This window comes from Malaya genurostris, chromosome 3 (genome assembly GCF_030247185.1).
Source record: "Malaya genurostris strain Urasoe2022 chromosome 3, Malgen_1.1, whole genome shotgun sequence".
NCBI lineage: Eukaryota > Metazoa > Arthropoda > Insecta > Diptera > Culicidae > Malaya > Malaya genurostris.
The window spans coordinates 74,840,830-74,908,621 of NC_080572.1; the positions used below are offsets into that span (position 1 = coordinate 74,840,830).

The 67,792-nt window shown below is 36.3% G+C and overlaps 7 protein-coding genes across 9 annotated transcripts; 4 read left to right on the top strand and 3 right to left on the bottom strand.

Annotated features, from left to right (window-relative positions):
- Nucleotides 1-3,965: 3,965 nt before the first annotated feature.
- LOC131434827 (protein transport protein Sec61 subunit beta) lies at nt 3,966-4,965 on the top strand. Its single transcript, XM_058602000.1, has 3 exons — nt 3,966-4,169; nt 4,234-4,442; nt 4,572-4,965. The coding sequence occupies exons 1-3, from the start codon at nt 4,167-4,169 to the stop codon at nt 4,657-4,659; spliced, it is 300 nt and encodes a 99-aa protein (XP_058457983.1). The 5' UTR covers nt 3,966-4,166; the 3' UTR covers nt 4,660-4,965.
- Nucleotides 4,966-5,413: 448 nt separating this feature from the next.
- LOC131434828 (transcription factor Adf-1-like) lies at nt 5,414-19,117 on the top strand. 3 transcript variants are annotated; one of them, XR_009230405.1, is made up of 4 exons: nt 5,414-5,713; nt 6,902-7,525; nt 18,696-18,809; nt 18,890-19,117. XR_009230405.1 is itself a non-coding variant. In XM_058602001.1 (3 exons), the coding sequence occupies exons 1-2, from the start codon at nt 5,575-5,577 to the stop codon at nt 7,492-7,494; spliced, it is 732 nt and encodes a 243-aa protein (XP_058457984.1). In that variant the 5' UTR covers nt 5,414-5,574; the 3' UTR covers nt 7,495-7,525; nt 18,696-19,117. The 3 variants fall into 3 exon arrangements, 2 of the variants coding, with proteins under 2 accessions (XP_058457984.1, XP_058457985.1); XM_058602001.1 differs by having other exon boundaries at nt 18,696-19,117; XM_058602002.1 differs by lacking the exons at nt 18,696-18,809; nt 18,890-19,117 and having other exon boundaries at nt 5,415-5,713; nt 6,902-7,546.
- LOC131434829 (uncharacterized) lies at nt 12,520-14,514 on the bottom strand. Its single transcript, XM_058602003.1, has 3 exons — nt 14,010-14,514; nt 13,322-13,949; nt 12,520-13,258 (listed from the first exon to the last, which is right to left on the bottom strand). The coding sequence occupies exons 1-3, from the start codon at nt 14,180-14,182 to the stop codon at nt 13,085-13,087; spliced, it is 975 nt and encodes a 324-aa protein (XP_058457986.1). The 5' UTR covers nt 14,183-14,514; the 3' UTR covers nt 12,520-13,084.
- Nucleotides 19,118-49,738: 30,621 nt separating the features above from the next.
- Nucleotides 49,739-52,193, bottom strand: LOC131437128 (RNA-binding protein lark). The gene is made up of 3 exons (XM_058606293.1): nt 52,010-52,193; nt 51,031-51,762; nt 49,739-50,567 (listed from the first exon to the last, which is right to left on the bottom strand). Exons 2-3 carry the CDS (start codon nt 51,694-51,696, stop codon nt 50,241-50,243), a joined length of 993 nt encoding a protein of 330 aa, XP_058462276.1. The 5' UTR covers nt 51,697-51,762; nt 52,010-52,193; the 3' UTR covers nt 49,739-50,240.
- Nucleotides 52,194-53,954: 1,761 nt separating this feature from the next.
- Nucleotides 53,955-55,628, top strand: LOC131437660 (uncharacterized). The gene is made up of 3 exons (XM_058607152.1): nt 53,955-54,124; nt 55,076-55,180; nt 55,424-55,628. Exons 1-3 carry the CDS (start codon nt 53,987-53,989, stop codon nt 55,517-55,519), a joined length of 339 nt encoding a protein of 112 aa, XP_058463135.1. The 5' UTR covers nt 53,955-53,986; the 3' UTR covers nt 55,520-55,628.
- Nucleotides 55,629-55,635: 7 nt separating this feature from the next.
- Nucleotides 55,636-57,611, bottom strand: LOC131437659 (group XIIB secretory phospholipase A2-like protein). Its single transcript, XM_058607151.1, has 4 exons — nt 57,425-57,611; nt 57,085-57,345; nt 56,782-57,024; nt 55,636-56,002 (listed from the first exon to the last, which is right to left on the bottom strand). The coding sequence occupies exons 2-4, from the start codon at nt 57,314-57,316 to the stop codon at nt 55,734-55,736; spliced, it is 744 nt and encodes a 247-aa protein (XP_058463134.1). The 5' UTR covers nt 57,317-57,345; nt 57,425-57,611; the 3' UTR covers nt 55,636-55,733.
- Nucleotides 57,612-60,520: 2,909 nt separating this feature from the next.
- On the top strand, nt 60,521-62,938 carry LOC131438840 (hexamerin-1.1-like). Its single transcript, XM_058609170.1, has 3 exons — nt 60,521-60,630; nt 60,693-60,820; nt 60,871-62,938. Exons 1-3 carry the CDS (start codon nt 60,534-60,536, stop codon nt 62,734-62,736), a joined length of 2,091 nt encoding a protein of 696 aa, XP_058465153.1. The 5' UTR covers nt 60,521-60,533; the 3' UTR covers nt 62,737-62,938.
- Nucleotides 62,939-67,792: the final 4,854 nt, after the last annotated feature.

A 67,792-nucleotide genomic window follows, 5' to 3' on the forward strand; every position in this document is an offset into this window, starting at 1 on the left:
CCAACCATGCATATACCTGAGTTTAGTAGCAAGCATGTATTCTTTTTCGAAAGAACGATTGAAAACAAGAGAACATTCAAGTATTTTCGATATCTTTGCCAGTAGTTCACCAGGTCACGATGTTTGTATCACAGGTTATATAAAAGTTATATTTTCAAATATTCTACATGAACGATAATACTTGGTTGTATTCATTTCATTCAATAGTCTGTCAAGGTTGAAGTTTTTGTTTTGCTATAAAAATTACACAGCCAAGCATTATTGCTTCAGCAACATCAATGCGTTCAGCTCAACAGGGTTGGACATTTTCAGCATTATAAATGACAGTTACTTAGAAAATAAACCCAATGCAGCATAAATTCGCGTCATTATTTGATATGTAATTATTGCTCACGATATAATGCTACCGATTCAACCGTGCATTTCTCACACCACCTCAATACGAAACAGCAGAGCACAAGCAATAAAAAAATGCGGAAAGTTTATGTAAACTTTTTCAAGTTTTGGTTGTTTTGGCTAAAATATTATAATTTTGAGTTGCATTTTCAGATTCTTTGTGAAATTCTGCTACAAATTCTACTTTTCAGTTCTAAAACCATCACCGTGAAACGGAACAGTAACCGTTTATACATTTCAAAAACCAACTACGGCTCGGCAAAGCAAAGTTTCAAAACTTTAATAATAAAAAAAAAACCTGTTTTAATCCACCTAGTGGTGTAACGATGCCTTTGTCATATTACTTATATTTTCGAAAATATCACCCGAAGATTTTGTGAACAATTTTTTTTTCAATCTTGAATAAAATAAGAAACTTTCTTTGGGTATAAACTAACATAACCTTTTCAAATTCTAAACAGTTATGTCAAGTTGATAAGAATTTTTCTTTATTTTCTTGCACTAAATTATTAAACACTCTTTACCCTATGGTTCTGGAACCGGAAACCGGACCCGGATGAAATTAAACAGCAACCTATGAGACTGTAGGAACTTTTTTTTGAGTCTGTTTGTGGAAATCGATCAATTCTCTAATCAATCTAAAAAAATAGAGTGAGCCTCGTATTCAACTTTTTGACCACTACTTCTGGTACTTCTGGAACCAGGATCTTGGAACCAGTATAGCCAAAGTCGGTTCGTTTAGTAAGTAACTAATGTAGCCTACGAATTGAATCAGTTTTAAGCCAAATCTAGAAGAATTTTAACCTTCGTCGCTCTTAATGACGGTGTGGAATTCAATAGCAACCTACGGGACTACGAGATTTTTTCTATGAGTGACATTGTTTGACACATACTCACACACAGACACATACATTGCTCAGCTCGATTAACTGTGTCGAATTATATAGAACATATTGTAAAAACTTTCTATATGAGAAAGCCAATAAGTGCACTTTTATTGAAAAGCATCGTTATCATGATCTTGTAATAACACTAACAAGTAGGTACAAATTGAATAAAAGGATTAGAAATTTACATATTTTTCACCTGAAAATATAAGTTTTAATGTGGCAACCCTGCACGCTATACGAAATTGAACATAGGACTCTGTGAATGGAGCAAAGCCGCACGTACCGTCGCGTACCAGTTTTGTATCACTAAATTTTTGTTTGAGCTGTTAGTAGAATGAGTTTTGTATCGTCATTTTTTTTTCGATTATAGAGGTTTTAACATTGCTGTCATTCGCCGGAAGTCGGATCAGGATGAAATTGCACAGTATGTTTAAAGACAATGGGAGCTTTAATTTGAATAATGAATCATGAAAAACGGCTTAACCGTCGCTGAGAAATCGACGGGAGTTCCGTTTTTGGAGATTTTCTTCACTATTGTCGGTACTTTCGGAAGCGGAAACCGGGGACTAGTAGTTTCAAAGTAAATTTATAAATTCACTTACTAATAAGATCCGTCAACTAGATCAATTTATCAGTAAGTTTTATAAAAATGTGCACCTCGTTTCGCCATCGCTAGTGAAAAAATACTCATGAAATTAAAAATATTCACTAATCGCACTGTAATGCCGAAACCGGAAGTCGGATCTGGATCAACTTTTCGGGGACTTTTTAAAGAGTCTCAAGACCTTTTATTTCCTTCTTAGTTCGTGAAAATTGGTCAAGAAATTATCGAGAAGATTGGTTGCATATTTTTTCATAAATTTTAACATATTTCCTTGTAATTCCGGAACCGGAAGTTGGATCCAAATGAAGTTTGTGAAAATCGATTCAGCCATTTTTCAGAAACGTGTGTGACTATTTTTTTCCTTTTTTTGTTGCATATCACCCTGTAATTCCGGAACCGGAAGCCGGATCCATATGAAACTCAGGAACTTTGTATGGGACCTCAAGATCTTTCATTTGAATCCAAGTTTGTGAAAATCGGTTCAGGCATCTCTGAGAAAATTGAGTGACATTATTTGTCACACACAGCCATAAATACATACACACACAGACATTTTGTGATCTCGACGAACTGAGTCGGACGGTATATGACACTCGGCCCTCCGGGCCTAGGTTCAAAAGTCGGTTTTCACAGTGATTGCATAACCTTTCTATATGAGAAAGGCAAAAATATACTTTCACAACGCTATGAAATTTGTATTTTCGAGACAGATTTGATAAATAAGTTTATGAATCGAATGCAAAATTATTTCCTAGCCTTAATTTAGAAATCCTAGATGGTGACAAACGAATTGCTGTGTATTTTTGAAAATTGAATGGATTTATAAATAAGTTTGAAGATTGTATTTTTAATGTCATCCTAATCGGTTGTGACTCGTACACATCATCTTAATTCTATTATCTTTATCCGATGTTCCCATATTTTCAGCTGTTGAATACTTTTTGCATCATTTATTTATCTACACCAGAACCAAAATACAGTATCAGTGTTCAGAAACTGAAACTGAATTCAAAAACTGAAAACGAAATATAGAACAGGCTTCGAATCCAGTTGCAAAATTTTGGTACGGAATACATAAGTTGCTGATCATATTTGTGAATACATGGAGAAAAAGTTATTTTTTTGTTGCGTTTAGTACAACTCGTGATATTTACGATTTAGTCCATCCATTCTTCCACAGGACGAATTTTTTTACAACTGTCTAATTCTTTTAGAAGAACTAGATCTTCAGAACCATTTGCGTACGAATTGCCCATCTCTACCGAAAGGTAGAAACCACTGCACCCATGAGCTTTGTAGCGGCGAATTCAAATTGAACTTTTCATAAAAGAAGCGTTAAGCTTAGCAAACAGCACAGCTTTCTTTGATACAGCTAGGGATGTCGTAATATCGATCGATTGATCGAGTAATCGATTAATAACCCAGATAATCGAGTAATATTTAATCGAATAGCTTAAAACTAATATTCGATTATTGAGCTAATCGAATAATTTAAAAAATCCCATAGTAATAATCGAACGAATAATCGAGTAATCGATTAATAACCCAGATAATCGAATAAATTTCAATCGATTAGTTTCAAAATTATTGAATAATCGAGTAATTCGAAATTTCCGACATCCCTAGATACAGCAGCACCTACTGGTGAGCTCGAATAGCTTGCTGATGTTCACCCGTTCACCCACGATCACTGGCAGCTAGGGATGCCAGGTTCACAGATTAATCTGTGTTTCACAGATTTTCAATTTTCTGCACAGATTTTAAAAATGACAAAGATTTCCACAGATTTCTGAAAATGATCACAGATTTTCTTAGATTCTGGAATAAATCACAGATTTTCACAGATTTTTGAAATCGAGCACAGTTTAGCACCAAAAAGTACAGAGCGACTGAGGAAAAAGGTACAGAGCGTGTTGGTAGTGAGACCTTTTTTTTTTTGCTCACCAAATTGATGTTGAACTATTATGGTGCGGAAAACGGGCACAACTTTTTTTGAAAAAATGACCTGGCATCCTTGCTGGCAGCCGTGAACATGACAGCTGTCAGTAGACGTGGTTCATTTTATTGACGTTTGCTTGCGACGTGTAGTGGTTTCTTCGATACGTGGATTTAGATAGCAGAAAGTGGTCACGGAGAGTACAGCTTGCATTTCGAAGTTGCTAAAGCATTGGCAATCTTCATTCGGTCCGCAGTTCGTGTAGTGTTAGTTTATTAGTGCTCTAGGATCATTACAATATATAGGGCTTAAGTTTTTCTGTGAACAAATAGTTAAAACAATGGTGAATATTTGAAGGTTCAATAGTAAGCACTATCAGTTATGACAAACCTGTTCCGATCTTCCAGCCTGCACCAGCTAGTTCCACCTCTGTCGGAAGCGGAAGTCGCTCACCTACGAAACCATCGTCAGCACCACGGGCTAGCGCAGGAGGTTCTAGTAATCTAAAGCAACGAAAGACTACCACCACCGCGACCGCAGCAAGGAATCGCAACACGGGAACCGGATCCGGTGGAATGTGGCGTTTTTACACGGATGACTCGCCCGGTATCAAGGTGTAAGTTGAAAATATGATTCTACCATGATAGTACAAAATTTATATCCAAGAGAAATCGTTTTAAGCAATGATTACCAACTACCGAAAACGATTTATGGAAACTGCCTATAATTTGTATTCTTTTTTTAGTGGTCCAGTTCCAGTTCTGGTGATGTCTCTTCTATTCATCGCGTCCGTTTTCATGCTGCACATTTGGGGAAAATACACTCGTTCATAAGAAGTTAGAGATCTAAGTGAATTTGTACTGCAATGGTAAGCACGGGAATACATACGAGATAATTGTAATTCGGGGTGTCTACAATTCTATCAATTAAAGCGCTACCCGACGAACTCATAGCCCTGTTTTTCATGCATTTTTTCGTTCATTGCGAAAAAAGGAGAAGACATACTTTTCCGAAAGCTATACACAATCCGTATGATTTTACATGAAGTTTTTGCTTCATGCTATATATTCGTATAATTTAAATCGTTCAAAGAAATGTCCTTACTTGTAAGTTAAATATAGTATAATCCTGTTTACACATACTGCGCCATATAGATTTTTTGTGAAATGTCCTAATAAGTATTACTTCAGTGTTGCTGTTGTCCCTGAATGATCATATCTTGACTGAAGCGGTATCAGTAGTTCTACACGTAATCATAAAAAGTTCGTATTCAATCCATCGCTAGGAAGAATTTAACAATGTTAGTCTCTAAAATAGAATTCAATGAAAAGCTTGATTAATTCACGTTTTTGTTTTATACATTTCTATGTGAACTTTTCCCTGATTGAACATATGAAAGCGAAAGCGCGCCAATCAAAACATTGATACCGAGAGCGCTAACACGCTTTCGACTGGTAAAGCCAGCAAACGGATACCTGAATCTTCGTCCTTATTGTCATTAGTTCCTAAACGATTAGAAAGCCGTTTCCGAAAACGGCAGTAGGGCGGCCAAGAGTGAATGCTGCGAGAAGCTGACGCGAACTGAAAGTTGACATTGGTTTGCGAGAAGCGAGAAACGAGTGCATGAGTGAGAGTGAGCTCGAAGCGTTTGAAAGCAGGTAAAGCAAGAATGTTGTCACCATTCATCCTTTCTGTTTTGAAATGTCAGCATTACTACTCAAGCACAAACCGAATGAATAAAAATCTAGATGGAAATAGATCCTGAATTTTTGATAAGTGAAGTTTTTTCACATCCACCACTGTGGAATCAACAACATAAAAGTTATCGCAACAGAATCATAGTGGAAAAACTATGGAAAGAAGTGGCTTCGAATATGAACGTAACAAGTAAGAGTTTATCATCATATGTAAAACTTATCTTGGTTGCACTGCTCTTTCACACAACAATCAATATAATAGAAATTGGGAACTATATCCCGATTATTTATTATTGAAATTAATTTCGGATGATTCGGTGCTTGTAAAAGTTAGTCATAACAGTAAAAAAACGAAATGTTTTCTCTGTCATAATAATGATAAAATTAGTACTCGTTCACATACGATTTCTATCTAAATTATATATTAACGATCGATTTGATAGTAGTTCTTATAAAAATTTGGAGTAGATATATACATAATCGTGAGATTAAAGATGGACTGTAAAGATTCAGGGGCTTAATACTAAGTTAAAAGTTCTTAAATCTATAAGTAAAAAAGGTAAGCAAGAATGTTTGAAGTCAAAATCAGAATTTTTTTATTTAAAAGATATTTTATTCAGGCCTATTTGCGTACAAGCTTTACGTGGCCGATTTAGCTGAGTTTTCAGATAAAATTTCTTTTTGTATTGGATCTCGTTGTCATCCTTTTTCTAGGGGGAGAGGAGCTTCCATTTTCCTCCTGCGAGGATTGAGGGGCAGTTTGTTCGTGGTTCGTCTCGTCATCCATTGCCGTGGTATTGTTGTTGATTTCGTTGCTAGTTGCTGTAGATTGCTGTCGTTCTATTGTTCACTACACAATACTGTACTTGGTTTCTTCTGTCCCGAACGTAAGCGGTTTTGTTTTATTGACTGACTTGGATGAGATGTGTATGCGAACTGAGCATAATCAATTGACAATCAAGATCTTGTTCTTCGACCCAATTAGACTATTTTTTGCGGGTTTTGGTAGCAGTTATTGAACGCATCATTTGTAGTAGTAGATGTATAAAAAATGGATCAATAAAATTCTTCCACTTTCATTAGTTTAAGTATTTGACTACGAACCGGAAATATTCTTGTTAATCTTTCGTTCATCGGATTCTAATATGCTAGCATGTCAAGCACTCTAACATAATTCAGAAAATAGCACAACTTTCAAATGCTTCTCACGATCTAACAGAATTTTAACTATAATTGAATATTGCAAAAAACATAACTTCGCCCATTCATAATGAAACCTTTATGCAAAAAAATGTACCAGTTTTCAAAGAACCGGAATTGTGTTGAATCATGAAATGTTTATTCATGAAGTAATAACCATTTTGTACTTGGGTTACAGGTGAGCAAGCGAAAAAGAAGTGGAAGTACCTACGGGATCAGTTTCGAATAGAATGGAGAAAAATTCCAGCAGCTAAATCTGGAGAAGCGCGATTATCGAATGCCGAATATGATTCCTATACCGGATGGTCACATTTCAAAAGCATGCTTTTCTTGAAAGACTCAATAAGACAGAGAAAAACTTCGTTTTCCTCACTTGGCACAAACCCGCAGAAAAATACGGACTCCAAAGAAGATTTGGCGACTACAGTGAAATACAGTAATAAAAATGCAACGCAACAGATCGGAGAGGATATTGATCTTCTTGTAGGCATGCCGACATCGACGAAGAGATTTCGTAAACATCTCAATGAAGAAACAGAGACTATCGATAGCAAAAATAAGAAACTGAAACTTCTGGAACTAAAGGTCAATGAAAAACACGAGAGGGATGAAGACGAAGCATTCTTCGACAGCCTCTTACCGCACGTAAGGAAACTATCACCTGAAATGAAAATGTTGTGCCGCATGGAAATCCAAAACGCAGTTTTCAATTATGTCTACAGCAATAAATATCAGCATGTGAATAACGAAATTAAGCCAGAATTAGATTAAAACTGCTTACAGTAAATTCTGTTTAGGCAGAGTGAATATGCACAGTTCCTGATGATTGTTTGTAACTTATTGATTATGCCAAAATATAACCTCGTCAACTATGGTTCAGTTTTTCTTGAACTCGTGGTCATAGATTACAATTTATCCTGCTAGTTGATTTGAATTTCTTCATTTCTGAATTCTGGATTCCCCAAAAATTCTTTGTAAATGAATTAAAACTAAATCAAATTAATTAATTTTTTTTTCCTTGGTTCTTTCTACTCATTTTTCTTGGATTGGAGAATGCATCGCAAGCGACAGACTCGAACTACTTGGACATTTCTTTACAGATTTTGAAAAGTGAGTCTCAAACAGATCCAGAGTTCCAACTTTGTATTCGTTCAGAATCGATATCATCTAGGATAAAAAAAACTACAAGGATCAGCCCCATGGGGTTGTTCGAGCCATTGATGTGGAACAAGGCAACCAAAATTTCTAATGACCTACAATCAAACAGTTCAATCAATCGTCACACTTTTGAATTCGCAAATGCACGAGAGTCTGCTTAGATTGAACTTTATTAGGAACCAAAATCGAACATGCGAACCAAGAATATATTTGTCGTGATTTGTATTTGTTCTGTAGCCGACGAAATTACAAAAATAGTCCAAATGTATGCAATTATATGTTTGTACACATTTAAGCTTCTCTTCGCCAAGCTTGTGTTCAAGTTTTGTATGCAAGCAGTTATTTTTATAGCGTTTCTCTACCATTACAACCATTCTGCGATTTCGGTTGAAGCGATAAACTTTTTCTCATTATCAATCGAGTTCATCTTATATAAATTGGAAATTAATCTTATGCACTCCAAATTTATCCTGGGGTAGTTGTCAATTTCTCAGACGAAACGACATAACATGGAATTTCATCCGAAATTGCATGACACAAGATCAGAGCATACCAATTAAAGCTTCAAATCGTTTTATGGCACTTTTTGTCTTGCTGTCTAGCAACAACCTACATCTAGCATGCTACTCGTAGGACTGAAACGTTAGCTATAATTTCGCTTATATTTATAGATTCGAGTGCTTCCAACAGCTGCGATTGACCAATCAGAGCGATGCTTTCCCTTTGATATGTCGCTTACTCCTTCAAAACCGTCGTCTATGGCAGGGAAATCCAGCATGTCGGAAATTTTTCGCAGACAAAATAGGACACTGCTAGCTATTAATCAACATTTCATTGATATACAATTAAAAATACATGGCATGGAAAATTTTGTTACATGGAATGTCTCTACTCAATTTTGTTTGAATATTCGATGAACATGAAAACCGTTCCGAAAATCTTCAGGAAAGCTCTGGAGACAGAAGGTTTGTGAGAATCTATTCAAGTATCAAAAGACCTTGCATCACAGAGAACAGACATCCAAGTAGAGTTTCCAATATGTAAGAAATTTCACGGTTATTTGGCAAAGTGATTACCAAGTAGCAACTCGCCTATAGACGCGCTTCGAGCAGCTCTGCGATTGCTTATACCCAAGTAGCAATCCGCAACTAGTTCTGATACGACAAAGTCCAAACTATGTTGCAACAAGAGCACGAATATGTTTTTTATGTTATACTGGTTAAAACATGGTGACAGCAATGTTTCATCATAACATAACTAGTTACGAAATAGTTAATTAGGTTTCCAATAATAACATCTTTGTGTCATATTGAATTAAATATAATTTACAAGCTATCGTTACTTAATCCAAACATATCTTTAATCACAACAATGCTTCTAGCTACTAGTTGAAAATAAGTTTATTTGACTTCAATAGTAGCAACCCGTAACTAGTTTTGATACCACTTAACCCAACTGTGTTGCAACAAGAGCACGAACATGTTTTTTATGTTATACTGGTTAAAACAAGGTGACAGCAGTGTTTCTTTATAACGTAAACATTGAACTAACTATCATTTGTAAGTTATCGTTACTTGATTCTAACATATCTTTAATCACAGCTATGCTTTTAGCTACTAGTTGAAAAAAGGTTCATTTTCCGTTGCGAAATCATTATAAATACGTAAGCGTATATGTAAATCGTTACTGTGAATTGATATAGTAATAACTTAGATATTATAAGATTATAACATATAATTTCTTCATTGATTCAGATAGTTATCGGTAGGTTTTCCCAACGTTATGATAACGAAAATGCAAACAAAACAACTTTTGTTGGCTCGAATATGGCAAACACAATATGGAGTCTCAAGAAGTGTATAAAACATAAATAAAACCAGGATAATACTTGTTTCAAAACTACTTTTTGCCGACAATAGTGAAAGGCAGAATAGTCATTTTTGTTCTATGCACTGTCATAAACACGAAGAAAATAATATAGGGATTGAACATCGATTGTGATAATATTATAATTCTTATGATATATGATTTAAAAATGATGAGAAATCACTCTACTTGGAATAATTTTGAGCATTCTGAACATAGTGTTATTTTCCTGTTTTTTTGTTATATCTTTATAAACAGATTGATTGAAGGCGCATAAAAAACAGTTAAGTAAAATTTAATTCCGCTCGACAGTTTGAAAATCGTTGTGAAATTTGTACCTTGTATCAAGTTTGTGATTTAAAGTACTCTTCTGTTTTTTTATTGATGATAGAAAAGTGTTCTGTATTCATTCAATGTTTATAATGTGGATGGTGACTAAGTTTCAACTAGTTTAATTGAAAACAAGTTATTTTCAAGTTATGAAAAAATAAGTTCTTTCAGTATGACATTACAACGTAACGACAACTTATTTTTAGCCGACCTAACAACTAGTAGAAACTGCGCTTTTTGAGTCATGCAAGTGGTTAGATATTAGTAACAATCACTCAAATATCTGGTTGCAAACTAGTCACAAACAAGCTAGCGTAACAAAAATTGTTACTTGGGTAGGCTTCCGCTTGTAAGAAATTCTGACAACTGTCAGAATTTTGCAAGCGATATCGCAAAGTGACGTCTTGCAAGATCGCTTTACCTTCATTTTTACTGTTCTACTTTATTCGTCAATCCTACATGTACATCCAAAAATGAAAACGAATCTTGAGACCAAGTCAATGAAATGAAAATACTGGTATATTGAGATATGAAGCTTTGCATATCATGTTCGGTAGTGCAAAAGCTATGTTATTGCCTTTCGTTTAAACTTCTAATGGAAAAAATGAAACCAAAGGTGCTAAAAATGAAGAACCGATTTAAAACGATTCTTTCAGTATTGTATAGCACAAATCCGGCAGAAACAGAACCGTGTATGACCACTAGGCGGAAATGGTTGTTGCATTGTTGCCAGACTCTTGCCGGAATTCTGCCAAAATTCCGGCAAAACATTCTGGCAGACGCTGCCCGTCGTCTAGGACAAAATCTGCCAGGCACATGCAAGTGCGCTCCTGCGTCCGAGCTTTCATTCAATGGTCATTCATGCGTGGCTTCAAACAAACGGTTTAACAGCAGTTAGAGTGGAAACTGGGTTAGGTTTGGCATCAAGCGAAAGCGACTTAAGAGATTTTCACTTGCATGCTTTACACATCTTTGGTTTGGTTTGGTCGTCTGTTCTCTGTGTTTGCATTGTGATGGAAAAGTATAATAATGCAATTAGCATAACTATCCAAATCTCATATTTGCAAATATTCATCACTTAGCAATAAAAATCATCTATTCTAAGTCCATAATATAATTTTATTGTCAAAAGAACTCTTTCCTGAAGGAACATTTTTAAGAAGACATTCTTCCAAAGAAACAGTGTCTACAGTGTCGTATTTCGAGTGCTGACTTCCCAAACAGAGACGATGGTTTTGAAGAAGTAAGTGACACATCAGTGGGGAACAACGATGCCAGATGCCGGTACACATGAGGTACCAAACCCCTGAATGACTACAATCTGTTGACGGCCAGTATGCCGTCAATTTGTTTTGCTCTTTCGGTACGTCAGGATAGACATGACACTTCAGTGCAAATAAGTGATTTGCAAATACTTTACGTCTGCTCAGCGGTTTATATTGAACCGTTAGCAGTTCACCATAAACTGCTGACACACTGATGAGTTGAATGCGATACGTATAAATTATAGTAATCATCAAATGTTCATTGATAAAATGTCGAAACGTCCATTTACGAATAATTACGGCTTACATTTCTTACTGGGTACTGCACCTTTCTTCGTTTATTCTATATTTGATTTGTTTCTATCACTTTATTTCATAAATAGACTAATCTCTTATACGAAAACCATTAGTAAGAATGAATTATTTTCAGTATTAAACAATTTTTGAGCTAAAGTATTGTATCCGACTTTTTTGAACAATTCATTGATTAAAAGTCGATTGATCGGCAGAATAATATGGTGAATTTACTAATGAGATGACCACTGGTAAAATAGTCCTATAACCTACAACAAGGCTTCCAAAGCTTTATTTAGAAAATATCAGAATTTTACTCAAAATTTAATCAATTCTTGATGTTTTGGATTACTGCTATAGAAATATTTATGCATGAAAGGTCCTTTGGAAATAAAATTATATTATGGATTTAGAATAGATGATCTTTGCAAATCTGAGATTTAATTTATTAAAATTGCATGGCCCTGAAAATATGTGATTTTTGGTTCAGAAATATTTCTAATTTATGAAAAATTGGTTTAAAGCTCAGTAATTAACACAGAGCGATCAAAACACGTTAAATTACGATGTCCGAATACTCTTTCCTCAGGCGTAACAAACAAACAAACAAGTTGACACCAACACCAATACAAAACATGTACATGGCACATACCAACACTGTGATGAAAATTTCTATTCGAACAATGACGAATGAACACAGCAATAATGACAGAGAAAAAAAAGAAGCAGCCTAATGGACGTTTCTTCCGAGCTCGTGTATTTTGGAACCCTTCGAAAATGTCATACTTGGTATGGGACCGTTCATAAACCACGTAGACCAAAATTTAAAATTTTTTTAACAATAGACCTATTTGTGTTGAGAATTTAATTTTAAATAAACATATTTGTCAAGCTGTTCCAAATAGAAATATTTATTGAAATAAAAACACCGTCTACATATTTATTCTGCAGAGTCAAATAGATAAAACATAGCAATTACAGTTCAATGTTATGTTGTCCAATGTCACGTCGAAGCGTTGCAGTGTATGTGTGTATTTTAACATATACAAATTCTAGCAAGAAATTACATAAAGACCCCTTTTCCCGAGATATTGAAACTGATTACATACTATAAGATGTTTGAATTGATATTGTGTTGCTCGTGTGGTGTTGGAATTTCTAGCTGCTGTTTTCATCATGCAAGATGTCTAGTATTTTCTAGTGTTTTATAGGTATATCAATTAACTGTACTAGATTCCTATTCATATATAATGCGGTTAGATATATGATGAAGATACAGGTTGAGCCATCAACCGATACAGGAATGAATTGGAAATTAATGCGTATGTTTGCTATCAGCAAGTAATCATTGATATGCGGTATTATAGAATTTGTTTCAGTGTTCGTGCTGTGTTGTGTTTGTGTATTGATTTTGTGATGTGTTTTAACAAAGCAAAAATTTAAATTTTTCAGTTGTCAGCAGACATTTCGTTGATACTGTTATTGATATCCAGCACTTGCTTTACAAAATCAACATCCTGCACAGCTTCCGTCAGATCGCCCATCAGACTTGCTAGTTCATTCAGTTCGATGCGTAGTTGGGGTGCCAGATTTTTTAGATGAGTCATTATGTTCTCCGGGATCTGAAAAAAAAACATTAACATTGTTATAATGAATGTTGAGTATTCATTAATAGTAGCTGTTACTTTTTGGGAATCTTTAAAATATGAGAATTTAAATTTCTGCTTCACTTGTGTATCGTTAACACCGTCGTAGAAGAGCGTCACTTGCGCATCAGCTGAATTCAGAATAACCGGGAAATACAACCCGGCGCAGACACGGCCCTTGGCATCTCGCGACAGTAGCGAACGGAAATTGTACACCAAATTTCTGCGAACCGTAACGTCAATCGCCGTTCGATAGGGTCGCTCCATATAAATTACGGACATCTCGTACTGCTGCTTGCCGGAGCGTGTCATACGTTCTGTCCAGGTGATATAGTTCGCACAGTGATTACTTATTTCGTAGCAGTACTCTCGTTTGCAGTGTGGTTCATCAGATTGTGTGAACCAGCCGGTATGTGGATAATTTTGATCTTTCATTACAGTAACAGCGCGTGCCACGTGATAGCCCGGATCGAGTATTAGCACACCTTCTCGCCCTCCGACCACGACTTTCATGGCCACCATTGCATGCTCCTTCTCCAATGTTGGACCCGCAAACTCGATGTTTTTTTCCTCGCAATGGTTGACATACGATTCGTACTCCTCCACCGCTTCCTCGCACGATACCAGATAGAAGTGTTCGGCTATTTGAGGGTGATGTTCTGCTAATCTATTGGGGAGAAAATAAATTTGAGAACTTTTCTTTTTCAAATATGCAATGCAAGCTTACCTTGAAACAATTTCCATTCCTAAACTGACGCACATGTGATGCCGACGGTTGATCGGTATCAAGTAGTTCTGGAAATGTGTTCTAAGATCCGGGATGGCACTGTGAGTGCCGCGATATGCCTTGTGAAAATCCACAAAATTGTTTGCTGTATTGTAATGAGTTTCTTCCAACATCCGCTGTAGTTTCGTTTCAATCAGACCTATCAAATCCTCATACTGCCACACTTTGTCGATGACGTATGGTTCAACCAGTTTGGGAGACCATTTTGGTAGTGGTAGCGGCGAATCAATCGGCCACGCTCCATTGATCTGACCAAACTTGACAAGGTTGTAGTTGTCCTCGTCGAGTGTCCATCCGAGACCAGTACTACCACCAGGGACAGCGCCCGGTTTCGTGTCCGTCACATTGTGTTTGTGACATTCAGGGTCGGTCAATCGTCGGGTGGATTGACCGTGCCCGTGGCCCAATTGTTGGACCAGTGGAAGTTCGCTGTGTACGACGGCGAGTCAACTTGGCCATTCGTTGCCCCAGCGGCCAACGGTTGGTACGTAGGCGCCATCCTGACGTTCGACGCTAGTGAATGAAATAGCGACTGCTCCGTTAAGATCGCTCCGGCCCTGCACTTTACCAGTCAGGCCCGGTTCGTCCCCTTTTATTGATGTTGTTTTTTCACGCTCTGCGAATAGAGTTCAAATGGTAAATTAGTCCAACGTGAACTACAGTATAAGTAACGCCAGTAACGCATCCCACGAGCGTGCCTGCAATCATAGCAACAAATTCCATTGCAATGGAATAAAACCATATGGAGGAGAGAGAGAGAGTGAATCTAAAGTGAAACACGTGAGTAAATGAGTAAAAAGAGAGAATATGGGCAAAACACGAAAATTGCTCATGAATGAATCATCACTGCTATCGTAGAAACCTATACACCTTGAACTATTCCACGTAAAACAAAACATCTGGTTTTTATGCGTGTGTTGTATACGAATGATATTTCATATGGTACTGGATGTGTGCGCGATACGTTCCGAGTTACTAGAAATCGGAGTTGGGTTGAAGTTTATTTCTTCAACGATTGCATATTTGTTACTAATTACAATCTTCATGAACACTTATTCATTAAATTACTAAATTACAAAATACATAAGCTTATAGCTTACATCCAACGGCTGTATATCAAAACTTTTCAAGGTTAATTCACTGTCAATGTTAATCATGAGTAACTATTATCAAAACATGCATTTTCTTCTGTCGGAGAATATGCAACGGTGAAATATCTCTACCGATGTAAACAGTTTTGTTGCTATAGCTATAGTTACAGTAACAAGTTCTATTTAAAACCTGAAAATGTCGGTAAACAATTGTTGAAATAATAAACCCCTTGGTGTACAGCTGCATTTTGTTTTGCCAAGTTATATAGCACAAAAAAAACTTGATCTTGACATAGAAAAACACCTAGGAAATAAAAGTTGTCTGAATAATAATCGTGCTTGTCAGTTGGTAGCGGGTCTTGTCGAAAATCGATAGTATAGTTACCTGCCTCAGAAGGGACTAGAGATAGAGCTGTATATATCTATAAGGGGATCTTACACGTGGATCAGTAATGTCATTTTTACCAAGTAATGTACTGCCCATACTTGCATATCAGTCCTAAATAGAAAATCGTCATGTCGAGAAAAAGACGATCAAAATTTTATTTCTGATTTTTTTTTTATTTGTTTTGCTACCTAATGCTAAATCATGGTATTATTACATGAAATATCGGTAATACACCTTTGCTATTCATCAGGCGCGTAGCCAGAGAAAATTTTCGGGGGGGGGTTTTAGAACATGGTGATAAATCAACACATGTACAATTTATATCACAATGTTTCCCATGGGTTATAATTTTTTGTTTCGGGGGGGGGGGGTTTGAACCCCTAAAACCCCCCCCTGTATACGCGCCTGCTATTCATATATTGCAACAAATGAAATTTTTGAAATTAGCACTGAATGGGACTGATATGCGGGTTCTTTGCATATGGTACAGACATGAGTTGATATTTTTTTCACATTTTACTGAAAAAACCTTCAACTCTTATTGCAATTTCTGAGAGTATATTGAGGATAAATTTCATTCCTCAAGCTAACTCAAAATTGGCGAAAATCGATATGGGACTGATATGCGAGTATGGACAGTGTAACTTTTCATGAAAGTGTAAGGGCATTAATGATGAAATCTCCATACAAATTTGGAATGCCTTTACCTAGTAACCCGTGAAAATGACATTACTCTTTTGCTAATACATCAATTCCAGAATCATCATCAAGTCATCAGACTTCATATGATCCGATTTGGATGAAACTTGACACACGTCTTCAGCATAGCGAACCATTTGTTTTGCACGGTCGGAGAGGTCAATTTGATTGAAGACCGTTCGTTTAAGTTCTATTATTCATCTTCCATTCGATATTTCTACTTTACAACTGCTGAACACACTGAACTGTTCTGGTTCCAAAGACTGTCCCAGAAAGTATGGAAGCAACCAAAAACCTTTGCCATTTCGCAATGGTTCAGAATATGTCAATTTTCATGGCTGACGCTGTTGTTTACACTCTTCTCTAACCACTTGTGCAGTTGTTTATTCGTTTTCATTAGTTTGTTTCGAAATGCGTGGACTTTCAGCAGAACAACGTCGAAAAATTGTGTACAAATGGTGCACAGAACGCGGACTGTCACTGAGAAAGATAGCAAAAATGAAAGGAATAAGTGAAAAAGCCGTGCGAAATGCAATCAGGAAGTTCGGTGAGGATAACACGTTTGAGGATAAACCGAAAACGGGTCGAAAAAAAGATCCTGCTAACCCTCAGTTGGATAAACGTATACTGAAGGCGTTCGAGCAAAAGAAGGAGGTTTCAGTTCGTCAATGTCAAAGGTTCTTCGTGCTAAAGAACGTTTGAATCTTCGAACCTATAAGAAGCAGAAACAACCAAAACGTAGTCCGAAACAAGAAGCATCGATCGGGCCGAGGGTTCGAAAGCTGTACAATACGATTCTTGCTGGAAATTTGAACTGCATAATCATGGACGACGAAACCTACGTGAAACTCGATTACAAATCCTTGCCGGGACCACAATATTATACGGTGCGAGAAGGGCAAGTGTTAAACTAGTCCGAGACATCGATTGAAGTCGAAAAATTTGGTAAGAAAGCTATGGTCTGGCAAGCAATTTGTAGCTCCGGTAAGATTTCGTAACCCTTCATCACCACTGCTTCAATGAACAGCGAAATATACATCAAGGAATGTTTACTAAAACGACTTCTACCCATGATTCGAAGCCACAAAGATCCTGTTGTCTTCTGGTTAGATCTTGTTTCTTGCCACTACTCGAAATCAACGGTAAAATGGTATACTACCAAAAATGTCACTTTCGTCCCAAAAGACATGAATCCACCAAATTGCCCACAACTTCGACCAATTGAGGAATTTTGGGCATTAACGAAGGCATATCTTAGGAAACATGTCTCGGCAGCCGAAACCATTCAACAGTTCGAAAAAGATTGGAAAAAAGTGTCAAAGCGTGTGTCGCCAAGCAGAGATGGCATTTCACCAGAGTGATAAACGCTAGAGTCAGATTTTTGCCACACCGAGGATGAAAAAAACGAAGCACCGCACAAAGAGGAAAGCGCACTTCTTCTCAGTGTCGAATAGACAGCATTTGAGTGTGTGCTTGTGGTTAAAGCAGTTGGCGCGAGTGAAACACATTCTCTTCGCATGAATCGCTCACACGCGCTCTCGTCTAAATACACCTAAGTGACCACTGGCGCGTGATGGTGAGCGAACACTTCGGTGAACTTCAATTAATAGAGAGTAGATCTGGCCTTGCTATGAAAAATTTGCAAGGAAAACCGAAAATTTTACGATAAATTGTTTTATTTTGCTGATTTTGCGTGTCCACGCTTCATCTACGAAACCCATACAGCAGAGTGTTCACCGGCGTGTACACCTCTGTGAAAGTATCTGCATCCACCTCAGAGAATTTATTAGCTAATGCTCTAGCACTTTGGTGCGATTCAGTGGAAAAGGTAAAAGGAAATAAACAAACGCACTCATGATGCGTGCACACTTTACACAACAGTGGTGTATAAATGTGAAAGAGAAGAGCTCTCGTTGAAGTTGTCAGTGCGAGGGGAGAAATTTTGCTTGCTCTTCGAGGAGATAGACATCTCTGTCGCCAAGAAGTCTTTACGGAATTTAATGAGGAACGTTCGCAAGAAGGTGCGCCAGCTAGTCTACAATGGCTAAGTAGCAAATGTTGAGAATAATATTCTGTTGTTGTAGTCTAATATTATCAGTATATCAAAATTTGAATTTGAATTTTGTGAATTATTTACAGCGAAATCAAAGTGCGTCCATACTTTCTGGGACAGTCTTTAGCTATAAGCTGAAAATAACTATCGAACTATTACAAACAACCGTCCTCTTGAGCAGGGTTATGTTTGACAATGGAGTAAATAATTATTCGACTGTCAAATTTTAGCTATAAGAAGAAATTATTCACGCAATTATCATGACCTGAAAATGGTAAATGTCTTTGTTGTATCTTAAATCTTGTAAATTACATTTTCGACGACAGTGAAATTTTGAACATTAGTCGAGAGATTTGATTCAAGATGAATTGAAGTAATGGTGAAAAATATTTCAGAAGAAGCTACTAATAAGGAGTTGATTCCATGCCGCAAAACTCTAAGCAGAAATCCATACCCTGAAGCAAGAATTGAGGCTAGGAATATCAGTGTAACACGCAAATACAAACGAGGTCAGTATCGTTCATATAACATTATTTCGAGATTCCCTAATAACATTTTTCTGTTCCTACTGCCCACACGGGTTTATCAGAAAATCGAAAAGCAGTGGAGAGGACCTTGCGACGCGAGGGTAGTCGATATTTGATACCGAATGGTCGTGGTGCAATAACCCAATCAATGACGCTGGAGACTGTCGTGTCACGTGATGATGGTGTGGGCTGAAAGCTTCAAAAAGCAAAACATATTGCCGAACTACGCTCAAGCGCTAATTTGTTTCGATATTGATCGTTGTGGTGAATCATCGTTAGAAAAGTATAATGTGGATGGTGAAGCGGATTTAACTAGCCATGAAAATAACAACTTGTTTCATGTCATACGTCACGTTCGGATTCTTTCCATGATGAAGAAGGAAAAACCAAAAGATGACATTAAAGTTATGATGGAGATATAATGCTGGAAGCTAAAATCAAGCAAGCCGTTCTCAACCAACCTTCAATTTAAATGAAGAAAACTCACATGTTCAATAAATACATCTTTTTCAGTTGGACCAGGTTAACAAACCATTACAATTTAACCAAAAATTAGCTTACTTTACACCGAAGCGCAATGTCTTTGCTAATAACCGACTAAATTCTATCAAAAATCGTCTACTTGGATTAATTGAACTGCGAGGTGCCATTGCAGTTCAACATGAACTGCTAATGCACCGATGAATCAATGACGAAACATTAAAAATAAGTGTTTGTTTGTTTCGATAACGAATTTATAAAAGGTAACTTCTACTAAAATAATTTCAATTTTTTTGATAATTTCAGCATTGGAGGCAATCAGATCTTGCGCTTCAAATCATATCGATAATTGAATTGCAATAATTCCCGTTACCAGTCCCAATCTCATGATTGTTGACAACCGATAGCAAATGTATCGGACGTTCGTCGATACCTCTCTGATTGACTTTACAACCACAATAAGGTCCAATTAACGACTCACGATTGCGTCTTTATTTGTAATAAAAACAGGGTTTTTACGCGGATATCATACTTTCGACGTACAAGATAACACATGCAACAATATTGCAATAATAGAAATAATCTCCAAAGTCCTCAATGCGGGCGACTTGGAGATAAAAGATAGACACTATTGATACTCCATCGTCTCAACGCACGGAACGACCGAAATTAGCTCTGCGCCTAATTCGTATTACTGTTTTTGAATTAGTTGATTTTAACAAGAAAATTTCCAAAATAACTATAAAATTAGTTAAAATTGAGAATTTACTTTGCTGGAAAAAACTCTAATTTTTAGAAAATGTGTTTAGTTGGCGAATATCCTGGACAAAAACCAGCAATATTTCAATCCAACACGAAATTCTCATTGACAACTAATTTTGTTATTAAAATCAAAAAATTTGTTTCTATTTATCTATCACCATCATTACTGAAGGACAGAACAAATTGGCTCAAATGGCACGTTCCCCTTGATATTTGGAGATTTGTGGTTTTATTAACAAGTTTATTAGCCAAAAACTCACGAGAAGTGTTAAAGCAAAACAATCCATTGAAAATCTAAAAAGGACAGTCTTGTTAAAACTGCTTGCAAATTGTTTAGAAGTTTTACGCATGTGTTACGATATATCCATATTTAAATTTTTAAACCGATGTACAAAAATGCCGTAAACTCTTAGTGAAAAGTGTATTTATCCAGAAATTGTGCGCATTTGAATCGATTGTGCGTAATAATGTTTTTATGCGGAACAGTGAAGTGAGTTTCGGCAATCTAATTGTATATGTCAAATGATGTTTTTTGTATCTTCCAACCTTCCGGGCTACGCCGTCCGGTATACTACTTGTATTCGGTTTTTGTTTTCCGAGTGCTCAAAGTTTTCAGTGAGAGAGTCTATTTCTCGAAGTCGAATGAAGAAAACAGCGTTTTAGAAGAAAATTTTTTAAAAAGAAATTTATGTTTCGTTTATGTATTTTTCTCCAATACAACATCGTATTTATACCTGCCAATATAGAAAAAACAACCGCGACTGAAAAATTCTTTTCGTTAGTAGTGTACCATCTAGTGGCTAGTAGTCATTACAGTGTTATCGTTTTTTCGCTGACAGAGCGCGCCATATAGCTGCAAATTGCAGAAGCCAATTCAACCATTTATGTTGGTTGAAAACAACGTTTTAGTTCTCTAATTCAACTAAAAATTAGTTGAATGGAAATGAAGTGTGCCTTAGCTAAGAAATGACAGCACGTCTATTTGGTGAATTCAACTAAAAAATAGCCATTTCAACAAATATTTTATTATTATTATTAATTAAATTAAAAATTAAAAAAATCTAAATTAGCAAAAGTAAATTTTTTTTAGTTGTCTCAAAAACTAACTAACTAAAATCAGAAAATCAACTAATTTTTTCGCCAAAATGCTAATTTCGGTCTTTTCGTGCGTATACGTTTCTGAGAACTGAACGGTTCTACGATTGTTTAGTAACGGTTTTCAATCACATTTGCTTTGGAATCAAATTACAAAACAGGAACCTGTTCTGTATATTTAAGGTCAAATTCAAGGTTACTACAAATCTATGGAATAAATTGAGATCACTGCATCTTCCGTTGGCAATTATTTATTTATTAAAAATTCTTCGCGTCAGTATAGACATGGCACTTTGGTGCAAAACAAAACAGGGTTCTGCAAATAGCAGATACTTTACGAATTATGTTGAACTGCTAGATGGCATAACTGTTCAATATAGACTGTTGTGCAATGATGAGTCAAAGACGAAACGTAAACATATTAAAAACAGGTTAGTGCCTTAGAACAAAATTAGGCTGATCCCTGAATAAAAACTGTTTTTTTTATCATCAACATAATCGGGTTTAACCCATTATGTCCTAGCGTATGATATATCATACGCAAAACTTCCTATATTTTAATGCATGTTTACTTTAGAAGTTTTATACCTAACAGCTTTACTAGAGCACTAGTTGATAGTTTACGCTTCTAATTTCTTTGTATATTAAAATTATTTTCATGTGTCAACATTTTATTTGTATTATAACCTTGCAAAGTTCACACAAATCACCAAAGGAAAGTAAAGCCACATATTCGTGTGAATCTTATGTTCGAAACCAAAAGATAAAACGTCCATCTTTTGATAAACCATTGCCAAAGATTCAAATAAGTTATTTCAGAAGTGAAATTTCAAAAATATATATTAAACAATAAACAAATTGTTGTTAACATTTGATCGTATGATATATCATACGGTGGGATAATACAGTAATATTTTTTTCCAAAGCATATCGTAAACCGATAAACTCGAGCATCAAAATTTTATGATTAGTTGTAGTCTTTCGAAAATCTCTTGCCATCATTTTGTTATATCTTCAAAATGTGGAATATTCAAAAACATGGCTGAAAAAATTAGTGATAAGGATAGGGACCCTTTAAGATTTGACGAGCACGTGAATATGAAGTAGAACGCTAACTTAGAAGAGTAAGTATGAATACCTCCAAAACTTATTAAACATTGGAAACACTATCAAATGAGCTTATGATATTCCCAACAAATCGTACAAATATCTCAAACATCATACAAACACAAATAGATAATCCATTTTCTTAAAAATGAAGAAATGGAAACAAACGAAGTTTTTTTTTGTTTTTCGATTTTAACCTTACAGTCATTCACCACTTCGGGCCAGAAATTCCTTCTGACCCTGTGTGCGGGGTTGGGAATCGAACTCAGGTAGGCTGAATGAAAAGCATCGACAAATAAAGTTGTTTATTGCAGCTTACAGTACATTATATACAAATAATTTTATAATTAATAACAATCCACTAAAACCCGAAACGAAGGTATATTTTGGACGAAACGCATCAAATATTTCTATTTATATTGTGCCTTCATCTCTGATAGTACTTCTATCGGTACTATTTAAAAGAAATTGAATCGTATACATAAATACCACTCAATATATAGGCATATCTCTTATAATTTTGTTGCTACTGTATTGTCCCAGCGTATGATATATCATACATAGGATAAATTCGTTTGGAAAAGATTTTGTCGTGAATACGACTTACTTTACTATGGAGTGCCTTTTCACAATTAACCCTCTGAGAGAGTGATAAGTTTATGATCGTGAATATCTCTTGTTGTATCTAACGAATCAACATAATTTTTGCTACACGCCATCGGAAATATGATCACAATTTTATGATAAAATTTTCAGTTGTGTGACATAATCTCAAATAATTCAAAATTAAACTTTTCTGAAATGTTTGGTATAAACGAGTATCAAAGAGGATAATCCATAAGGCGCGTTTGCCTTGCTCGTGTTTTTAAAGCTCATAGCTCAGTGATTTGTGAAAGGATTTATATAATCTAACTACCAATAGAATCGAAATTTTTCAACTTAAACGTGTATAGCAAAAGCATTGAAGTATTTCAATAGTACACTATTGAAAAACCTGTCTCATTTGACCCATGTCAACACCAGCCAATCACCTGAGGAAGAGAACAAAATATTTGCTGCTGTACAACAAATCGTTCGAGAAAAATCTTCCGAAATGTGTTGAATATCGTAGTGAGTTCCTCAATTTGGTCCTTCTGAATGCTAGAAACGAATCCCTACAGCATATTGATAGCTTCTTTCAATAAATTATGCAAATCCGAAATGAAATAATCGACATTAAAATTCTGTATGCGGCTACTTTTATAGTCGTTAGGACCCCCCATTAGTGAAAAAGCTACAAACGAAATCACGTAAGAAGAAAGCTCTTATCAAAAATTGGATCAGTTTGGATTCTATCGCCACTGCGAGCAGATGTATTTTGTGTCGTTTGCAAAGCTAGTTTCGCTTCCGACAAGAGCGATTACGTCAGAGCTGCCAGTCATTTGCATTGAAGAAAAAACAACGGTGGAGAGCATTACGCAAAATATGCCGTTCTAATGGCTCAAAAGTTTTCTAAAGAACTATTAGGATTTGTTGTTCGCAAATCGAAGGTAAATATCTTCAGTTTAGTGCAAATCTAGAACAGCTTGTTTAGATTTGTGCACTTTTCGCTGTGTGAAGTTCACAGTAATCGAGATCAAGTGAAGCCTTCTTTGTTTTTGCGAAAAATGTTCCAGAGTTTAATGTCGTAGAGAATTACGCAATTTGACCCTTCTGAACGCTATAAACGAATCCCTGTAGCATATTGATAATTTCGTTCAATAAATTAGGTCTATTGTATCATTGATCAACCCAGTGAATTAATGTTTTCTTTATTGGAATATTATAATCGGTTGTAAACGCTACACCTACACCAACCATATCAGTATCGCACCCACGGACAACAGTTCAGTCTGGAATTAGATGACGGAAGTCAGCGGCATCCATCGGAGTTCCAATTCAACTCATCACTGTCCACTACAAACGCTTTCATAAAAGGTTCTTTTCAGAGCCACCATTATTTCATTATAAAGAACTATACTGGTTATTTCATAATATTTGTGTTTCAGAATGTTAAATGTAACTAATCTGTACTTTAGTTTAGGTGCATCGTTTCCAATTCTACATACAATTTCATACAATTGATCAACTAATTGATATTCGGAAGTGTTATGGAACATGTCAGTTGTTTTCGTATTCACGACATCCAGTTATGTCTCTGACATTATCCACTCGTCTTTTTAATAGTGATTTGGCATTTTCCAACATCTTCAACATAAAATATGATGGTATTGATGATATCTGCTTATTTGGTTAAAATTTGGGAACCCCTAGGTTATAATGGGTTAATACAGTTTTACACTACAAGGATCAGCCCCATGGGGTTGTTCGAGCCATTGATGTGGAACCAGGCAACCAAAATTTCTAATGATCTACAATCAAATAGATCAATCAATCGTCACACTTTTGAATTCGCAAATGCACAAGAGTCTGCTTAGATTGAACTTTATTAGGAACCAAAACCGTACACGCGAAATGTATGCAATTATATGTTTGTACACGATACTGATATCGATATTCAAGCTTGCGAAACGGATATCGATATTTAAGCTTCTCATCTCCAAGCTTGTGTTCAACTTTGTATGCAGCCAGTTATTTTTATAGCGTTTCTGCGATTTCGGTTGAAGCGATAAACTTTTTCTTATCAATCGAGTTCATCTTATATAAATTGGAAATTAATCTTATGCACTCCAAATTTATCCTGGGGTAGTTGTCAATATCTCAGGCGAAACGACATAACATGGAAATTCAGGCGAACTTGCATAGCACAAGATCAGAGCATACCAATTAAAACTTCAAATTGTTTTATGGCACTTTTTGTCTTGCTGTCTAGCAACAACCTACCTCCAGCATGCTACTCGTAGGACTGAAACGTGAGCTATATTTTTGCTTATATTTATAGATTCGCGTGCTTCCAACAGCTTCGCTTTAGCATCGATTGACCAATCAGAGCGATGCTTTCCCTTTGATATATCGCTTACTCCTTCAAAACCGTCGACTATGGCAGGGAAATCCAGTATGCCGGAGATTTTTTTGGAGACAAAATAGGACACTGCTAGCTATTAATCAACATTACAATGATATACAATTCAAAATACATGACTATGAACATTCAAATCAATACGTAGAAATATTTCCAATCGAATAGTGGCATAATATCAATAATTGATATAAAATTGACTGAGCTGTAATTGTTCAAAGCCTGACCACATTTCTACGTGTATTTTTCTTGAGTTTCTAATTTGCACCCCTATAAAGAAAACAAAAATTAAAAATTATTACAATTTTGATTCCTTTTCTGATAAGAAAGCTGTCCTTATGTTATTCAAAAGCGCTTACTTTATTGAATGAAAATACCACCAATACTATATCTTCAATTGACATTGAAAATATTACTGAATGGCATCTACTAAATTCAGGTCATACCTATTAAGCAAATGACGAAACCTATGAATTTGATTTTGTACTGTAAGATAACATTCAAAGAAACACATTCAAACAAAAAAAATCAGGCGGATCTCTTTTTAACTGGCAGTGGGTTGCATTATCAGCGTTATCTCTCATCGAACAACGATGTCAAACATTAAAAAGTCACGGCTTGTTGCCTTCTGAACGAGTAATATCACGCACAAGCTAATGTATACAAATTGGCTCTCAATGGCACATGACGATTCACAGTCATGTGATATTTCCTTCTTATCTTAGTTATGAATAATCTAAACAAATAAACAAAACTTCCGCTGAATGATTGAAATTAGTTGCTATGACTGCGTATAATTCCCGTTGAAAATATTGTATATAACGGACTCAATGACTTCTGAGATTCCTTGATTACTTACCCATACAATGGCCTAAGCCCCAAAATAAAATAATTTGGCTGCCTTCCTCTATTTAAGAAGTTATGTTCCACACGATCGTCCCAATATACGATGAAGCTTGGTCTAGTAAACCAAACCAAACGAAAAACGGAAAACTTTTTATAACCGACTAACACTATTCAATAAATGTTTATAGTCCATTTATACAAATGTTTTTAGCACAGTAAAACAAAACTCGTCCGAAGCTGCTGTAGATCCGGTACACTAGAGAGACACTGATCACAATCCGATCACTTCAATCGCTCACGAGCGACTGCTTTGTCCAACTTGAAAGTACAATCGGAACCTCAACAACTTATATAGAGCTGGGCTTTGTTGCACAATGTACGTCCACTAGTTTCCTCTCACTGCACACCACTACTACTTCCACCAGCCTAACGTTCTGCTGGTGGAAGCAAATGGATTCGAAAGCACAACTGATCACCACTACAGATGCCGCTGGATGCTACGATGTTTTGGTTCGTGATCAGATGATTATGCTCAGCATCATGTTTCTTGTGGACTCAGATAGGGATACGTTCACGGGCACTCTTCAATGTCGCTCTAGTTTACCTAGAAATGGAAAAAAACAAATGACGTGTTAGTAAGCGCGAAAAGTAAACAAAACCGACTGACGAACTCACTACCAAATAATAAATGCTACATGCAGTTAACAGTTACCTGCCTACCAATACATCCGTCGTTAATTATACCAATAGTAGCAAAAAAAAGGTTTAGTAATGTGAGTGGAGATCTACTCTCTACAACTCAGAAATAATGATTTTATTATCTTCACGAGCAAAACAATTACAGTCAATCGCGCATCTATATATACCAAACATGATATATCAGATACGCGTCATCACTTAGAAGAAAGTTATCTGGTGTCAAACAATCAATCAGATGTATTTCCAATACATTTATTTTTTTCTGAAAAAATAACGTTCAACACGGAACTAACGATTGAGTACAAAGTACACGTGTTCAAATCTTTTTAACAGCGAGAAAAGGATGCAGTCATCGTCTTTGTTGAACAGTTACGATCACAAATTTAGAACCCCATCAGTAAAAATACAAATTTTGTTACCTTTACCTTTTTCATAGTAGTGATGAGAAACAATTACAAAACAACAACAGTAGTCTACAAAATGAGCAACAATTACAAACTTAAACTGACCCAGGGTAGTTTTATCAAGCAAACACTATACAAGAAACTGAGTTTGGTTTGCACTTTGCAAACGGGGGTATGAACAAACCCGATATAACAATCAGGTTCGAAAATGACTCGATTTTCAGTTCAATAACGTTGAAACTATGTAGGTTCGAAGCTGGCTTCAAACAATTGGTTTGACAGCAGTTAGGGTGGAAACTGGGTTTGGTTTGGCTTCAAGTGAAAACGGCAACAGATTTCTTGTTTTTTTTTTTGTTAATGTGTTTAGGCACAAATAACAGATATACAGGCTCCCATATGAACTATGGAATGTATATGTGGCTATGTATAAAATTTAAAATGGCTGAAAAGTTTATGCAATAGGCAAGAGTACTTCGTAATCATTTCGGAATGCAGCGCAAAGTTTGGCAAAACCACGGCAAACAGTCGAGTAGGCGGCAGTTGTGAGCTACCCAAGAGGAGTAAACTTTTTCGTCTGCTTGGAGGTGAAAGTTGAATTGTTGGGTTACACTAACAGTACAAGTTGTTTCTTCAATCAATTGATAAATAATAATTACGAAGTTTATTAAAAATTTTCACAACAAGGGAATTCACAGTTGTACCATGTCAAATGAATTAGGGTATTAATCCATCTTTTAACACAGAAACGACTACTGAAATAAACGATTCAACTGTTTGTCTAACTTTGATTAGCACCCAACGGGAGAAAAGATTGGAAAAGTAAATTTGTCTAAAGTTTTATTATGTCATCGTCAATCCTCCTAACCTGGGGACGGGTATAGCGTGATGGGATAGTCGATGCCTTTCACGCAGCCCATCTGGGTTCGATTCCCAACCCCCGCACATAGGGTCAGAAAGTTTTTCTGGCCCGAAGAGACGAATGACCTTAAGGTTGAAATCTCTAAAAAACCTAATTTCAACCATGTATTGTTTAGCTATTATCAACGAATAATCGACCGATTTTATATTCGTAGATTGTCTCTCGTGGCGAGTTTTCAGTTACTTGAATAGCTTATGGTAATGGCAAAACTATGGTAAGATGGAGTAGGTTGAATGTTCGAGTCCTGGCTCTAGTGGAAGCTTTATTTTTGAGAAAATATCTCATTTTCGTTTGTATATTATTCTACATGTTTTCTTCTAGCTTATTTTTATTTCCAATTTTTTTTAATGTGTCCATTTATTAAAATTCAGCTTATTATAAGTATTTCGATGTTAATATAAACACAATTCAGACATCTCTTATTTGAATGCTAAAGAATCATCAGCAACTATCGTTTCAAATATGGAATTATTCTAAGATTGCAAAATGATTAGCAGTAAGAAAATAAAGACCCTTGTACACTATTATCTCTTGGTTTTGGTAGGTACGAGTAATTTGAATGACTATGATGAATTCATATTGGATCTAAAAAGTAAAACGAAAATTATCTAAGCTCATAAACAGCAAGAAAAACAAAAAACGAAACCTGCTGCCTCATCTTGGCTTAGATTATTATACCATGTGAAATAGATGCTTGGTGGAACAAACTTTTTGGACACGACTGTAACAGCCACACTAGCCGTGGAATAAATAAGAGAAGTCAACAATCAGCTGTGGTGGCATAATAAAAATATTTTAAACGGACCCTCATATGTCACAACACATATCGTTATAGTCGCGAATATCTGTAGAATTTGCGCAGTTGGCAGATTAATTCAGGGTGGAATTTTCTCAACCTTTTCGTAGAAACAAACAGAAATGACACTTCAGATTCAAGAGCAATTATCAATCTCTTGCATGCACAAACAGCACTATGTTCCCGCACAAAGCGAAATAATGGAAATCAGCGATAAGAGACTAATAAATATTCGGTCGAATAAGTTATTTTAGTATAAACAATAGCAGATCACTCAAAGTCATGAAGTCTATCAGCTGAAGAGTTCAAAATTTGACCTTTTATTTTTTTTTTCCTGTAATGATCAAATATTTGATCAAGGACTGACACTCGGTGTGCGGTTTAAACTATATTCCTTTTGTAGGTGAAACTATAAAACTGATCACTCACTTCTTACGCTTTTACTCCACGTCGTCTACCCTAAATTAGTATTCAAATGCGTCGTTAAATCACTACTTCCCTAACGTACGTTGTCAACATGTTAAGCTCTATACGATAGTACCAACATTTTTCACGCTTGCACTTTCTATATTGTGTCAAACTATTCATTTCAATATGCCTTATATAATTGGGAATCATGATTCAAGTAGCCTTGTTTCTCGCTAAGGAGCAGGGCTTGCAAATTAAAGCAAAAAATATAAACAAATGAGTTTCACCCCCTGTGCTCATACTTGCATATCAGTTTCATATGGAAAATCAGCATTTCGAGAAAAAGACGATCCATTTTTTTACATGAAATATCGGAATACACATTTGCTATTCCAATATTGCAACAAATGAAATTGTTGAAATTTGCACTGAATGGGACTGATATGCGGGTTCTTTGCATATGGGACAGACATGAGATGAGTTTTCTTTTTTTTCAAATTTCACTGAACAAATCCTCAACTTTTATTGTAATTTCTGAGAATATATTGAAGATAGATTTTATTCCTCAAGCTAAACCAAAATTGGCGAAAAGCGATATGGAACTGATATGCGAGTATGGGCAGCGTATGTCGGGTAAAATCACAGCGCAACCCAAGCAAGGGGAGCTGCTTCGTTCGTTCATTAGTTCATGAATATGTGCGCCAGCTGATGACAATGTTTCGTGATGTTAGCATTTGATGAATAGCTCTTATATTCCTCCTAGATTCCTATGAGAAAACAAGATTCATAACTTTTAGTTCCAGTGAATATTTAAAGAACATTGCTTTTAGTTTTTCTAGAATATGTAGACAGTGCAAACTCCCAAGAAACCAATTGTTTGTTTGGAAAATAGGCTCAAATGCAAAACTTATGCTATACAATGCTTGAAATATTTTTGAAATGTGATTGAAATTGGTCTTGGAGTGCAAACATTATGTTCAAAAATGATTTCTGTTAAAACTACACTGCAAATACACCGTAATCATTGCCTGTATGACCTTGCTTCGTTCCTTATAGCAAGCCGTGAAGCAAAGTTCTTCATTCTCCTACAGTACTAACGAGAGCGAATCCTTCATTTCATTGCATTGTCATGGATTGCTTAGTTCATGCAAGAAACAAATACACAGTAAATATATTAAATATCAATAAAACTTTACTATTAGGTCCAGTCACGTACCCAGAGGGGGAGCCCGAGGGGCCCTGGCCCCTCCCGAAATCTAAAACATTCAGTTATTTAGAATGTCTCAGACATGTGTTACAGAAATAACCAGACAGTAAACGTAATGAAATGTAATACAATATCAGTTCCAGTGGAAATGTTTAAAGTGTATGTTAAAAACAGCCGTAAAAGCCGAGAATTATGTACATTAAGCAATCTTCAGTAACATTATTTTTTATCTTTGGGCCCCTCCCGAAATGAAATCCTGGGTACGGGCCTGATTAGGTCCTATTAAACTTTACTATAAGGTCCTATTAAATGATACGAGAGCATATATTTATTTGTAGAGCGTTACTATGAATTCGACCTGTTTGTTACAGGGATAAACAGTAAATTAAAGACATCGAGCAGTACCAGTAGTGCCAACAGCATTACAAACAATAATATACTGTAGTATTACATATCTGCTGTTCAATGATATGCTCTAAACAAACTCGACTGGAATCGGGAATCATTATCACAGTAAACCTGAATACAAGTGGATTAAATTTTCAAATCAAGAAATTTTAATACTTAATTCGGAAAGGTTGGTAAAATTCTGGAATAAGCATGAGGATTAATTCGTTTAGTTCTGCGTTTACATTTCACACACATTTATATAAATAGGGATTTTTTATATAACAATGTGTTCTCTTCCGAGTTAGTATCAGATTGCATTTCTAAACCGTATTTACAGCTTATGTTTTTGTGCAGCGTATATCGAGAAATTTTCCACATATTTGGGTTTGTTTGATTCACTGTACTGATTGGAATGGCTGTCATATGTGCATTAAAAAATTTGTAGCAACCTTTTTTACCACCGCACTTTACTGTGATGTCCCTCGTGAATCGCAAGAGTGATCCATATTGATATATAATATATTTGTACACAGGCTCACATATTAACTGTGTGTAAATTTGGCTCAAGCAGCGTGGCGAGCATTTGCAGATGTCACCACGATCGACACGAGGTGCCAACACAATTTGGGTGCCACTTTCACACGAGCCACAGTTTTGGGTGCAACATTCACTTCACGTTAGATTTTTGTTTTACTGTTGGTTAAAATGGAAAGTTTATTTTTGTATTATTCCGTTCGAATTCTCGTGTGATTTACGCGACATGGAAACAAATTTGTCTTTAACACTTAGGGAAATTGTATGATAAGTATTAACTGACTTTTGAACCGAGGCCCGAGGCCGACTTCCGGATCCGGAAATATAAGGTAAAGTGTGTTAAAAATTGTATACCATCACTGAAAAGGGCGAAAACCGTAAAAAGTTTTCTAAATCGACCTCAAATCTTCTCCAATTAATAGTTTTTATCAGTAGACGGTCAAACTAACCGATTTCGGTTATTCTTTTTATGAATCGAAGAAAATTATTTTGAAGAATACCACAGTATTATATAGGATGGTATGATGATATGAGGAAGGCATCATTGCACCACTAGGTGGATTAAAACAGGTTTTTTAAGATTGTAATTGTAACAATTGTAACAGCTCGGAGCAATCGATTTGCGACTGAAGTAGATCTGCCACAAAAATTATCTTACAATCACGACGGTCGGTAATAAATCTAGACCAATCAGTTTGCTGCGGTCATGGTAACTCGGTAGGTTTGAAGTATGTCTCCATGGAAGACGACAGAAAGTGGATCGGACTATTTACAGGAGAGCTCTGAAGTATTTAACAAAAATATTTATATTACTTTGGGATTCATAGTAGAATATGCAAATTAATATATTGAGTTACATAGAAAATGAACTAAAATTAACTTCAATTTTTGGTATCAAAAATCAAAACGACCAATTGCACTTTGGTTAGTCCTCAACGAAACGAGAACAATACAGATTTTCAGTTCATGAGATATTTTTGAGAAATCGATCGATTCCACTCCAAGCTCTTTACATTGCTACTTCCGGAACTTCTGGAACAGGTAATTGGGAACGATTCTTTTTTGTGTTTAGTATTAAATTGATATTTCTAGCCGACCCAAATCTCCGGATTTTACAAAATAAAATAACAGTTATTGTACTACCCCATATACTATCTTTCATTTGAGAGGGCTGGGGTCCAATAGATGATTAATAATACACTGAGGTCTCTTTTTACGCGGGGAATACGTACCGCGTAAAAAAAACCGTGCAAAAAAACCGCGTAACTTCGGAAATCCGCGTAAAAAAACCGTGTAACTTCGCGTAAAAAAACCCTCCAAGCTAAAGAAATAAAAAAATTTTGATGTCAAATATCTGAAAATGCATGAAACATCCAGATCTGGTGTAATCTTGAAAATTTTTTTTTGTGAAAATCGATTTTGGGACATAGAAAAATTTTGAATGTTCCAAAATCGAAATTTTTTTTTTGGATGCCGAAAAACAAACCGCGAAACTTCGCAAATCCGCGAAAAAAAAACGCGTAACTTCGGAAATCCGCATAAAAAGAAACCGGATAAAAAAACCGCGTAAAAAGAAACCCCAGTGTACTAATTATCTTTCTCCAAATTCCAGAAGTTTCTCTTTTCCTACTTTCAGTTATCAGAACAAAATGACTTCGAGAGATTTTAGAGATTTTAGTTATTGAGAATTGTCTAATCTAAAATGTTTTTCATCTTCTATGTTATTCTTCGTTAGTGAACTCAATTCATACGCGTTTCCCATCGCTTATTTTCAATGTTGCTCGAATATCAAAAATACAACGAATGTCAATGATCATCGCTCGCTTCCCTTCGCCTTTGTTCGATAATCGTTCTGGTATTCGGACTTGTCCGTATATTCGGGCGCGAACGAAGCCGATGCTGCTTCGTTGCTCGCACGAATATCTATTCCTTGCAGTTGTTATTCGCATTGGACATACGCCCGAATGACTTAACGCGAATATGGAACGAATATTCATACAGCGATCATCGCCAAACCTAATTCGCGATGATCGTTCGGGCTGTCTTTGAAACAAGCAAATTAAGATGTTTTCCCCCGCACTATTCATAGTCTTATGTGTATGTGATGAACCATTTTCCAGCACTCTCCCATTGCTGCTACCCAACGAGATATGATGAATTTATTAGATGAAGAATGCTTCGCGAAGAATAGAAACCAACGATCTTCGCCGTGACACTATTCGATCCAACTCGAAGAATAAAATAAATGAACGAATGACAAACGAATGTATAAAACGAACATGCACGATGTATACCAGCAGCGAAGAATGCATTAGTATATTCGAGTTCTCTACGATTATTGCTTATTCCTTTTGCACCATTCTCTCTTTCGTGCAGTGAATAGTTCAACGTTGTTCGAGACTGGCATATTCGAAGGCAGTATAACACAGCGAGGATGCGTGAATGAATTAGTTACACGAAGAATATTTGCAACATTGCTTATTTTCATGTGATGATTCGATAGCGAAGCTTTTATTGAATTGTTTCGCCTTTTTGTTAGTGGTTTTTCTTATTTCACACGCTTTTTTACTGACTTTAAGAATTAAATTTATGCTGATGCATATTGTTGTATTGGTGGAGAGCTCAGTTTATTAGCATCCTTTGTCTCTTTTTCGAATATGACTATTCGGCAGCAAGAAAATTTTTGTAAATTATTCTTATAAAACAATTGGCATTTGAGGATTCGGTTGTTTTCAAAGTGATTGACAATTGTCCGAAGAATTTAAACTGTACATGATTCATTTCCCACATTCTAAATGAAAATATTACATTATTAAAATACTGCGAAGTTACGCGTCGTTGTGAATCGGTAATTTGTTAATTTGTTTATATTATTTATGCTTTTCGAGATTGGTTACAAATGAGCAGGTTACCAGCATCTCATGTAGGGTTTTAAAATAATAAGATCGTATTATCTACCAAGATAAATCCTGATCGTTTCCTCGCCCCACTAACACCACTCCATCCTGTGACACTTGTGGTGATGCAGAGAATTCCTCGGTCACTAGTAGTAGGAAGTGTTGAACTAACATTCCCTTCCCTTGTCATCTACGTTATTGATAATTTCATTTCATTTCAAGTTAGTTTTGGTTGCACGTTGAACATGATCTACTACTCCCAAGTATCATGCATTTGGTTCAACATGCAATTTCAACTGGTTTTGCCTTTCTCATATAGAAAATCTACGCAATCACTGTGAAAATCGACTTTTTAACCGAGGCCCGGAGGGTTGAATGTCATATGTGTCCGAACCGATTTTCGCAAACAAAGATTCAAATGAAAGGTCTCATAGTCCCATAGCCTGCTATTGAATTTCATTCCGATCCGACTTCCGGTTCCGGAGATATAGGATGTACCTATGTACCAAAAAATGAAAAAAATATGCACTCACTTTTTTCAGAGATTGCTGAACCGATTTTCACAAACTAAGATTCAAATAAAAGGTACTATGTTCCCATTACTTGCTATTGAATTCGATTTGAATGGGACTTCCGATTTCGGAATTATATGGTAATATGTGAAAATTTGAGAAACAGTTTACACTCAATTATCTCTGGAACAACTCAACCGATTTTCTCAAACTAGGATTCTAATGAAAGGTCTTATAATATCCTAAAAATTTGTTGAACATTTTATCTGGATCCGACTTTCGGATCCGAAACTAAAGCGTGATAAGTGGAAAATTACCAATTTTATTATTATTTTTCCACGAACGATGGTTAAAAACAGGTACAAACCCCATAAAACTGTCTGATAAATTCTTCTAGTTTGCAGAGCTTGTTGGTTTATCGGCACGAAAACTTAATTCGGCGCTACTGGTCCCTTCTTTTCCTGTTCCGAGAGCGGAGAAGAAAAACTCCTAAAACTAAATTCACTTCGATTACTCTGCGATGCTTGAACCGATTTTCACAAATCTTGATTTGAATTAAAGTTCATACTGTCTTTAAAGCTACTGTGAAATTTCATCCGGATCCGACTTCCGGTTCCGCAGTTACAGGGCGATGAGTGTCAAAGGTTTCAAATCGCCATATAGAGTGACAATGGGCCGTATGAATAAAACGTACCATGCTTGAATTTCGGTAGTAAATGCTACGTGTGGATCACGCTCCTGTCAAAACATGCTACAAACTGTAGTATTTACTACAAGTTTTCGGTAGGTAGCTCTAGAGGTTGCTACTCGTGTGTTTGCTGATAAAGTGAAGTACAAAAATAAAAAAAGTGGCATTTTTACAGATGTAAGTACGTTTCTTGATTTGTGCATGCTTATGCCAGCTTTTCCGGCTCTGTGTCTATACGCTATGCAGTAAATGCTTGAATTCGGAAGTAGCATTAACTACATGTTCGAACTTGTTTTTTATTCATACCAAACCGCGTTATACTCTGTGGACTTTGTTTTTGAGAAGATACTACAAACAACAGACTTTACTACATTTTATTCATACGGCCCAATATGTACAACACCGAAAGAAGAAGAAAACACAAAACGAACAAGGCGTGCTTTGTTTGACGAAACATAAAATATTAAAAGAACGGTTATGTGTCCTATGAACAAAATAGGTTAACCCCTAGATGACCACAAAAAAAATTACCAAACCATTCGTTAGATCCATTTGGTTTACAGTTTACGGTAGGTGTTTGACAATTCAGCAATAACCGAACGATCGATAATCAATTCAATTACCGAACGTTCAGCTGTTGAAAATTCGGTAAAAAATTACCGAATTCTGCGAAATTTTCTAATTGTGAACCCTATATCAGAATCAACGATTATGAGTGTCAACGTTATCGTTGTTGACCTAGTTTAAAGTCTATAGCTCAACTCTCCTGTTCGTCAATACATATTAAAGTAGTTTTCACTTTGGAATTTTCCACTTTGTGAAATCTAATGCTGGTGTGTTTACATGCCTTCTACGTAGGACGAGTTTACCGACGATTATTCATTCAAATGACTTAAGCATATTTGAAAACTGTTTTTTTCTAATTTATCAGCTTTACATTACATTACAATCATACTCGTACTCACTTTTTCGATAAGATGTCGATATACGGCACTCTCAAGATTGTACTCCGAACTTGTCACTTTAATGTTTATTGATATTCTTTTTAAAATATATCAAATCACAATTAAAATAAACCAATAGAATCATCATCTTTTTCTCGAACTTCAACGCCACCATTTCCTTTACAATAAAGAGAGTTTGCTCTCTTTTCAGAAAACAGCACTTTTCCTGAACGCCACCATTAAATCGATTGATGTGGCCAACATCCAGATGCTAAATATTTCTGTAAAAATTTCCACTGTTGATTACTTATTGTCCCGAACACTTGATTATCAGTTTTTCGTCCACGTTTGCAGTAAGGAAATGTTCAAAATGGACTTTAGGTTAATTAGATAGGAATCATTAACTCAAACAAGAAAATAGAGTCAAGAAAATAATATTTCGAATTTTACACTACGGTTTGAAGCAAGACGCCTTAATGGCGTTGCTGTCTGTGAAAAACTAAATGGTTTTTCGGTTTGCTGCAGTCGCGTTTACTCTACTGAACGGTTTTCTCTCGGTGGTGCTGCTATTTGTAAAGGATCTATCTTTCCTCTCGGGAAAACTAGCTGTTATCTCACCACCCAATTCACTTTGGGAAACAGCAGTACCGAGGAGAACGCATGCGCACTCCTACAATTGACATTCACGTTTTTATCCAGATAACAGAATTATCGGATTTTTATTTTTGATGCGTTTTATCGCAACGTGACGCAACAACACGTTGTATTGGAACATTTCGGTCAAGCTGAATAACCAATAACAATTAGGCATCGATTAGTAATTATGTTAGATAAAATTAGCTGACATTTATCATTCAAAACGAACCCGCTATACTATCACAATTGTTGCTAGGAGCTGATTTCAGTAATAAATAAGTTCGAGTTAATAAATGCGATATTTAAATTGAATTCAGGTGTGTAATGAAACGAACTTTACCGATAGCGTTATATCTCTTATTCCTATATCGCTTCCTTAGAATATGAAATCGTTGAACAGATTTGAATTTAATGTCATCAAAACAAACAAAAAATGCTAATCTCGTTCTAGAACTCAGGTTGGGGTTCTGAAAAACGTCTTTCAAATACGAGAGTGAAGATCCGACGGGTGGCCCGCGTGCTACTCATCGACGGATATGGTCCTTCGTTGGCGGTGGTGATGAAAACTTATGGGATTCATCCAGGTGACGAGGTTGCCGCATCCTTCCGTGGGTCCACGGGAAACACCCCCAGGTTACAAAGACCCGGCGGCATGTTAAATTACCAATACCTGAATCGGCCAGTAATAACCGAAACTATCATATGTTTACGTTTCGTCTTCGCTTTGTGTGCCTAGAATAAATTTGAGGGTAAAAACCTTTTTCCCCTTCAAATTAACCAAAACTATATTTTCATTCAGTGTGTCAGAAAAGAGAACAAAAAAGTGTTTATTAAATAGCATTAATCTTACGTCTGCCTTGTGGTATACGTTGTACTGTTAGGTGGCATAATAGTTCAACATTACCTGTTTACATTTTACCAGACCCTGTCAGCTTGGAGCGCTCTCAATCTTCAGTTCAGCAACGCCATCGCACGGCATCACATTCAACATATCATGTCAATTGTATGGGTGCGCAGTGCTGCTGTTTTGGCGCGCACGAATTTGACATTTCTCCCCCCTACTTCTATGTACGAGATTCGATGCGGACTCGCCTGAGGGCACCATGCTCGCAAAAAAGGATGTTGCCAATGATTTGTTCGGGAAATGTGAGAGCTGGATATCTTGTTAATATGATGTCTTTGATTTTACCCTACAAGCAATAGCTCAACTGTATCTGCACAAAATCAATTTCTTACTGAGTAAAAGTACACGGGATACTTTAAACAACTTAAAAGTATAAAAAAAGATACGCGTAAACTTTTTCGTTACTTAAAAAACATGTAAAACAATTGACAACATGAATGTACAGAAAAACATACCGACCGGACTTTCTCCCTGCTTAAAAGCTTAGCAATGTATTCCGGAAGTTGCTTAGAAATTCGTTCGTTGTAGCGCTCACAGTTATCAGAGCTGAAATATCTTGACTGCACATTGATTTAGAATGCTATCTTGTTGAAAATGTCTTTTCGATTCATTTTATTCTAAAGAAGTTATACTTGATAGAAAACGAAAACTAATGTTGGATACGCACTTCGAAAATCTAACCGAGATCATACTGAAAAAAGAGACCGATTGGTAATGTCAGAGACATAACCGGACTGGCTCGCCGAAACTGAAACTATGCCTTTTTAAAGCACGATTGCGCGGGCTATAATAAACGAAATATATCTACCTATCTACGAAATATGTTAACCTTTTAAACCTGCCCAGGTCGGTAATGTGCCTAGCAAGATCAAAATCTTTTTGTCAGAAAATTCGGTAGAAAACATATGATCTGGCAAGGTATTTGAAGCTACGGACAAAAACCCCTGATTTTAAACAAAGTTTGGGTTACCCCACAGATAACAGATACACTGGCTCACATATGAACTGTGTGTAAAATTTGCTCAAGCAGTGGAGCGAATACTTGCAGATGTCACCACGATCGACACGAGGTGCCAACACGATTTGGGTGCCACTTTCACATGAGCCACAATTTTGGGTGCAACATTCACTTCACGCTAGATTTTTGTTTTGCTGTTGGTTAAAATGGCAAATTATTTTGTTTTATTCCGTTCGTGTGATTTATGTTACATGCAAATAAATTTGTTCTTAACATTTAGGGAAATTGTGTGATAAATGTTAAAATTGTTGTAGTTGGAATATTTATATAACAGGCAGGAGGATTTTGTTATTGTTCCGGAATAGACTATCTCCGGGTCACATATGTTTAAAGTTTTGAAGAATTTATTTAGCCCGAAACCAAGGATTGTTCATCGAAAGTTGTGGTCCTTGTTTCTATTTTGTAGCAATATCCGCTAAGTTGAGCTTAGAAGAAACATGTCTGCAATCTTTCGACTCAGTTGACATCAATATTTCACCCACGCGAACAGCAATTTGTTGATATCGGTAATAATTCTTCGATTTGATCCAAGCGAGTGTTACCGTTGAATCAGTCCACATAAACTGACGAACGATGGGAAACGGATGGTAGGTTTTGATCATGCTTAACATTCGAGTTCCTAGCAAAGCTGCCATTACCTCGAGCTTAGGTATGGGTTGGGTTTTATCTAACTAACTAAGAGAGATTGAGCGGGATAAAATAAGATCATTTCGAATCAGTTCGAAAAATGAAGCAGCGTTTTTTGAATGGAAATGAATGTTGATTGCAAGTAACAGGTTCAAGATACTTTATTCAAAATATTTACTTCTAAAACTATGCAATTCTCCATCTTTCCACCTATTTACGAATTCCTCGTCGGAAGAACTGTTCATATTTTAATGCGATATATTCGTGAAACCATTCATTCATACCTTCATAACTAGTAAAGTGCTGTTAAGCAAGTGCGTGAGACATCGATGGTAGTCAGAAGAGACAAAGTCAGAGAGTTATGGCGGGTGGAGTAAAAGTTTCGATCTGAGACCAGAAAAGACGTGTAGACGATCAAAAATGATTTCACGACTAACGTTTAGCCTTCGTACCGTTTGTTTTTGAGTTTAGATATAGCCGTCAATCTTTGCAATTCGGCATCTTCAACAAATTTTGGGTTGGTCTGCACACTTAAAACAGGTTCTTCAGCTCGGCATAATGAAATACCGAATTAGATCGGCAACACGACATTTTTCTGATTGTTCAGTAATCCATATGCTTTTTTTCCTAAATTCGTTAATGTAATATTCTGATATCTCGGTAAATCGTGTTCTTTTGACGTAGTTTTGAACAACATTAACAACAAATATACCCAAACCAGCAAATCCGTTTGCCGAGATTTCGAACAGTGTGTTAACTTTTACTGAAACTCTGTGAAATACTTGTCATGAAATGTCTTTTGTCGAATGTGCAAAACACCACGTAGACATTGCCGGTGGAGCGGGAGAATAATATATATATTGGATGAAGGTAAGAGATTCTTATATAAAGGCTGTGAACCATTTCGCGGTTAATTTTAACTTTTGGTTAAAATCTGACACTTGAGTGGTTATTTTGTGTCGAGTAGTTAAATCTAACTAAAACTGCGGCCCATTTAACAGTTTGACGGATGCAAAGTTATTTGCGTTTATTTTGCACTGGAAATAATTTAGACTGAAGAATTATTATTAGAATTTTCTTTGTAAGATTTTTTTCAGTGTCGGAAAATAACCATCGATCTGTCAAAAATAACCCTGCTCGAAAGCATGGTCATCAAAATAACCACTCGAGTATCAGATTTCAACCAAGAGTTAAAATTAACCGCGAAATGGTTCACAGCCTAAGAATTAAGATAAGTGAAATAAAAAAACTAGATGCGATGAGGAGCACTAAAAATGACTAACCGTCGGAAATCTTTAACCGTGATATTTTCTCTGAGATTACCCACCAGCCTTTTTTGTATACTGCATTAAAATGGACATTAATCCCTTTCCCCTTTCCCCAACCTTAGAGTTTATCATATTTATTTCAACAATAATGAAGACAAATCCTTTCTACATTCGATTACTGATGACTCGGCAATTCATTATTCGATCATAATCGCTTTGTCAACAGAAATTCGGCAATAATTGACAGTTAACAAATTTAGTATTGCCGAGATTCTCAGTAATTATTATTTTGCCGAGATGATTACCGATCTCTCGGCTGTGCAAATCTTGGCATTTTTTACCGAATAAAATTTAAGTGTGTGCGCGTTCTTTGTCTTTAACATTGAAATCCCCACTTTTGAATATTTTAAACCAATTAAACAATTTGTGTTCTGTGTAACATTCATAAAAACTTCGATGGAATTCAGCAGCTCTTTTTTTGCCTTCCTCATATAGAAAAGTTATGCAATCACTGTGAAAACCAACTTTTGAACCGAGGCCCGGAGGGCCGAGTGTCATATACCATTCGACTCAGTTCGTCGAGTAAGAAAAATGTCTGTGTGTGTATGTATGATGTGTGTGTGTGTGTGTGTGTGTGTGTGTGCGTATGTGTGTATGTAACGTTTTTTTGCACCAACTTTTCTCGGAGATGGCTGAACCGATTTTCACAAACTTAGATTCAAATGAAAGGTCTTGTGGTCCCATACAAAATTCCTGAATATTATTTGGATCCGACTTCCGGTTCCGGAATTATGGGGTAAAATGTGCAAAAAACAGTGAAAATAAATGCACTAACCTTTCTCAGAGATGGCTGAACCGATTTTCACAAACTTAGGTTCAAATGAAAGGTCCTAAAGTCCCATACAAAATTCCTGAATATTATTTAGATCCGACTTTCGGTTAGGGAGTTATGGGGTAAAATGTGCAAAAAAGAAAATATGTGTTATTACTTTTCTCATAGATGGCGCGACCGATTTTCAGAAACTTAGATCCAAATGAAAGGTCTTGTGGTCTGATACAAAATTCCTGAATATTATTTGGATCCGACTTCCGGTTCCGAAATTATGGGGTAAAATGTGCAAAAAAAAGAAAATATGTGTTCTTACTTTTCTCATAGATGGCGCGACCGATTTTCAGAAACTTAGATCCAAATGAAAGGTCTTGTGGTCTGATACAAAATTCCTGAATATTATTTGGATCCGACTTCTGGTTTGGGAGTTATGGGGTAAAATGTGCAAAAACAAGAAAATATGTGTTCTAACTTTTCTCATAGATGGCGCGACCGATTTTCATAAACTTAGATTCAAATGAAAGGTCTTGTGGTCCCATACGTAATTCCTGAATTTCACGCAGATCCGACTTCCGGATCCGGAATTATAGGGTAAAGTGGGTTAAAAATTGTATACCATCACTGAAAATGGGGAAAAACCTGAGAAAGGCATCATTACACCACTAGGTGGATTAAAACAGGTTTTTTAAAACAAAGTAATGAATCAACACTTACTGCAAATGCTCTTCACTTGGCAAGACAATGACCCTTATCACCGATATCACTACCAGTGAAGTAAAACTTCATTTAATTCAATTGAAACTGAATGTGCAACACATTGACGATCACCCTACTGCAGTAAACTTCACACTCTGACATACACAAGCTTCACTGACGTACCGAGCTGGCAACGTACAGTTCTTCACTCGTTTTTCTTCCAATCGAAGCTCTGTTTTACCACCGTCAGTTGATCTCTTGAAAAAACAAAATAATCTCTTTCAATAGTGTGAGTACGGCCTTCAAATGAGGCTCTTGTAAACATTCGAATTGGTTCAAGATAATAGAGGAAGGACAAATTAGATAGCTGAAATATCGTTTACATAATATACATAAATTAATAGTTTCCTCCTTCAGTTTTCATTTTTAATACTTTACTCCATTTATAATTCTATTCATTTGAACTTGCTCACTACCAAGAGCGAAGACAATGAAGCAGCTAGACTACTTGGCACTTGAAACAGAGCAAGCAAAACCTCAAGTTACCAGGTACGATTGTTCAACTGACGATTAATTCTGGGAGTTTCATTTGAAAATGACAGCAACAGTCAAATGAATTAGTAGGGATATTCTGACGGTCAGTGGCCATAAAGTGGTTATTACGAACATCACATCAACAAAATTTTGTTGGAAAAATGTTTTTTTTTCGCTACGGTCATTACTTCACTGTGCGTGATACTAGTAATAAGGAAAATCAAGTGAAGTGACATGTAAGTGAAGTGAATGTGAAAGTGGAAGTGAGAACGGTAATAAGGGCCAATAACGTGCAATCAACGACGCAATAGTTTCGACGGTAAACAAATTCCTGTCCGGAGAGATATCTCTTGTAAAAATCCCACAGGCACAACCGGTATTTGATCGTTAGGATTACTTATCTAGTTGATTTCTCATTGTCCACTATCTGTGTGATTCACTGAATCGACTATATCTTACGAGAAACGAAAAGCAAACTGTTTTTGTACACAGGAATCATTCCCAAAAAAGTAGACTCATTGGTGGTAGCGAGGGGTTATTGGAAAGGCTTATTTGACAAGATCTAAAAAAGTGTACAGAAAAGAGGTTCAAAAGTGCCAAATTTCGGCCAACGTGGTTTTAAAACGGTCCCTTATCAAAACGATCCTTACAAGTTAGTTGATTCGCTGACGCGATCGAATCTTTCAATCCAATTGATAGACGTGAGCAGAAGTGTTTATTTGGATGTGCAAGCCACGGTAGAATGATGTAATAACAATAACTGATAACAGTTGGTTCTATGCAATGTTACGTCTTCAGACATAGTTAATGTTAATTTAAAAGAAACATATATCTTCAATATCTTCCATTTAATGTTTGTTAAATTATATTCTAATGGTTTGCATCTGCTTCCTGTAGTAGCTCTCGAATTGTTCGAAGGATTCGGTCGACATTTCCGTTGTCAGCCGCATTGATTGCGTTTAGTTTGTTTTGACTCGTACTACTGCCATTCGAAGCTTTCGGTTTCCCTTCATCACATTCGCAATGGCAACCCTCCATCTTTGAAGTCGTCGCTGTTGGCGTGGTGCTAGAAGTTGGTTCTCCAGCGCCAGTTTGTTCGTCTTCATCTACCACCACCATCTCATCATCATCCTCGAACTCATCGGAATCGCCTTCCGTTTCAGTTTGAGCAAGCTTACTCTCATATGATTTGAGTTCCGTTAAAACTGAATCAATATATTCACGTAATCTTTGAATTATATCACGTATGTTTTGTTCCGTTTCTTCCACAGAACGTTTTTCCTTTTCAACAACATTCGTAAGTCCGGATCGGATTATTGAACTTTGTAGAAACAGAATCAGTAAAATAAATTTAATTGCACTCATTTTTTCGACTTTTCTAGTTACCATCAAAGACTACTTTGATATTGAAAACCTTTTTGAATAAATTAACTGCAATAATCACAACAATTGATCATTGTTTGTATGTATTACAAAGTCGTTGGGATGTACTGTTATGGACGAACCCGACGCACAGACGTCAGTGTATTACCAGAAAATGTATGCAGAGTGCATAAGTTTCCCATAATTTCATATTTTTCCCTACAGAATACGAAATACAGAATAGGGCCACCCCGATTCTTTTTTTTATATACTTAAATTTTTATTTGGCTCATTTGCTTCAGCTTAACGTGACCGATTGTCTTGTTGTTATAGGAGAAGAAAGGAGGGTGGGATTTACAAAATATTGATTTTGAATTACAATACATCATTCGTTTGTGGCACAAATTTTTAAGAGTTTTCTTGATCTTCACGTTCTTCAGATTGTAACGAGAGAGATTATCCTTGGTTGGGATGCTTTGTTGATGTGGCGTTTTTGGGTAGTTTTTAGCAACTCAGTCTATTCAAGTCAGGTGCACGCTCCGAAGATCTCGACGAGAGAGAGAGATAGGGAGAGCACTAAATTTGAGCATTGATAGTTTTCAAAAAGTTATAGATGAGAGTCATAAAAGGAAGATTTCGAATTGCCAACACGTCGCGGACTGGTACGAAGGGTTGTATACCTCGGGCCCAAAGGGAACCTATGAGTTGGGACCTGGTATCACAATACTCGACACACATCCAAACAACACGCTCGATGTCATGATAACCCTCACCGCAAACGCAGACACCACTCTCGGCGAGCCCCACACGACGGAGATGCGCGTTGAACATATAATGAGTAGACATAAGCCTTGACATTACACGAATAAAATCTCAGCTCACGTCTAACCCCCGGAACCAAGGTTTCGTCTATACCTAAGACAAGACCTGACAACTGGCTTCTTATTCTTCCTTCCGAATCATCCTTCTCGTCATTTTCGCCCTGTGGAATAAATACCAACGTATCGGCTACAGTGTAGCCATATTTACAGATTTTTTTTAACTATTCTAAAAAAAAAATATTACATTTAAATTTTTAGACTTTAGGTTTTTGATTTGAAATAAATATAAAACATGTTTTGGTGAATGCATTTCTTTATTATATATAAATGCTTAAAAACAATTAATTGAGCTTTGATGACAAAACACGAAATATCTCATGTTGAATGAAATTCGGATCCATTGTTGACGTATTACCGGATCTTTAGGAAACCGGAAAAATTCAGGTTTGGATAGAAATGCTTAATGCGACCACAGTGTGGAACGCAACAGTTCATTCTTCTCGTAAAACTAAACACACTTTCGAGTTTACACTAATTTAACAAATCTTTTTTGGTTACACTTTAATTCACTAAAAAGAAAAACGGCTTGATGCCTATTTTAATTTCACAGTCCTGCCACTATAAACATTTATTACCAAAGAGATTGAAAAAAAGTGAAACATTCTCCGAAAATTTTCATTTTCATTGGTGAGCTAAAATTATACATTTTAATAAATTTGTTTTCTGATTTTCTTTATACTTGGCATCATTGCTCGCGTACCCTGCAAAAGTTTTTTCTTTTCACAATGTGCAGGTGGCAACATCAAAATCAGCCAATCAGAAACTGGTCCATTTTGGAACAAAAGCAGCCCCCCCAGATGTCAGGTCTTGTCTTAGGTCTATACCTATTCCATGTATTCTGCCAGCTGGCAGAATACATGAAATTGAAGCAGATGTAGTCAAAATAAAAGAACATAAAACGGGTCTGTGTCTTCAGGTAGCAACAGCAGAATTTCAATTCTCATTCTTTAATCGATGTATTGAAAATATGTGACGCTTGGCAAAAAAAAGTCTACTACTACAAATTCGAGCAATAACACTAAAAACTTATTGTGAACTAACTTTTTTTCTGTCGTCGTTTTCAATTATCACAGCTTTGGTTGAATATCGACACTGCATACTATGGGATTTTCACTGAAAACTGCATATGACGGAAAGGCAGAGATGGCAGGTAAAAATTTCAAATATCTGCTGACAGGGTCTGTAAATCTGAGAAAAAATCTGCACGCAAAACTGACTTGGCGAACAAAAAAAAACAAAAAAAAAAAAGGTCGCGGAAATTTCAAAAGTCTGTAAATATTGACGAAAGACAGCGAGAATTTCAAGTCTGCAAATATTGCTGTTTCTCTCGTTAATCCGTCAACAAACCGTCGCCAGTAACCGCGTTTCTTAGCTTTACTCAGACCTTTCATTTGAAATTCTAACGCCGCGTATTTCCGATAATTATCTGGGGTTCCGTTCCTTCTAAACGAGATGAAGGCTGAAGCATTTTTCGTTTTCAGCTCTGAGCACTCTTTGTCCCACCATGGGTTCGGAGAACGTATACTAGTTTGCGCGCTGGGTTCTCCTTTCGTCTGAGCTTGAATTGCGGTATCAAGAATCAAGCCAGCCAAAAATGTATACTCTTTCTCCGAAGGAAGCTTCAGTGATTTTTCTAGTTTCTCAGATATCGAGCTCGCGTAACTTTTCCAATCAATGTTACGGGTGAAATCGTACGAAACATTAATTGTTTCCGATGGACTTGCACGATTGGTGATAGAAACTATGATCGGCAAGTGATCGCTACTGTGAGGATCACAGATTACCTCCCACTTGCAATCTAACTGTAGCGAAGTCGAGCAAAGGGATAAATCCAGCGCACTTGGTTGTGCTGGCGGTCAAGGGTTCCGTGTCATTTCTCCCGTGTTTAGAATTGTCAAACTGAAGTTGTCACACAGATTTTGGATTAACGAAGAACGGTTATCATCATATAAGCAGTACCATCCTGTACCATGCGAGTTAAAGTCCCCTAAAACCAACCGCGGTGAAGGAAGAAGTTCTATGATGTCTGAAAGCCGACGATGCCCTATCGAGACTCTGGGAGGAATGTAGATGGAAGCTATACATAGATCTTTGCCTTTAATATTGATTTGCCAAGCAACAACTTCAATTGCCGGTGTCGAGGGGAGGTTAATACGATAAAATGAATAGCACAATAAGAGTCTTCACGATCCAGGTGGATTATGTTGAAATTATGGAAGTCGCGATTGATGTTGGAAGTCAGCCAAGTTTTACTCAAGGAGAATACATCGCAATTACGAGTATGTATTAGGTGTTGGAAAGAATAAAGTTTTGGGATGATACTTCTGCAATTCCACTGAAGCACAGTGAACATATCTTTGATTCTCATTGTTAAATTATCCATCAAAAGATATAATCGCTGCAAGGAGGGGCCATTGTTCAGTCAACTGTTTTAAAAATGTGCCTACTGTTGGCAGTAGAGCAGTTAGAAGGCTTTTTAGGGGATCTGTAATATTGAAGGCTGTTAATATCCACTCCACGATATCAGAAAATTTCAATAATTCAGCGTTTGTTTGATTTTCTGGTTATGATTTGGGGTCATTCGGGTTTTTTATGCCCCTGAAAGTGCTGGGTACTTCTTATCATCTCTAAGTTTTCTGAAACCAGGAGGTGTTTGCTTCGGTTTTGAGTCAGCTTTCATCAGATCTTCGATCGTCAGACTTTCGTCACGGACCATACCGTCGATCTCCACCACATGAGACGGGACGTACACGCGGTACTCCCAAAGATAAATAATAAAGACATGTATGTGCTTATAAATATTTTTGAAAAATGTGGTTCGTTCCCGGTAGCTTCTGAAATGACCGCACTCACCGCTTGGTGGAGCGCGAGATTAATTGCATTGTTATCATTTCAACCAAAGTGTGCCATAAAATCTCAATATATACAAATAAGCTACCGAATCGTAAGGGTTCTCACGGTTTGACATTTGCATTATGAATGTATGATGGGAACTCAGCAGTGCAACCAATTTATCACCATTGGTGCCAGTTTCACGGAGGACCGTAGATGTGCGCCAAAAAAAGATCGTGACTGTCATGTCTGGAAATTCGTTTGTGGTACTCCCTCGTGAACAACTCGCTGGTAGCAATCCCGTTTGCTTGCTTCAGGTCGGACACAACAACGCGTAACTTGTTTGGCGAAACCTTCTCGATAGATTTTATTGCCGAGTAACGTTTTGTCAGGTCCCGGGCAATATTCAGGACTCTGAGAGGCTTTGATTTGGGTGATTTGGGCCGGAAGTATACCACCCACGGACCCACCGTGCCATCGTCTTAGTAAACTTTTCGACGAGGTGGCAATATTTCATAGGGAGATGGAGGAATCGGAGGGGGGGATGGTATCGGAGGGGGAGATGGTTTCGGAGGGCGAGATGGCGACAATATTCATATTTTTTTTAGTGCGGGAGAAAAGAGTCTCCCACACTTGTAATAAGAATTAAAAACAAAAGTGAAAAAAAATATATATAAAAATAGAAAAAGTAAAAAGAAAGTTATAAAAAATACTTAACAGTATGACCCGGCAATCTGTTAGGTGAGTTGATCCTTCACTCTTCCGTTCTGGCTCAGTGTGACCTTGACTCAAGATTGTACGGCTGCAATGCCGGTAGCAAACAATGGATATATGGTACTGACCGCTGCTGCCCGAGTATAACACAATAGCGTCCACTGTCGATACCGTCGATGCACAGGTAGAACTCACTTGCGGGGATGCTGCATTTTATAACTACGGTGTAATGCCTATACTACAGCCTCTGCTGTGATAGGCACCTTCGTTTTGCCGATGTCGATTGTAAGAAAAACGCGTGTGTTCACTTCGAACATTCGGTTACGAATGACACCCCGATTCTGAATTTCGTTCGAATCGGATTGTTCCGATCGAATACGAAATTTTGCATTCTGTAGCTCGATCGAGATCGAATTTTCCATACAAAAGCATCACTCGATCGAATTACAGAATGCACATTTTTCGTTCGTTCGAAAAAAAAAATCCGATTCGATCGAAATACAGAATAGGGGTGATTGTGCCGTTCAATATTCAGCTATTCCTGCGTTAGACATTCGAGGAAAATTACCAAATTGTGTGGCAACTAAGTGATCGGCACTTTTAAGATCCTCGGTCATTTTTCTCCAAGATTTACTACGATATCTCCTTTACTTCACGGGGTCGGATGACAATTAAAAAAACAAAAATAACCGCGTTAGATTTTCTGTCATAATTTCGAAAGCTTATGGCTTCGATCAATATAAATTTCGAAATCTTAAGGTTTCGGTAAGATTGGAATTTGACAGTCTCGTACCAGCGAAAGAATATTCCGATAGTGATTCTTAGAATGACTTCAGCCATCATGGAATTACACTCTAGTGACAGAGCGTGGACAAATATATCTTACAGTACAATCAGTTTTCGGATGATAAATAATTTTCGATCTTTTGTACAATTTATATTTTAATAATTATGATTTTATTATCGGCTTTAAACCTTATTTCAAATCCATTCGCGTAAAATCAATTAGTTTGGAAACATGCTAATAGATATTGGCATGACCTAAAAATGCTACTTCTGTTCCCACGATTTATTTCGTAAAATAATTTGTTCAATAATTTTTCGGTTATAGAACGATTTAGAATTATTCAAACTTATAAACGTTAAGTTACTGCAAATGTTTCATGTTTTTTAAACTGGTTATAATATAAAATATTTACTGCAAAGTGTGTGACATTACTGCACACTGTGTGTTTAGACAGTGAAACAACCCAAATGTCTCACGAGTTATGTAAAAATTTGAGAAAAAAAACTAGCAGCTGTGGTAAATCTAATAAACTGATGTTTATAACTGCATTTTACATGAACATTCTCCTTCATTTGTTCGTGTTGTTTCTTAACTATTACCATTATTCATTATCGTTGCAGTTCAGATGCACCATTCATTTCAGTACGGAGCATATCGATGGGTAGGTGATGGACCTCTCAATCCCTGTCGTCGATCATCAAATGAATCCCGGCTAAAATCTTCATACACACCAAAACGGCTAATGCTGCTTCCGTTGCGACTGGTCGGTGGCGGAGTACGACGACTGAAGATCGAGTCATAGTTACTGGTGCGGCTGCTTTCAACTGCACTGCGACGCATAAGAGGTGGAATTGGTGGCATGGGCTCGCGTGATCTTAGGGGGGGAAAATCACGGCCCCGGATTCCGTATCGCCTTTCGAATAAGTCTCTGGGATCGTCATACCGGTCGTAATAGTCGAAGGTGTCCTGTTCGAAATAAAAATGAATATAAATAACATTCCAAGACAAACCGTAATACCCATCAGCATTTGGTAAACTTATTCATTGAAAAAGAATTTTGAATATTTTAAACTTTTTACGCCGAATTTGACATGTTTACCACAACTGGCATCACACACTACACGAACAGCAGAGAATAATTTGGAAACGATATTTTTGCCGAAAATGGCGTTGATTACGTTTCAAATTTTACTTACATAACGTATTCCCTGACTGACCGGTTTTGTGTTTTGAAAAATACAAAGCAGTAGAATCAAACTGTAACTTGGTAAATCGCGAGTGGATCAAAAATGAATTCTATTTTATTCCAGGCATCCGCAAAAAATCTTGAAAATGTCAGTGAATTCATTCCTAACCAACGCGCTCAAGGAATAGCAAATCTTAATGTATTATGACTAGAAAAAAAGATGGTAAAACAAAAGCGTGTTACCCTAAATCCATCCATAATGCGATCGCGAAGGAACGGTGGCGGCGGCGGCGGTGGATACGGATCCCTGGCATACATCGGCCGATCGCGGAACCTACTTTCGGACCAGAGCAGACGCGGACACTCCTTAGACCAATGACCAGAACGGCCGCAGCGATAACATTGCTCCGGATCACCCATACCGGGTTTCGGACGCACACGGCTAGTGGACACCTGTACTTTCATCGGCTGCCCGTCCACCATCATTCCGTTTAGCTCACGAATCGCTTCGTTTACATCGCCGGTCGGATCCAGGTGGACGAAGCCGTAGTTCCGCACGATGTCACACTCTACGACGGTACCGTATTTTTGAAAGAGTTCGCGAACCTGCGGAGCGCGTGTCACGTCGGTCAAATTGCCTACGAAAATTTTTGTCGTATTTGAATTCGGCGCGCGACGATTCCTGGCGGCTTCCACTTTAATTCCTTTACCGTTGACCACGTACCCGTCCAGGTTCTGAATCGCATCTCGACCCTGTTCCTCATTTTCCATATGCACGAAGCCATAATTCTTCACCACGTCGCATTCGACTACGGTTCCGTACTTATCGAACAGTGGACGCAAATCCGAGGGTTGCGTCTTTTCATCGACATTGCCAATGAAGAGTTTAAACGTTCCGGAAGCCGGCATTTTGCTTTCCTACGCGTCAGGTTTTTTCCGGACACACGAGTTTGCTTTGTACACACTACGGCCAATCTACGGGGACACAAACATACAATAACAATAACCTTTTCTTTTGATATGAAACCCAGAAACTCTAGTTTAAAATAAAATTACTATTTTCTTACATTTCACACTAAATACGACAGCAATTTATTTCAAACCCAAAAGGAAAATGGCCGAATGTTGGAAATGATACTTTTTATGAGATCACTTAATACTAGTGATGAATAGAAACAAAACGGCATTCCGACCAATTCCATTTTGAAATACCGCTACTTACCACCAAATACAGAAAGCAAATACTTAGAAGTTTGATACAATCACACTTATTAATGAAGACTTCTTATTAAAAAAGATGTCTAGCTAGCAAACTCGCCGCTTCAGTAATGGACGCCGCATGAAAAAATCACACTTTTTGCCTTCGTGGAGCCTGAATTCCAAAGATCTGTGTGAGTGCACTGAATGTCTGTCACTTTTAATTCCCGCAGGTAGTCAATAACATTACCCACCTAATCTTGAACCAAAGTTGTCAACCGCTTGGAAAAATAAACGGTGTAACGTATCAGAGCCCCAGAGATGCCAGATCAAAATTTCAAATATCTGCAGACAGGGTCTGTAAATCTAAAAAAAATCTGCAGTCAGCAAGTATGTCTTGCTGGCAGCAATTTCTCTATAAAGTATGACACGCAAAAATTTCTAAAGTCTGTTAATATAGACGAAAGTCTGCGAGAATTTCAAAAGTCTGCAAAAGTCTGCGAGAATTTCAAAAGTCTGTAACAGTCTGCACAACAAAAAATGTCTGCAGCACTATACCCCAAATCTGCAGATTTACAGACAAATCTGCAGACCTGGCATCTCTGCAGAGCCCAAACAATCCTTTAACTACCCCGTAGAAAATTTGACAGTTCTTAAAAGAACCATAATACAGATATGCTCTCTTGAATTACCGATAATTCAATTTTCATGCAGATAAATACCGATTTTCAGTGTTGTGTTTGGTTCCATAGGGTTAAACCAGGTGGATAAACTTTTTTTCCTTCCAAAACCAGTCCTCACTAAATACATTTTTCGAGATAGATATTGAACAGATTGATTTGTCCGTCAAATACAGATTTTTGAAAATATATGTTGAAAGCTCTGTGCTCAACGACCAACAAAATATACTCGCTTCAGCGTTACCAGGTCATTTTTCCAAAAATCTGTATTCGGCTCAAAAATCTATCTGTATCATATAGGTATCAGAATCTCGTCAACATAAGTTCACGGAAATGTCACCAAAGCTCATTTTGGTGAGCAAAAAAAACCTTATCTATGCTATCAAAGAAAATCGGTATTTATCTGTACGATCCGTGAATTATCGGTATTTTGGGAGTACATATCTGTATTGCGGTATAGAGGTCAAATATCTGTATAAATACCGATAAATCGGTATACTTCGCAACGTTGACTCGCTTACTGAGTGGGGCATTTTTAACACCCATCTAACACCGGTATGTGAGCACCAGCCATTTGAAAGTATACCGATTACGTTGAGCCCGTTGAGCCCCTCGCGTTTCGAGCCCCAAACACTGCGATGTTTTGATTCTCATCGCGATTCACAAATTGTGAAAATTATCTCCACTTCATGTCCCAAAACACTGTCTGCTGTATTTTAGGTAAACCGACAAGTCATTGTGAGAGAGTCGACCCAAAATTCATTCATTTTCGTGCACTAAACAAGGTAAACGCGTAAAACAAATGTATTCCTGTTTGTTTGTTTACTTTGCAATCAGCTGATTTTGAAGTTCAGATTTTGATCTCATCAAGATGGCGTCGTGACAGGAGGCCGATTTTTAATGCTAAAACGGTGTAACGGTGTATAGTGCATCACCAACATTACCAAACTGAACGTTCGTCGGATAGCACATGTCACCGTTTTGAGAGGTAACGATCAGAGTTGCCAGGTTATTTTTTCAAAAATCTACATTATTTGGATACAAAAATATATTTGGATTTGTCACCACCTACCGTATAGAGACCAAAACCGTAAAGATCTAGCGATATCTAACAAAATCTAGGAAAATTTGAAAAATCTGTCAAAAGATCTGGTTAGTTTGAGTGTAGGGCATAGCGAGAAAAATCTGGCATTTGTCAGATAAATCTGCCAACCTGGCATCGCTGGTACCGACTGTAAGTACACGAGTACACCAAAACCACCAGCTCTTTGGACGTTTGAACGTATAGTTCGTAAATTGTAACGTAGCTATAGAACAATAGAATGGGTTTGCTCGGCAGTAAAACAGTACCAGCCGACATGAGTGGACCAGTAGCAGAGTTTGTGAAAAGCGCTATCGCAAAGGACAAGATAGTAATTTTCTCCAAAACCTACTGTCCGTATTGCACAATGGCCAAGGAGGTAAGCGTTATTAACTGACGTCAGTGAGTCTTTAAATGTAAATAAGGGAATATGAAGATTTTTTTCGGGAAAATACTCATTAATTCTTATTAATTGAATCAGAAAAATATTGCTGATGCCAAACACTCAGATGCGTAATTACATTAGATATTGAAGAATACGGATAGTTCGATGTTTATAGTTGCACAGAGATTGATTATGTATACAAGGACCCGTAGAAACTTTTTTTTCTTGATTACTATGAGTAACAGATCACCTATACTAATTATCCCATATATTATCCGTATGCATTGTCTATGTATACGGGGCAAATATACTTGACAGTAGAGATCATACAAATCATGGATATTTTAGTAATATGATACATTTCGGTACTAACATGTGATTAGGGCATATCGTGCGATATGCCATTTTGAAAATTACGAAAAATAATGCTCATTACTCAAGTTTTAAACATGAAATTCAAGAATATTGCGCACAATTTCGTAGATTGGGCTTCTATCTACGAGATTATATCGATTATTGTATAAATGAAGGTTGTAGAGCCGAGCAATGAGCATATTTTGTAACATTCGCAAGGGCCTATCGTGCGATATGCCCTAATCACATGTTACTACCGTTATCTGTTAGTTATCTAAACTTGCGATCTGAAATTAATCAACTAAATTAACTCGAAATAATAGATTGGTTAGCATATTGAATGAAAATTACTTAACTCTCCAACTCACAATGCCTCAGGTAAGTCTAAAATAAACGTAAAAAATCGAACTATCTCAACTCATTTGCATGTCATCAGGCAGCTCAATACAATTTTTCAACATAACCGAACGCAATTTGTTAGAGGGTTAAGTACTAGGTTCTTGTTAGAGGCTTAAGTACCAGGTTCTTCTATAGTTTCATTTTGTTTCGACATGTTCAGTTGACACCTAATTAAATGCAATCTCTTTGCAGCCATTCAAAAAACTAAACCAGGCATTTGCTTGTTACGAACTAGATCAACGAAACGATGGCGATGAAATTCAATCTATACTAGGGGAAATTACTGGAGCGAGAAGTGTAAGTATTATTGGGAAGAAATCTGTATTTGAAAATTTGGTTTTCTTATCAAACTGAAACCGCAGTCCGCTTTCGTTTGTTTCCTGTACTTACTGTATCGGATTCACCCTACTACTTCAAGTACAATGTTTTAGAATTGTAAAGCGCAAATTAGCCAAGAAGTTCGAATAAAAAGTTCAACTTGACATTACTATCTTACAGCTTCTGGAATCACTAAAAAAATTATTTTCTGCTACATTTTAGGTACCTCGGGTATTTATCAATGGAGAGTTTGTCGGTGGAGGTACTGACATAAAAAAGATGTATTCAGACGGGCGTTTAGAAAAGTTAATAGCTTGAAAAGCAAATGAAGACGCACTTAAGTTTCTTTCGTTAGCAAAACATTCTAATTTATCGCTCAATATCATTGCAAAAGATGTTTTAATGGACAAAATATAAACTAATTATTAAAAACATGTGTTTGTAATCAACTTTATTATCTTGGTAATCACTAATCAATAGCGATCTGTACTGAAAACTAAATACCCTTATTCTTACTACTATACTCTTCACTCTACAGATCGGGCTTCCAGCCGTATTTACCATTATTTCTATCCTTTCCCTTATCCTTCTCCTTGTAATTCTTGTCATAATACTTATCCGATTTATCGTAAGCCTTATCAGACCTTTCGTACGCCTTGTCGTAACCTTTGTCTGATTTGTCATACGTTTTTTCCGCCTTCGTTGGAGGACAATAACAGGATCTGGCCTGGGAATCCAAGTAAGATTTACATCCAAGCGTTATTGTGCCCGTGAAAAGCATCTTCGCTGCTGCTTTGCAACCTATAAAGAAATACCGAATGAAATAGTGTATCATTACGTTCACCATAATTTAATAACCATCTGACTAGCGAAACATTTCACTTCAACAATTACACAAAAAAAGAAAACAATCGTGCCTGACCGTCCGGTTGTGGATAGGCACATATATTGGAAACTTGTGCTGTGATTCGCAGCTCTGACACTTTCTCTCTTTTAATATGGCCACCAACTTCTAGCAAAGTTCTTTGTCCTCAAATGGAACTTCGAAGGATCATTTTCAAAATTGGGGACAATAACTTTACAAAATATTTCACATGGCCTCCCTCTCGGCGGATGGAGTGCTATGTAATATCTACAAAAAATGCAATGTTTGACTGACTGTTGGAACTATTCTAATTATTTGTCCACTTTCATTTAAAACATAGCAAGGAAAGAATAGTGAAGAATTGTTATATATACTCTATAATATTATTCTTAAGGATTTGAAAATAAGACATTTGAGGAAAATGAAACCTATGGTACGGCTTTGCTAACGACTAACGAGAGTGTTGCAGTCTGTTGCACTTTGAAGTGATGATTCCTGATGTAGATTAAAAGAGATGTAGCATCAGTGCAGAATCAAACTCGCGATCTCAATGCGTAGTCACTTTGAAGACTACGATCGATGGAATTCATGTTGTTGTGATATTTTCACCGTATTTCGCGAAAAGGAAACTATGCTAGTATTTTAAATTGATGGGATAAAATCGGTTGCTTCTGCTGATGATGCCGTATGGCCAGCTGCATTTCACCGAACTCACCTTTCACGACTAGATCACCAACGACATTTTTCTCGTACGCATCGCAGTATTTGTACAAGCATCGTTTGAAATCCAGGTCGCATAGTTCCTTATCATTAGTACAGGTATCGTAGCAGATATCGTGCGCGTTACAGCAAAGTTCCATTTCAACCGCCGGTAGGTACTCGGTATCAATCTTCAAGCCAAGTGATCCGCATCCATCTGATTGGGGAGTATAGAACTTGTTTTTGGATGGCATAATGTCTGAAAATCATTTTTTTCTGAGTTCATGTAAAGCATTACATCACTTCAACAATGACTCACCTCCAGGACATTTGTATATGCAATTTTCGTCTACCGCCGCATCAAACACTTCATGAACAACCTTGAACTTTCTCGCAACATGAACGACGTTCTTGAGAACATCTCCGAACACGGCCTCTGCCGCTATAAGTGCGTCGCGTAAACTAGCCAACATATTCGAACCATATCCACTATACGCATAGGTGAGAAAAGTTAGCGAATATATCGCCAACTTCACATACGGTAAATGCATCGCGACGCTGAATAATGCAATTACTAAAGCTGCAATTTAATTATTTGAAACTGATATTTTTCAGATCATACAAACTTTGAAATATTACTAAACGCAACATAAGTTTACCTTTCTGGGAATAATTATTAAACAGTTGACAAATACGTGATCATTTTTCATTGGTACACGTTATGCCTTGAAGGTGTATTCAAATTCAACTATTTTTAGATGTATATCACTAGAAATCTGTGTCCAAATATACTAAGAATTTCTACACCATCGGCTTTATTTTGACGCAAATATGTTTATTTTTGTGCAAGAAAACAAATCAGGACAAATAATGTAAAAGGTCGTAGCAATTGTTTGGAGCCCTATCCCTTCTGTAATATTTTGATTTTGCACTCGAAAAAATCGTTATGTTGGTTTTATGGAAATATCACTTATAGCAGCCCTTACACGTGACAATATTATTGTCAATCCAAAGTATTGTCAATACCGTCAATCCAATTGGTTTGGTAACTTGAGTCCGCGTTTTTCGAAAAAATCAAGCGTTTGGAGCTTTAAATATTGCAACTGAATATTGTAACATTGAGAGAAAAGGTCATTGTACTTATTTAACTGTTTCCTCTCTGGAGAGAAAGTATTGTAGGATTGATGAGCAGTTTTGATTTTTTGACAATATTTTCGTCAATCCAATGAAGTTTCCACTACACGATCAAAAGTATTGTCAATACTCCTTGTATTGACAATAATATTGTCTCGTGTAAAGCTGCCCTATGGCGTTTTCGCTTGATGCCAAACATAACCCAGTTTACACCCTACCGGCTGTCAAACCGTTTGTTTGAAGCTAGTTTCGAACCTAGTTCTAACGATGTTGAATTGAAAATCGAGTCAGTTTCGAACCTGGTTGTTATATCAGGTTTGCTCAAACCCCCGTTGCTAAGTGCGAAATCAACACAGTTTCATGAAAAGTGTTTGTTTGATGAAACTATCCTTGGTCAGTTTCAGTTTCCTCAAGCGAGACGACATTAGAGTAAATTCAACAGCTAGAAGTTCTATATGGAAGATCTATAATAGAGCAGAAACTAGAACAAACTTCTTCTGTCAAATTTGAAACTGGTCTACTATGCCGTTCTATTTTTTTGTATATTTGAAACACTGGTAAAACACTGCTGGAGCTACCAGTTTTTCTTGTTATAAAATTCAGATTTAGAACTAGAACACTACTGAATATGCCCTTAGATTAGAGAGAATCGTTTTTCGATTGATATTATGACGAAAATGTTCATTGAAATTTTTTGAATTTCGTAGGGTAATATCTTCTTAATTAGGATCTATTAAATCACCTATTAAAGCTGTATCGTACACACTTAGATTTCCCGAATCTCTGCAAAACTTTGAACAGCCGAGTACTCGGTAAACATTAAAATAACTGATATTTTCGTTTTTTTTTTATTTAAATGACATTTTTATTCAGGCCTGTTTGCGTACAAGCTTTACGAGGCCGATTGAGCCGATTTTTTAAATAATTTTTTTTTTGTATTCGATCTCGTTGTCACCCTTTTTCTAGGGGGAGAGGAGCTTCCATTTCCCTCCTGCGAGGATTGAGGGGCACTTTGTTCGTGGCTCGTCTCGTCGTCCATTGACGCATCGGTGGTATTGTTGATTTCCGTCTTCTTTTCGTTTTCTTTGTTATTCGCAGTCTTGATCTCGTTGCTAGTTACTGTGTAGTTCTTGTGTGTGTAATAGATGTTGACGTTACATACATACGCAGAGAACAAAATTATAAAGATAATTTAATTTGGGTTTCTCACAACGATTTTTTTATTGAAATAGTGACAAATGAAAATCTGGTTTAATATAGCAAATAGCGATGCTTTAAACTACAAAACATGATATTGAATTTTTCTCAATGGATTAGTTTGTTTCGATACATATTTTGATAAAAATAACAAATATTTTACTTGTGCGTTCCAGTCAATTCCTTGACAAACAGTTTCACAGTAAATTCAATTTGAAAAATTTGTTTTAAATGAACGACCTCTAGTTAAAGTTGATAGTTGTAGCGCTTTAAATTTACAAAATTTTTAGTTGAAATTATTGAACTTAAATTTAGTTTTTACAACACTCTTGTTTGTTATAATCATACATTTTTGTTTGTTTTTAAGAATGAAATGATTTTATTTTGATTTATATTCGTCTTAAAATTCTATCATGCTTTTGATTGATATTACCAATTTCCAAAATATTGACGATCGTATTATGCATATACCACAATCAAGCTCTGGTATTTTAATGAGTATCCAATGATTTGGCGCTTCAGTCCGGTCAAAGTCTCTGCAACAAATATTTTTTCGTAAAGAAAATGTATTATGAAATGTTATGCAATGTTCAAAATATTAATAACTATTAATACATACGTTGAAAACTCGCGGGAGAGAAAAATGCTCTGAATTTTTCGCGCGGCAAAAAAAAATCTCTTGTTTATAAGAAATATAACCAATATGGATCATTTAAACAGTAAACTTAGTTGTATCATCACACAAATAAGACCAAAGATAAATTTAACAAAATCTTTTTTAGATGCAAAGGTATAGCAGGATTGAATCAACATAGGCATTACCGATAACATCCAGTCAGATTTGGTTGACATGTAGTAAATAGTTAGTTTATGTTATGTCAATAATAAAATCAGTCGTAACGAATATTCGTTTCATTCGACTAGAGCAAATTTTATATTCAAATCAAACAGGGAACATTGTTGAGGTTGAAGGGACCAATTAGTACAAAACAATCATACTTTGGTTAGAAATAATCATAAATCAAATTTAAAAATCTACTAACAGTTTTGTTATTTTAAACATGCTCCATTTCTCTGCGTGCATAATGGAAATGTAGTGGTATAGTAGCATTCAAAATTCACGAATGATAGTGTAATGATCAATTCTATATAAACCAAAGCTCAACCAAAAAACGATGTTATCGCTCAATTCAACAGATACGTTTTGATGACCGATTTAAAACTGCATATATCATATATAACCCATTATTAAGTTTTTCGATATTTGAAATATAGTGATTATCACGCGATTTGGAATGCAATAATTATCAGTTACGTAGAGAATAAAAATCCTTATCACTTCTCTGGACTTGCATTTGAATTTTCACATAAAACATTTATTTTGCCATTCATATGCACTTGTTTCAGTTCAATGCATGCATTTGTTCTGAACAGAAGATGTTACATTTCGTGCTCATTCTGCATGTGGTCTCTGCGTGTAGCGCAACTTACACTTCAACTTCTCATGTGATTTTCAACGATAGTACTGTCTACGGTCGGTATTCTGATCATATATCCTTTGTGAATGGTTTCTAATACTATCGTTGAATTTCTTAGCGGACGACTCCTTATTGTGGAAACAAAAATTTCTTTTCGAAATACTTCGGAATGTTTACCAACCTTTGGAAAATGAAGAGTTTAAACCATTCTTTAAAAGTTGGATCTCAGATGAGTTGAAATATAAAGTTCGTAGTAGTCATTTTCTTGCCTTCAAAATGTAAATTTGTTTTTCTAGGACTTTCCAGCTGTTTCCAAATTTTTCCAGTTGTTTAATGGAAATTTTCTACAGAAAGGGGAGATATTCACTATATTCGATAAATGGCATTTGTACCAAACACGCTTATTGTTCAATCTTCTGTATTACTCTATCGATTGGGACACGTACAAGAGTAATGTCATATGGGCTCGAGAAAATGTAAACGAAGGCATGTTTATCTTTGCTGTGTCACTTTCCGTAATTCATCGCAAGGATCTACAAGGTGTTGAACTGCCTGCTATTTACGAAATCAATCCGTACCTTTTCTTCAATGGAGACCTTATTCACGGCGCTCTATTTCGTAAGCTGCGTGACTTAGATTATGGATTCTATGATGGAAACATTCGAAACGCGGCATCGAGCAATTACACATCAAAGTTTACTGCGAATCACCATGACGAAGGAGATCTAGCCTATTATACAGAAGACATTGGAATGAACTCATATTATTTTTATTATATGTTAGAGTATCCCACATTTCTTGGAGGCGACGATTTTGGTTTGGATAAAGACCGTCGTGGCGAGTTGTTCTTATACATGCATCAACAACTGCTTTCTTGGTATTATCTTGAGAGACAATCAAACTCATTAGGGTCAATTGAAATGTTGGACTGGAAATTTCCACTCAAAACTGGATATTATTCAATGCTTCGTTATTGGAATGGTGTTCCATTTCGATCAAGAGAACATTTCTTTACTCTAAACAAGGATGATTATGTCAAGTTAGACCAAATACTTGAATATGAGCATCGTTTCAAAGAAACTATTGACAGAGGTTACTACATACTGTCAAATGGTACTAGAGTCGACCTAAGAACATCTGCAGCAGTTGACGTACTAGGAAACATGATTAACAGTAATGTCGATAGTATCGACCAAGAATACTTTCAAGCTATAGAGATGCAGGCTCGATCGATCCTTGGTCGAAGTAGTAATTACCAGCTGAATGATGAGCTGTGGCCGGGGCCTACAATGCACTATGAAACTTCAATGCGAGATCCTCTCTTTTATCAATACGTTGAAAGAATGCTAGGATTGTATTGGCAGTACAAAAGCTATTTACCTCCGTACACTTATGATGAACTGAACTTCAACGGAGTGGAAATAAAAAATTTGGTTGTCGATAAACTGATTACATTCTTCGAATATTACCACGCTGATATTAGTAACGGTCTCCCGTTTAATTCCAATAGCTCACCGAATAGATCTACATGGAATTTTACAGTTTTTGCCCGGCAAAAGCGTCTCAATCATAAACCGTTTGGCTACGCCCTTACTGTACATTCCAACTTCACTGGGAAGGGTGTAATTCGAACGTATATGGGCCCAAAATTCAGCAATATTAGGCAATTAACAATTCTAAAGAAATACTATGTTGAAATGGATCAGTTTTTAGTTGATTTAGTGAAAGGGGAAAATATTATCAAACGTAATACTCGAGACTTCTACTATAACATCAGAGATCGTACCACCTACACTGAACTATACAAACAAATACTACGAGCCATCAATGAACGGGAAAAATTCGTCCTGGATATGTCCGAAGCTCATTGTGGATGGCCCGACCGATTATTGCTACCCAGAGGACTACCTAATGGTTATGAAATATCATTCTTCTTCATTATTTCACCATACCAGGAACCACAGGTGACACAGTATTCTACGTTCACTTCATCCATTAGTTGTGGGGTAGGTTCAGGGTCTAAGTATATTGACGATCTACCATTTGGATACCCATTTGATCGAGAAATCGACGCGGGATATTTCATAACAAAGAATATGATTTTCCATAACGTAATGATTTATCGTGTAAATGAATCTAAAATGAATAAAACAACAAAATGAAGTTATTATAAAAAATAAAAAGATGAAATACATGAAAAAGCTTTTTACTGATCAGACAATATTATACGTCATCGGTGTTAAACGGGGAACGGATTCGGATTCAGTTGTAATCATCGTAGGCCAAGAAGGAAACATGAGCCAACCTTTGTAAAACGTCTTACTTTCGGTTTAATAAAATCAATATTTTTGGTAACATACGAAACATTTTCTTCCTGTTGTTGTCGGTTTTTCGATTTTAATTCTACGTACATTAAATTATCAGTTTTCCTGTGTAAAACATCGAATACTTTCTGGGAATTTGTAGGCTTTCGTATACCGCTGAACATTCTAGAAGAATTATTCAAATATCTCTGCTAAAATTCCTATCTATGGAATGAAAGAAATAATAAAAACGGTTAGGCAACGAACGCCATTTTATTATATCCCAGTTTGAAAAATGATCAATGCAAAATAAGTATGAAAATTTGGCTGAATTTATCGACAAATTGCAATAATTTATACTCAATTTCAACCCATACTAGTTCTCAGAATCCAAGAAAAATGATTTTCAGATAAAGTTTTATCATAAATATTTGTTCATAGAAATATGTTAAAGATCAGCACGAAAACGTACAGAAAGTAAAGCAAAAAAGAGAAATTTTTTTCGAAAATTCCAACCGGGGTTAAACTTGTCAGTATCCATTGTTCTCCAGCGTAAACAGCTTTTTTGTTCTCTGTTTCTGTCAAATGGTTTTATTTTACTGTAACAATTAAAAGAGCAACGTTGTGCTTTTAATAAACACAAAATCTGCTTCGTTAGTGTTTCGCAATTAGTTTTAGAAATTTCTTCTGTGGTTAATTCTTTTGTTCCGAGAGAGCCAGACAATGACATCCAATATGTAAAAGTAGTATGGTTGGAAGAGCAGCTTTTATTCGAGCGAAATACGAGTAACACTATGCTTACGTATCCACTCAACCCTTCTTGTTTCCGTTTCGTTAACAGCTATAGTAAGAAGGTGAATGGATGAGTCATATCGGGGCTAGTGTTTCAAAGTATTCGATCAACCCGATTGACAGACATCATGAATGTGTTGGTGTAAAAGCATATGTGTATTCTTGAAAATAATTTTCTTTGATTCTTGAAAAACGAAAAGGTTTGTCCATAATTTAGTAGAACCTATAGAGTGAAGCAGTACTCAAATCGGTTAGGCCATCTCTAAGAAAACGAAGTGAGTTCTACTATTGCAGATACTTCCGAAACCGGAATCTGAGAATCGGTATAATTGTAGTCGGTTCGGAAAAAGTGACTGGGGTTCATTTTTTAGTCTATGGCTACAATCTTCGATCGTTAATTGAAAACAGAGCACCAGAAAAGGGAAAAAAATGACATGACACTTATACACATTTGGCGTATTCGGCGAACGACGATTTTTTATCATGATCTTCCTTGACAGTTTAGTGGCACTGTTTACAAACATACTTTAAAAAAACTCGAGGAGCACATCTCAAACAATCATCTTCACACTTCGTAACTAGCCACTTTTATTTAATTAATCTTTGAAACAAACTGAATCGAGTCGTCAACAAATGTTTTTAAAGTCTATTTAGGCGGAATGGACCACGAACGGTCCCATCCGTCTGTCAACGGACAAATAAAAAAAACTCTATTTACAAACACTGCCGAACTGGCAAAATGTGTTTATACGATTGAGGTTAGCAGTGACGGTAAAAAACACATTTATAGCAGTGGATACACGCACTAATTTTCTTCAACTTTTTCCTACTAAATTTATACATAATGTTTATGTAATTATATGGCATTTACTTTTTGAAGTAACTGTCATGTTCTAAAATATGAGCTACCATATTTTCCTCTTTTGGCTTGAGTTTTCTAATCATAATAGCAGAAGACGAAATTTTGTGAAGTAAACCACTCATATGTGTATTGTTACACTATTACGTAAACCAGTGTAAAACAACTACGACATCGACTCCCACTTAAAAATTAATAGCAATTTTCGTCGGGCACCCTATCTTCATCAATTATGCAACAAGAGGATGCGCAGAATTCTACATTATCAGTTCGGAATGAAATCCAATTCAAATCCGTGTGGACGAAAAAAAATCATCCAGAATTCCATGTGGAATTCAGTATGAAATTCGAATCAATGGGAACTCCAGCGGCACCACCAATTCCGAATGAATTTTGCCTCCAACCGGTTAGCTCATGAATCTGTTGGAATTGTGTGAGGAAAAGCGATTCATCTTCTCCGATTTTGCACGTTTTCGTTCTAATTTTTAGTTGAATTCTACATGAAATTTTTAAATAAAATCAACAGAAATATTCGTCGGTTACCCTATCTTCATCAATTACGCAAGAGTATGCAGAATATGATAGACAAGATGTATTAAATATGTAACGGTGGAACGATTATTTATCTGGCTCTTGTATGTTGATCATATAATAATTTCAATTAGTCCGCGCTCAGTTACTCGAAAAATAAAAATTGTTTAGTTTCAGATTTTTTTTAATTAAACTCTATGCTGCATCCTGTTCTTAAATGCATTCAAACTCAACACTGAAATTAGCCATACTGTACAATGACTGATATAGAGCAGCAAGTTCAACGAGAGGTCAATGCAGACGATGTGCTAACTCTCATTACCTTATCGAGGGAATAATGCACAACACGGTGCCCTGAGGTGAAAAGGTATAACTAGCATCGCGTCACTGTGATAATGAGAGGTAGTAACATCTGTAGAATGTTGTTTCTTCTACTATGATTATAAATACATATTTGGTTATCTTTATGAACTTTATGCGCTTTATGAGAAATGGAATCGTCTCATGTTGCCTTTCTCATATAGAAAGGTTTTGCAATCACTGTGAAAACCGACTTTTTAACCGAGACCAGGAGGGCCAAATGTCATATACCATTTGACTCAGCTCGACGAACTGAGCAAGTGTGTGTGTATGTAACAAAAATGCGCACTCGATTTACTCGGAAAAGGCTGGATCGATTTTCACAAACTTAGATTCAAATGAACGGTCTCTTGGTCCCATAGGGTGCTATTGAATTTTACCCGGATCGGGCTTCCGGCTCGGGAGTCGATTTTCTCGATTTTCTCAGAGACCGCTCATCCGATTTCTACAAACTTAGATTCAAATGAAAGGTCTCACGGTCCCATACGGAATTCCTGAATTACATCCGGATGCGACCTCCGGTTCCGGAGTGTGTTAAATATTTTACACCGTCACTTAAACCGGCGAAACAAAACACGCAAATTTTTTTCTAAATTGGTCTAAAAACTACACAAATCGATAGGCATTATTAGTAGGCAGCAAAACAAACCGATTCTGGCTATCCTGGTTCCCGGTTTTCGATAACCGACGGAAGGAAATAGTCATATGCTCAAAAGTGGATCTCATTCACTTTTCTCAGAGTTTGCAGAATATTTCCAATCTTAGAGTCAAATGAAAGGTTAGTTCTTATGGTCCTACCAAAAATTACTGCATATTTTCGGATTCAACAAAAATTTTGTTTCGTTTAGAGTACGATTGCAAAATAGTATAAAAACTTCAAAAATTGAATAAAAACTAGTGGAGTTTGTATGTCATGTTAGTTTTCGGGTGCTCGGGTTCCGGTGCTGGAGATACATATAATAGTGAACCCATTTTGTTTTCTTAAGAATGACCTACGTGAGCAAAGCACTGTATTATTCTGTATGTTATACTAGTTAATGCACAAAAAATCTCTTGGTTTCTTTCAAAAATCGAAGAGAAACATTTTGAAACCACAGTATTATATATATATATATATATATATATATATATATATATATATATATATATATATATATATATATATATATATATATATATATGTATATATGTATATATGTATATATATATATATATATATATATATATATATATATATATATATATATATATATATATATATATATATATGTATATATATATATATATATATATATATATATATATATATATATATATATATATATATATATATATATATATATATATATATATATATATATATATATATATATATATATATATATATATATATGGAAAAGGCAAAGGTCCTGTGGTCCCATACGTAATTCGTGAATTTCATCCGGATCCGGAAATATAGGGTAAATTGTGATAAAAAAATTTACCATCACTGAAAGGGGCAAAAACCCGTGAAAAGTTTTCTAAATCGACTTCAAATCTTCTCCAACTGATAGTTTTTATCAGTAGTCGGTCAAACAAACTGATTTCGATTATTCTTTTAAGAATCGAAGAAAATTATTTTGAAGAATACCACAGTATTATATATGATAGTATGATTGATATGAGAAAGGCATCATTACACCACTAGGTGGATTAAAACAGGTTTTTTTCTACTTTAACAATCCGATCAGAAGGTCATAACATAAGTATGTCAAAACTGTATCTGTTTTTGGTTTTACGCTAGATACTTTTTGTGATTTTTTAAGTAAAAGTGGTGAGAAATATTTTTTATTATTTTGCTTGATCGACCTTTGAATAATGTAAAGCTCTTTTATTAGTAGGATTTATAAACTATACCCAGTCGTCGATCTGTTTTCATATCTATCGTTAGCCCGGTGAATAGAGAATTGATATTATTTCTTTTTCTGCTACTTGAATACATAATATTTTATTTTATAAATCTAAAATATTGTCCACATCAATATCCCGAACAGCCCCGTGGGGCTGATGCTTGTGTATAGTCTTGAGACAAAAAAACGTCTTGAATTTGTTTTAAGTTTTAAGAATATGGGTGATGCAAAGAAAAAACTAGCTCGGGTTGATGTTTCAACGTATAAGGCGCTGTTCTTACAAACCAGTTGTCGTATGTTCGAACCCCGACCTGGAAAGATTCTCAGTATCAGTAGGACCGTAGTATGATTCTGTACGCTATGGATCGGTCGCGAAGTCTGTAGAAACAGAAAGGCCAAACTCCACGAAAGGAATGTAATGCCAAGACTGTCTAAAGAAAAAATTGAAATAAAAGTAGTTTGTGTTTGAATAATCGAACAATTC

Coding starts and splice junctions, on each gene's coding strand:
- LOC131434827 (XM_058602000.1), top strand. Junction 4,443..4,571: donor GACTCGCCCGGTATCAAGGT/GTAAGTTGAAAA, acceptor TTCTTTTTTTAG/TGGTCCAGTTCCAGTTCTGG.
- LOC131434828 (XM_058602001.1), top strand. CDS start 5,575: ATGGAAATAGATCCTGAATTTTTGATAAGTGAAGTTTTTTCACATCCA. Junction 5,714..6,901: donor TTCGAATATGAACGTAACAA/GTAAGAGTTTAT, acceptor CTTGGGTTACAG/GTGAGCAAGCGAAAAAGAAG.
- LOC131434829 (XM_058602003.1), bottom strand. CDS start 14,182: ATGTTGGAAGAAACTCATTACAATACAGCAAACAATTTTGTGGATTTT. Junction 13,950..14,009: donor GGAATGGAAATTGTTTCAAG/GTAAGCTTGCAT, acceptor TCTCCCCAATAG/ATTAGCAGAACATCACCCTC. Junction 13,259..13,321: donor ATTTTAAAGATTCCCAAAAA/GTAACAGCTACT, acceptor TTTTTTTTTCAG/ATCCCGGAGAACATAATGAC.
- LOC131437128 (XM_058606293.1), bottom strand. CDS start 51,696: ATGCCGGCTTCCGGAACGTTTAAACTCTTCATTGGCAATGTCGATGAA. Junction 50,568..51,030: donor GCATTATGGATGGATTTAGG/GTAACACGCTTT, acceptor TATTTCGAACAG/GACACCTTCGACTATTACGA.
- LOC131437660 (XM_058607152.1), top strand. CDS start 53,987: ATGGGTTTGCTCGGCAGTAAAACAGTACCAGCCGACATGAGTGGACCA. Junction 54,125..55,075: donor ATTGCACAATGGCCAAGGAG/GTAAGCGTTATT, acceptor ATCTCTTTGCAG/CCATTCAAAAAACTAAACCA. Junction 55,181..55,423: donor AAATTACTGGAGCGAGAAGT/GTAAGTATTATT, acceptor GCTACATTTTAG/GTACCTCGGGTATTTATCAA.
- LOC131437659 (XM_058607151.1), bottom strand. CDS start 57,316: ATGCATTTACCGTATGTGAAGTTGGCGATATATTCGCTAACTTTTCTC. Junction 57,025..57,084: donor CATATACAAATGTCCTGGAG/GTGAGTCATTGT, acceptor AATGATTTTCAG/ACATTATGCCATCCAAAAAC. Junction 56,003..56,781: donor TGGTGATCTAGTCGTGAAAG/GTGAGTTCGGTG, acceptor ATTTCTTTATAG/GTTGCAAAGCAGCAGCGAAG.
- LOC131438840 (XM_058609170.1), top strand. CDS start 60,534: ATGTTACATTTCGTGCTCATTCTGCATGTGGTCTCTGCGTGTAGCGCA. Junction 60,631..60,692: donor CAACGATAGTACTGTCTACG/GTCGGTATTCTG, acceptor TGAATTTCTTAG/CGGACGACTCCTTATTGTGG. Junction 60,821..60,870: donor CAGATGAGTTGAAATATAAA/GTTCGTAGTAGT, acceptor TTGTTTTTCTAG/GACTTTCCAGCTGTTTCCAA.